Source organism: Chiloscyllium punctatum, chromosome 29 (assembly GCF_047496795.1).
Source record: "Chiloscyllium punctatum isolate Juve2018m chromosome 29, sChiPun1.3, whole genome shotgun sequence".
NCBI classification, from domain to species: domain Eukaryota; kingdom Metazoa; phylum Chordata; class Chondrichthyes; order Orectolobiformes; family Hemiscylliidae; genus Chiloscyllium; species Chiloscyllium punctatum.
Window position 1 is genome coordinate 61,498,807 of NC_092767.1, and position 72,089 is coordinate 61,570,895.

At 43.8% G+C, this 72,089-nt stretch overlaps 1 protein-coding gene and 1 long non-coding RNA gene across 3 annotated transcripts in view; one reads left to right on the plus strand and one right to left on the minus strand.

The window, feature by feature from the left end:
* LOC140454458 (uncharacterized) overlaps positions 1-441 on the plus strand; it is a 12,706-nt gene extending 12,265 nt beyond the window's left edge. For both annotated transcript variants that reach the window (XR_011952690.1, XR_011952691.1), the window contains exon 3: positions 1-441. This exon is cut by the window's left edge and continues 121 nt beyond it. This is a non-coding gene — a long non-coding RNA (uncharacterized lncRNA).
* A 25,251-nt stretch (positions 442-25,692) lies between these two features.
* Positions 25,693-43,744, minus strand: dlc (deltaC). Its single transcript, XM_072549210.1, has 10 exons — positions 43,410-43,744; positions 42,983-43,234; positions 42,569-42,626; positions 42,078-42,335; positions 40,854-40,914; positions 39,442-39,742; positions 27,868-28,084; positions 27,073-27,754; positions 26,828-26,945; positions 25,693-26,721 (listed from the first exon to the last, which is right to left on the minus strand). Exons 1-10 carry the CDS (start codon positions 43,458-43,460, stop codon positions 26,716-26,718), a joined length of 2,004 nt encoding a protein of 667 aa, XP_072405311.1. The 5' UTR covers positions 43,461-43,744; the 3' UTR covers positions 25,693-26,715.
* Positions 43,745-72,089: the final 28,345 nt, after the last annotated feature.

Sequence of the window (72,089 nt, forward strand, 5' to 3'; positions counted from 1 at the left end):
ATCAGGACAGTAGGGTTTGATCCTTCTCACAAACCCTTAAACTCACAGGAAAGCTGTTTGTTGCTCTGGCAGCCTCCAGTTTGAGAACACTTAACAAAGGGATTAAAACTGGGATCTACTGGGCTGCAAGTGTCTCTTTGCCACGACATGTTAGCTACCCTCTCCTTCCCCTGTGTCAGTGTTTTTGGACCTGTAAACTTGATAAAAGTTAATCTGACCTTGTATCACTGGAGCATGCAAAACTGGATCTAGCTCACAATATTTTGTCAATTGTCATCAATCCTTGTCTTGCCTCCACTTAAATGTAGTCCTAATTAAATGCGAATTCCTTTTTATCGCCTCCCACACCAGATGTAGTCCATGTGGTACCGGTTGTCACTGTGTGTTTGATACTGTTCTAACTCCAAACCTTCTAATCTTTAACTATTGTTGTGTCCTCGATCTGTGCTTTTGTTCCTTAATACTGTGTTTGCATCTTTAGTTGGCTCTGTCTTCTTGCCAGAACCCTAAAATGGCTAGAATCAAAGTCACTTGAATAGAATGCCTTATGACCATGGCAAGATTAAAGTGGTGCTGGAAAAGCACAGCAGGTCAGGCACCATCTAAGGAGCAGAAAAATCGACGTTTCGGGCAGGGGTCCTTCATCAGGAATGACATTGGTATGCTATCCTTTCATTTCCTTCTCTCTGCAGCTTTTGAAATGATTCAAAACCTTGTCCTTCTCTGATGCTTCTTCCCTTGCTTCATGACTGTGCTACAACCTTTAGTTCTACTCTTACATCTGTGTTGTTCCTGAACTATGAACAGGTTGGAAAGGGAACAAGATGGAGAGGGGTGGAGGAAGGACTGAGGTGAAAACAAGTTGAGAAAGAAGCAAGTTTGTTATTTCTCATTAGGCAGTTTCCATGAGAACCACTGACTCCAGTATGTAATCTTTGTCAGGACTGTTATTTGGCTTATCAGTGATGGAGAAGGTATCGGGCTAGATTTTACAAGGAATGGCAATCCGTCAGATCGTTGCTCTCCTACTTCTTTACATTAAGCAAGAGCTCTGTATTTAAAGGAGGAGATTCTGATTTTTTTTATTTCAAAAATATACTTTATTCATAAAATGATTTGATGGTCTGCACATTTGGTCATGCCATACATATGTCCACATTTACAAACACAGATTCGAATTTATCCTTGTCATATACAGGTCTGTGCATTTTTCAATCTTATGCATATATTTCGCTGAGGCATCAGCAGAGCCCAAAAAACGTCCGCATGGGCTCCCTGTTCTTCTTTAGGCAGGCCGATCTTACACGGTGGTCTTTCCCCACCGTGCCTTGGCGGCAGCTGCCCCAAGCTTCAGCGCGTCCCTCAACACGTAGTCTTGGACCTTGGAATGTGCCAGTCTGCAACACTCAGTCGGGGTCAACTCCTTCAGCTGGAAGATCAAAGATCAACAGGTTTCGGACCGCCCAGAGAGCGTCCTTCACCGAATTGATGATCCTCCAGGCGCAGTTAATGTTCATCTCGGTGTGAGTCCCGGGGATCAGGCCGTAGAGCATGGAGTCCCGCGTCACGGCGCTGCTCGGGACGAACCTCGACAAGCACCACTGCATTCCTCTCCAGACTTCCTCTGCATAGGCACATTCCAGAAGGAGGTGTGAGACAGTCTCGTCCCCCCGCAGCCACTTCGAGGGCAGCGTGCGGTGCGGCAGAGACTCCGGGCGTGCATGAAGGATCTCACAGGCAGGGCCCTTCTCACCACCAGCCAAGCCACGTCTTGGTGCTTGTTGGAAAGTTCTGGCGATGAGGCATTCTGCCAAATGGCTTTGACAGTCTGCTCAGGGAACCGCTCGACAGGATCCGCCCTCTCCTTTTCCCGAAGGGTCTCAAGGACACTATGTGCTGACCACTTCCTGATGGACTTGTGGTCAAAGGTGTTTTTCCTCATAAATTTCTCCACGAAGGACAGGTGATACGGAACGGTCCAACTACTCGGAGCGTTCCGCGGCAACGAGGCCAGGCCCATCCTTCGCAACACCGGGGACAGGTAGAACCTCAGTACGTAGTGACACTTGGTGTTTGCGTACCGGGGATCCACGCACAGCTTGATGCAGCCACACACAAAGGTGGCCATCAGGGTGAGGGTGGCATTGGGCGTGTTTTTTCCCCCATTGCACCGGTCTTTGTACATTGAGTCTCTTCAGACCCGGTCCATCTTTGATCTCCAAATGAATTGGAAGATGGCCCGGGTGACTGCGGCGGCACAGGTTCTGGGGATAGGCCAGACCTGTGCCACATATAGCAATACTGAAAGTACCTCACACCTGATGACCAGGTTTTTTCCCACGATGGAGAGCGACCGTTGCCCCCACCTGCCTAGTTTCTGTCTCATCTTCCTGATCCGCTCCGCCCAGGTCTTGGCGCACGCCCCAGCCCCCCCGAACCAAATACCCAGCACTTTCAGGTGGTCAGTCCTGACGGTGAAGGGGATAGAGGATTGGTCGGCCCAGTTCCCGAAGAGCATGGCCTCGCTCTTGCCTCGGTTTACCTTGGCCCCCGAGGCCCGTTCGAACTGGTCACAGATGCAAACGAGTCTGTGCACGGACAGCGGATCCGAGCAGAAAACAGCGATGTCATCCATGTACAGGGAGGCTTTAACCTGCAGGCCCCCACTGCCAGGAATAGTCACCCCTCTCAGGCTCGCATCCTTCCTGATGGATTCGGCAAATGGCTCTATGCAACACACAAACAAGGCGGGTGAGAGGGGGCATCCCTGCCTGACTCCAGATCTTACAGGGAAGCTATCTGATTCCCACCCATTGATTGAGACTGCACTGACAATGTTGGTGTAGAGCAGTCTGATCCAATTTCCGATTCCCTCCCCAAAGCCCATTTTGGAGAGGACATCCCTCATATATGTATGCGCTATCCTGTCAAAGGCTTTCTCCTGGTCCAGGCTGATGAGGCAGGTGTCCACCCCCCTGTCCTGCACGTAGGGGATCGTATCCCTGAGGAATGCAAGACTCTCAGAGATCTTCCTGCCCGGTACAGCACAGGTTTGGTCCGGGTGGTTCACCGATCCCAGAGCAGACCTGACCCGGTTGGCGATGACCTTTGACAAGATTTTGTAGTCTGCATTTAACAGTGAGATCGGTCTCCAATTTCTAATTTCCTCCCTCTCCCCCTTCCGCTTGTAGACGAGGGTGATGATGACTTTCCTCATGGATTCACTCATGGTACCTGCCCGAAGCATACTGACATACACCTCCAGCAGGTCCTGGCCGATCAAGTCCCAAAGAGCGGAATAAATCTCGACCGGTAAGCCGTCGCTTCCGGGAGTTTTATTCTTTTCGAAGGACTCGAGGGCCTTGGTCAGCTCATCCAGAGATAGTGGCTGGTCCAGCCTCTCTCGTGTTCCATCATCTAGGACCTCCGTGATAGAGGACAGGAACGACTGGGAGGCCGCGCTGTTGGTTGGCTTCGAGTCATACAGGCTGGCGTAGAAGGATTTGCTGATCCTCATGACATCAGCCTGAGATGACGTTACCGAGCCATCTTCTTTCTTCAGGCTGCTGAGCACGGAGCTCTCTTTGTGCACCTTCTGGAAGAAGAAACTTGAGCACGTCTCGTCCTGCTCCACCGAGCGGACCCTGGACCGGAAGATTATCCTGGAAGCCTAGAGATTCTGATCATGGACGTACACCATGTATCTTAAATCCAACTGTGTATTTCTTTCTAATGCAGGATGGTCAACGGTAGGCAAATTGTACCCTCTTTTCTATGGCATTAGTTTTTATATTCTGTTAAATGCCCAGCAACACAGTCAGCTATTTTGACAGTACCTGTGAAAAGGTATGTTATGTTTAAGGTTAGGGTGTCAGATAGGTAGAGTGTAAGGGCTCAAGATGGGAAAGTGACTAGAAGAGTGACCGAATATTTAAGGTATGTTGGATGAAGAAGGGAGGTGTCATGTATTGCAAGGGTAAGGTCTCAGCACACCGATACAGAGGTGTTCTGTATCCTGGGATATTGTAGGGTATTGTCTGATGGCAAGTGAGGTGGAAATATTGGAGGGCGGGTCATATTGGGTCTAGTGGGTGTCAAGGCTGAAAATGTGTTGCTGGAAAAGCGCAGCAGGTCAGGCAGCATCCAAGGAACAGGAGAATCGACGTTTCGGGCATCAGCCCTTCTTCATTCCTGAAGAAGGGCTGATGCCCGAAACGTCGATTCTCCTGTTCCTTGGATGCTGCCTGACCTGCTGCGCTTTTCCAGCAACACATTTTCAGCTCAGATCTCCAGCATCTGCAGTCCTCACTTTCTCCTCTAGTGGGTGTCAAATCTGGTAGCATGGGAGGTTGGGTGTCATGTCTAGTTTAGCAGTGGAGAGGTAGGGATGTAGGGTGCTGCAGAGGGAGTGCATGTCAGATACAGCAGTAGGAAAATGTGGGATGGAGTTGGGTCATGGGGAGAAGGTGGGTGTCCAGTCTAAGAGTGGGTAGGAAGGTGTAAGAATTCTGGGAGCAATGCAGCTTGGTATGTGATAGGTTGGGTGGTGAGTTTAATAATTGTCCAGGAGTCAGATAAATAAAAACTCTGTTAAACGTTTCCTGGGTAACCATTTTCTGCAGAGGATCTCTCGGAATTCTCCAATTTAAATGAATCATTTTGGAGGATTCCAGGTATAAGGGATTACCCAATGGAATGTTCCATTCACCAGGCAATTCTGAGTCTGCTACAACAGTGTTTTGACTATCTATTTATTGGAAAATCTGGGCCATGGTTATTGAGCATCCAGTTGATGATTGTGTGATATTTACACATGGTGATCAGTAGCCTGTTTGAATTTTACCTTCCTGACTATAGACCATGTTGTTGCAGTGTTCCTATTGCACTTTAGCTGAGAGATCAACTACATTGACATAGGCTGGGGATTCAAACAGACACCTTGATGCTGTGTAAACTCAGAAATATTGGGAGCTTGAAATAAATATCCTTTTGCGTGAACCTTCACATTGAATGTAGTGTGTGGGGAGAAGCTATTAAAGCACTTCATCATCTCCTTCGGCTCTCCCACCTGCTGTACAATAACATCTACAGGCTTAGGGCAAGGAGGAAGGTTCCAAATCCACACAATCAGAACAGGGATTGAACCTTTGTGCTATCGACACCAAACCTGTCCACACTGGTTGTCCAGTCTTCTAAGAAGTCCAAACTGTTGTGGCATCACAGACTTCTACAAGCATGCTGTCGCCTGGACCCTGGGACAGCAATGGCAGAAGCTTCCAATTTCTTTACCATGGATGACCAGAAATCTTTCGGTCTCTGACCACCTGCTATCGGAAAGATTTATGTTAGTACATTTTGGCTGCATTGTTTATGCACCTTCCTGAATTGTCAAGTCGTAGTGTTTGTGAACCTAGAACTTATGGTTCACAGGCAGATGCAATGCCCATTGTAATGGGGAGGTGGTGGCAATATTAGCAGTCTAGAACATGAAGATATGGGTTCGAATTCCACCAGGTCAAATCGTGAAATTTGAATTCAATAAAAGAAAATCTGTAATTAAAAACTAAACTAACGGCAACCATGCAACCACTGTCAATTGACTTAAAAACCATCTGGTTCTTGAATTCCCATCAGGAAAGGAAATTAACCTTACCTGATCAGGCCTACATGTGATTCTAGCTCTGCAGCAATGTGGTTGACTCTTAACTGCATTCTGGTAATTAGGGATGGGCAATAAATGCTGACGTAACCAACAGTACCCAAATCCCATTACTAAATCAAAAATGACAAGATCTCCCCTGGATAAGCTAATGCCAACTGCTAAAACTTGGAGTTAGTCAATTCAAGAAGAAACTGAAAAAAACGTCATTTTAAAAGGAGTAAAGAGGTATAAGGGGGTTTCATAGCACAATGGGTAGTGACCTGAATGCAAACTCCACATTTAGATCCCACTCTCGGGCACGATGGCCAAAGTAGGGGGAGGGGGTTGCATACATAACGTGGCTAATCAGGTTAAGGATCAACTTGTAAATTCTTCCCACACATGGAAACGGCAGATAGTAAAGCAGAAAAAACTCTGGTAGCCGTGATAGGTAACACAGTGAAGGCCTCTTTTCATCACTATTCACAGTTTCACATTACTACATGCATGAATGCAAATGTGGACTCCTTGTGTGCAGTGTAACAGTTGACACAGGAATATGGAGACAGAGAAACTTGGACTGAGGTCCAGAACATTTAAACCATGAGATGAGTGAACTGGTTTATCTCTTCTCTCCTTGCACCCCAAACAGCAAATACACTTAAAATATTTTACTGGCTGTAAATTGCTTTGAGACATCTCAAAGTCTCAGAGGGTGCTACTGAAAGGCAAATTTGTATTTAGAGTCATAAAGTCATAGAGATGTACAGCATGAAACAGCCCCAGGGTCTAATTCGTCCATGCTGACCAGATATCCTAACCTAATCTAGTCCAATTTGCTAGTACTTGGCACAAATCCCTCTAAGGTAAAAACAATGACTGCAGATGCTGGAAACCAGATTTTGGATTAATGGTGCTGGAAGAGCACAGCAATTCAGGCAGCATCCGAAGAGCAGTAAAATCGACGTTTCGGGCAAAAGCCCTTCATCAGGAATAAAGGCAGAGAGCATGAAGCCTGGAGAGATAAGTGAGAGGAGGGTGGGGGTGGGTAGAAAGTAGCATAGAGTACAATAGGTGAGTGGGGGAGGGGATGAAGGTGATAGGTCAGGGAGGAGGGTGGAGTGGATAGGTGGAAAAGAAGATAGGCAGGTAGGACAAGTCATGGGGACAATGCTGAGCTGGAAGTTTGGAACTAGGGTGAGGTGGGGGAAGGGAAAATGAGGAAACTGTTGAAGTCCACATTGATGCCCTGGGGTTGAAGTGTTCCGAGGCGGAAGATGAGGCGTTCTTCCTCCAGGCGTCTGGTGGTGAGGGAGCAGCAGTGATGGAGGCCCAGGACCTCCATGTCCTCGGCAGAGTGGGAGGGGGAGTTGAAATGTTGGGTCACAGGGTGGTGTGGTTGATTGGTGCGGGTGTCCCGGAGATGTTCCCTAAAGCACTCTGCTAGGAGGCGTCCAGTCTCCCCAGTGTAGAAGAGACCGCATCAGGAGCAACGGATACAATAAATGATATTAGTGGATGTGCAGGTAAAACTTTGATGGATGTGGAAGGCTCCTTTAGGGAGGTGAGGGAGGAGGTGTGGGCGCAGGTTTTGCAGTTCCTGTGGTGGCAGGGGAAGGTGCCAGGATGGGAGGGTGGGTTGTAGAGGGACGTGGACCTGACTAGGTAGTCACGGAGGGAATGGCCTTTGCGGAAGGCGGAAAGAGGTGGGGAGGTAAATATATCCCTGGTGGTGGGGTTTTTTTGAAGGTGGTGGAAATGTCGGCGGATGAGTTGGTTTATGCGAAGGTTGGTAGGGTGGAAGGTGAGCACCAGGGGCGTTCTGTCCTTGTTACGGTTGGAGGGGTGGGGTCTGAGGGCGGAGGTGCGGGATGTGGACGAGATGCGTTGGGAGCATCTTTAACCATGTGGGAAGGGAAATTGCGGTCTCTAAAGAAGGAGGCCATCTGGTGTGTTATGTGGTGGAACTGGTCCTCCTGGGAGCAGATACAAAGGAATTGGGAATACGGGATGGCATTGTGGGAAGAGGTGTAATCCAGGTAGCTGTGGGAGTCGGTGGGTTTGTGAAAAATGTCAATGTCAAGTTGGTCATCATTAATGGAGATGGCGAGATCCAGGAAGGGGAGGGAGGTGTCAGAGATGGTCCAGGTAAATTTAAGGTCAGGGTGGAATGTGTTGGTGAAGTTGATGAATCGCTCAACCTCCTCACGGGAGCATGAGGTGGCGCCAATGCAGTCATCAATTTAGCAGAGGAAGAGGTGGGGAGTGGTGCCGGTGTAATTACGGAAGATCAACTGCTCTACGTAGCCAACAAAGAGACAGGCATAGCTGGGGCCCATACGTGTGCCCATGGCTACCCCTTTGGTCTGGAGGAAGTGGGAGGATTCGAAGGAAAAATTGTTAAGGGTGTGGCCAAACGAATGAGAATGTTGGTGGAAGGGTACCGTTGGGGACATTGGGAGAGGAAAAAACAGAGGGCTTGGAGGCCCTGGACATGGCGGATGGAGGTGTAGAGGGATTGGCTATCCATGGTGAAGATGAGGTATTGGGAGCCGGGGAAACGGAAGTCTTGGAGGAGGTGGAGGGCGTGGGTGGTGTCTCGAACGCATGTGGGGAGTTCCTGGACTGGGGGGAGGGTATGACAGTGTCGAGGTAGGTAGAGATGAGTTCAGTGGGGCAGGAGCATGCTGAGACAATGGGTCGGCCAGGGTGGTCAGGATTGTGGATGACAAGCCCTTCCTATTCATATACTCATCCAGATGCCTTTTAAATGTTGTAACTGTACCAGCCTCCACCACTTCCTCCGGCAGCTCATTCCATGCCTGCACCACCCTTTGAGTGAAAAAGTTGCCTCTTAGGTTTATTTTATACTTTTCTCCTCTCACCCTAAACCTATGCCCTCTAGTTCTGGACTTCCCCACTGCAGGGAGAAGACCTTGTCTATTTACCTCGTCCATGCCCCTCATGATTTTATAAACTTCTATAAGGCCACCCATCAACCTCCGACACGCCAGGTGGACGTGATCTATGCAAACTTCAGAAGGCATTCAACAAGATTCTACATGGTAGACTAGTTAGCAAGGTTAGGTCCCATGGAATACAGGGAGAATTAGCCATTTGAATACAGAACTGGCTGAAAGGTGGAAGACAGAGTGTTGTGGTGGAGGGTTGTCTTTCAGACTGGAGGCCTGTGACCAGTGGTGTGCCACAAGGATCAGTGCTGGGTCCACTACTTTTCATCATTTATGTAAAAGATTTGGGTGTGGATATAGGAGGTATAGTTAGTAAGTTTGCAGATGACACCAAAATTGGAGATGTAGTGGACTGCAAAGAAGGTTACCTCAGAGTACAACAGGATCTTGATCAGATGGGCCAGTGGGCCGAGGAGTGGCAGATGGTGTTTAATTTAGATAACTGTGAGATGCTGTATATTGGAAAGGCAAACCAGAACATGACCTATACACTTAATGGTAAGGTCCTGGGAGCTTTGCTGAATAAAGAGATCTTGGAGTGCAGGTTCATAGCTTCTTGAAAGTGGAGTCGCAGGTAGATAGGATAATGAAGAAGGCATTTGGTATGCTTTTCTTTATTGCCCAGCGCATTGAATATAGTACAGGACATTGGTTAGACCACTTCTGGAGTACTGTGCGCAATTCTGGTCTCCCTCCTATCAGAAGAATGTTGTGAAAGTTGAAAGTGTTCAGAAAAGATTTACAAGGATGTTGCCAGGGTTGGAGGATAGAGGCAGAATAGGCTCTTTATTTTTTCAAAAGAATTTCTCTTCACAGGAGAATTACTGAATCATTGGTGCTGACTGATAATTGGAGAAGGAGGTTTGAACTTGAGGGGGAAAAGATTGTGCAGTAACTGGGCCAGTACCTGTATCCAAAACTAAACTAGGGACTGTACATATTTTGAATAAATAAAAATAATTCCCCCACGTATTCCCTATTTGTCTATCCGAATCTGTCATCATTCATAAACTTCATAATCATAAAGATGCAATTTGTAAATAACCCCCAGGTTCCAGATCCCATCAAAACAGTTTTAGTTTCAGTTCCTCAAATCAGTGATCAAACCTCAGTGTACAGTGACATTTCAAAATTTGTGGTTGCCAAGAAACGTGGAAGGATTGTAAACTGTGGGAAGAATGATGCAGAACTTAAAAAGGATATGGACAAGTTGGTGGAGCAGGCAGGCAGTTGACAGTTGAAGAATGATACCGTGAAATGTGAAGTAAAGAGGAAGAATGCAGAGCCACAAAACAAAAAGGTTTCTATAGTAGGGAATCTGCCGGAGTAGAGGGACTTGGATCTTATCATGGGGGTCTGGGAAAATTGAATAGGGAGAAACTGTTCCCACTGTTGGAAGGCTCGAAAACCAAAGGGCATACATTTAAGGTACAAAGAGTCATCTGGACTCAACGTTGACTTGCTGTCTCTCCATGGATCCACCTGACCTGCAGTGATTGCCAACATTTTTTGTTTCCAGTACCAATTCCAGCATCTGCAGTAATTTGCTCCTACATTGGATTTAAGGTAATTGACAAAAACAATGGGGAGGTGAGGTGAATCGTTTGCACACAGTGAGTGGTTAGGATCTCAAATTTGTTGCCTAAGAGTGGGATGTAGTTCAGTTGAAGCATTTAGAGTCACACAGCACGAAAACAGACACTTCAGTCCAACTCATCCATGCTGACCAAGTTTCCCAAATTAAACTAGTCCAATTTCCCTGAGTTTGGCCCAATTCCATTTAAACCATTTCTATTCATGTACCTGTCCATTTAAGTGTTGTAACTGTACCTTCATCGACCACTTCCTCTGGCAGTTCATTCCACATACAAGCCAATTGGGTCATTCTCTGAAAAAGAAAAATCTGCAGGGCTTTGGGGAAAAGGTAGTGAAGTGGCATTAGGTGAATTGTTGTTTCAGAGGACCAGCACAAATACAATGGCCTCTTTTAGTATTGTAATTATTTTGACAATTCCATGATTCATTATAACTTACCACTGATCTATTTCCCCAAATTCAGTGCTGGATTGTCAATCAAGGGGCAGGGACCAAAAATGGGGTCAACCTCTGGACTCCCAATCTAGACAGAAGCCTTAGGCATGTTCACTGAAATTTTGAACACTGCAACCAATTAAAAGCCAAGGAAGGTCAGACCCTCCATCTTATCAGGTCCGATGAGAGGGACTGCTCCCACTTCTAGAGCATTAGTAGACAAGCCAGGGTCACTAAGAGATTGGCAGCCTCACCAGCCAAGACTCCAAAAAGCTTAGAACCCCCTAATTGACAATGTTTTGGGATTATGACTGGGAACTGGCTTCCAAACTAGAACCGACGCATTTAAGAATCCAGCTCAAAGCCTGCTCACCCATCATCAGTCTGCTGCCTTGGATTCAAGACCCCAAAGACTTTAAAATAAAAAGGATCTTCCTTGTGCTTGCGTCCCTTTTTCTTTCTTTGGCAAGGCCAGCATTTATTTTCTTTCTCAAGCTATTTCAGCAGATAGTTAAAAGTCAACCACCTTACTGTGTCTCTGAAGTCACATGTCGGCCAGACTGGCTGAGGATTTCCGTTTCTAAAAGGCATTAGTGAACCAGGTGAGAATTGACAGATTTGCAGACACCATTACTGAAACCAGTTTTCAATTCAAGATATTTTTTAATCTACTAATTGAATTTAAACGAGCCGCCAGAGGAAGTGGTGGAGGCTGGTACAATTGCAACATTTAAGAGGCATTTGGATGGGTATATGAATAGGAAGGGTTTGGAGGGATATGGGCCGGTTGCTGGCAGGTGGAATAAGATTGGGTTGGAATATCTAGTCGGCATGGACAGGTTGGACCGAAGGGTCTATTTCCATGCTGTACATCTCTATGACTCTAAATGCGGCAGTGGGATTTGACACCATTCCCCCAGGACCTCTGGATTACCATAACCACGATGCTGCCACATCCTGTAATCTCCAAGCATCATGTGTCCCTGACATATAATTTTAACGATCCTAATCAGAAACCTGCCCTACTCTTTTAGAGCCAGCAATCTCCAACCCCTTACAGGGGTAAATGCAGCAGGTGCATGGGAGCACCAGTATTTCAAAGTTCCTCTTGCAATTTGAAACACACGGTAAAAACAATGACTGCAGATGCTGGAAACCCCCGAAACATCGATTTTACTACTGCTCGGATGCTGCCTGAACTGCTGTGCTCTTCCAGCACCACTAATCCAGAATTTGAAACACATCACTGTTCCTTATCCATTGGTGGGTTAGGATCCTGGAGCTCCCTGCCTGACTTATATTGCAACTTTCATGTAACAACATGTGCTATGATGCATCACAGGAACATCAATCAAATTTTAACACTGGGACACATGATTTGATTTGGTTTAGTATAGTCAGAAACTAAGTGCAGTGAAAAGCTTTGTTTAAAAAGCAGTACAAACAGATTGTAGCAAACAAGGACATGCAGATCATAGGGCGCTTAGACAGTGTGAGGCATACAGTTTACAACTGCACAGGAGGTGCACCAAGTAAGATCAACATTAGTACGCCACCACTGTCATAGACTTTATCAGCAAGTGTGTGGAGGACTGTATACCGAGGAAGTCAATCTCGGTGATCCCCAACAGGACACCCTGGATGAATCAGGACATACAGAACCTGCTAAAAAACCAGGCGTGAGGCCTTCAGATCAGGAGACCCACTCGAGTATAAGGAATCCAAGTATGACCTTCGCAGAGCCAGTAAGACAGCCAAGGACCAATACTGATCCAAACTAGAGACCGAGACAGACATCCAGCAACTATGACAAGGACTGAATGACATCACAGGTTCTAAAAAGGACAGTGCAAGATAGCAGACGATGACATATCCCTCTCAGATCATCTCAACGCCTTCTATGCTCGCTTTGAGTAGAATTTTGGCAGAGAGGTAACACTATTCCAACAAGTCCTGATTAATCTGTCCCAACAGTCACTCCATCAGAGTTCAGATCAGTTTTCCTTTGTGTGAATCCAAGGAAAGCAATGGGACCAGATGGAGTACCTGGCCGTGCACTCAGGGCATGTGCAGATCAACTGGCAGCGGTCTTAGATATTTTCAACCTCTCCCTGCAGCAGGCCACTGTCCCTGCCTGTTTCAAAAGGGCTAACGTCATCTCTGTGCCTACGAAGGCTCATGCAGCATGTCTCAATGGCTAGCACCCAGTGGCTCTAACTTTGGTGGTCATGAAGTGCTTTGAAAGGCTGGTCATGGCGTTAATCAACTCCAACCTCTCCATTACTCTTAACCCACTCCAACTTGCCTTATTGGACCAACAGATCCATGTCAGATGCCATATCACTTGCTCTTCACTGCTCCCTAGAACATCCTGACACCAAGAACAGCTGCATAAGAATCCTACTCATTGACTACAGTTCAGCCTTCAACACTATTATCCCCTCAAGACTGATTACTAAATTTAGTGATCTCGGACTAAGCCCCACTCTCTGCAAATGGATCCTCAGTTTCCTGACCCATAAGCCACAATCAGTGAAGATTGGGGACAATGTTTCATCCTCATTAATACTCAACACTGGAGTCCCCCAAGGATGCGTACTCAGCCGCCTACTGTACTCACTGTATACCCATGATGCGTCACCAAATACCAGACTAATGCCATTTACAAGTTTGCTGATGATCACCACATAGTCGAATCTCAAATGGTGACGAAACAGATTACATACATGAGGTGGAAGACCTGGAAAAATGGTGTACTGAGAACAACCTAGCTCTCAATGCCAGCAAAACCAAGGAACTCATTATTGAATTTCGGCAGGATGTTACTCATGCCTCCCTACACATTAACAGCACAGAGGTGGAACGAGTGGAGAGTGTCAAGCTCCTGGGCGTGGTCATCCACAAAAAGCTTTCTTGGACTCTTCATGTGGACACACTGGTTACAAAGGCCCAACAACATCTCTTCTTCCTCAGGCAACTGAGGAAACTTGGCATGATGGCGAATATTCTTGCCAACTTTTATAGGTGCGCCATTGAGAGCATTCTGTCTGGGTGTGTCACTACCTGGTTTGTCAACTGTACCATTCAAGATCGGAGACGGTTACAGAGAGTGGTGAACTAGGCCCGGACAATCACAAAGGCCAACCTCCCATCTATAAAATCCATCTACCAGGCCCGCTGTCAAGGAAAGGCCGCCAACATTCTGAAAGATCCATCCCACTCTGCCACTGTTTTTCTACAACCTCTACCATCGGCGAGAAGTTACAGAATCCAGAACACATGTATCAGCCTGTTTTGCAACAGTTTCTACCCTATCATTGTTAGAGTAGTGAATGGACTCTCAAACTCTTAACATTCACCAGTACCTGTGTTTTTGTTTTTGCTGCTGCTTACCTATTATTTACTATCGATGCTACTTACCTCTGTGACCTGCCTATATTGCTTGCAAGACAAAACTTTTCTCTGTGCCTCGGTACACGTGACAATAAATTCAAGATCAACATTATTTGCAGTTAGGGAGTCCGTTCAGCAGTCTAATAACTGCACGAAAGAAGTTGCTCTTGAACCTGTGGGTGCATGTGTTCAAGCTTCTGCATTTCAGAAGAGTTATAGGAGAGCATTACCACTGTGGGAGGGGTCTTTAATGATGATGGTAGCCTACCCACATCAACAAGTAGTGTAAATGGAGTCTTTATGGATGGGAGGTTGGCATCAGTGATGGTCTGGGCTGTGCACACAATCTTCTGTAGTTTCTTACTGTTCTGGTCAAAGCAGTTGCTGTGTCAGACCATTTCGCACTCAGGTAATATGCTTTCAATTGTGCATTTGTAAAAGTTGGTGAGGGTCTTTATGGACATGCTGAATTTCCTAAGCCACCTGATGAAGAAGAGGTGTTGTTGTTCTGCCTTGACCATTGCATCTCCATGGGAAGCCCTGGACAGGTTGCCGGTTATCATCACTCTTGGGAACTTGCCACACTTGACCCTCTCCACCTCTCATGTGTTGATGTAGATGGGGGTATGTCTTCCTCCTTCCTGAAGTCCATAGAATCCCTACAGTGTGGAAACAGGTCATTTGTCCCCATGAGTCCACACTGACCCTCCCACCCAGATCCATCCCCCTTCCCTATTCCTGTAACTCTGCCTTTCCCATGGTTAACGCACCTAACGTACACATCCCTGAACACTATGGATAACTTCGCATGGCCAATCCACCTAATTTGTACTTTGGACTATTGGAGGAAACCAGAGGACCTAGCATAAACCCACGCAGACACTGGGAGAATGTGCAAATTTCACACAGACAGTTGCCCAAGTGTGGAATCAAACCTGGATCCCTGGCATTGTAAGGAAGCAGTGCTAAGCACTGAACCACTGTGTCAGTGTCAATGATCAGTTTTGAGAAAGTGCATTGAGAGACAGAGATTGTTATCATTACACCACAACACCAAGTCCTCTGTCTCCTTTCTGTATTCTGACCCATCGTTGTTTGATAACCTTCCTAACATAGTGATGTCATCAACAAACTTGTGGATGGCATTCATTCAGAATTTGGCTACAGTTGTGGATGTACAGGAATACAGTAGGGGGCTGAGAACAAATCCTTAGGTGAGCTCCAGTATTGAATGTTATCATGGAGGATGTGCAGTTGTCTATGTCATAGAGTCATAGAGATGTACAGCATGGAAACAGACCCTTCGGTCCAACCCATCCATGCCAACCAGATATCCCAACCCAATCTAGTCCCACCCGCTAGCACCTGGCACATATCCCTCCAAACCCTTCCTATTCATATACCCATCCAAATGCCTCTTAAATGTTGCAATTGTACCAGCCTCCATCACATCCTCTGGTAGCTCATTCCATACATGTACCACCCTCTGCGTGAAAATGTTGCCCCTTAGGTCTCTTTTATATCTTTCCCCTCTCACCCTAAACCTATGCCCTCTAGTTCTGGGCTCCCTGATCCCAGGGAAAAGACTTTTGTCTATTTATCCTGTTTATGCCCCTCATAATTTTGTAAACCTCTATAAGGTCACCCCTCAGCCTCCAACGCTCCAGGGAAAACAGCCCCAGCCTGTTCAGCCTCTACCTGTAGCTCAAATCCTCCAACCCTGGCAACATCCTTGCAAATCTTTTCTGAACCCTTTCAGGTTTCACAACACCTTTCTGATAGGAAGGAGACCAGAATTGCACGCAATATTCCAACAGTGGCCTGACCAATGTCCTGTACAGCCGCAACATGACCTCCTAACTCCTATACTCAATACTTTGACCAATAAAGGAAAGCGTACCAAACGCCTTCTTCACTATCCCGTCTACCTGCGACTCCACTTTCAAGGAGCTATGAACCTGCACTCCAAGGTCTCTTTGTTCAGCAACACTCCCTCGGACCTTACCATTACGTGTATAAGTCCTGCTAAGATTTGCTTTTCCAAATGCAGCATCTCACATTTATCTGAATTAAACTCCATCTGCCACTTCTCAGCACATTGGCCCATCTGGTCCAGATCCTGTTGTAATCTGAGGTAACCCTCTTCGCTGTCCACTACACCTCCAATTTCGGTGTCATCTGCAAACTTACTAACTGTACCTCTTATGCTCGCATCCAAATCCTTTATGTAAATGACAAAAAGTAGAGGGCCCAGCACCGATCCTTGTGGCACTCCACTGGTCACAGGCCTCCAGACCGAAAAACAACTCGCCACCACCACCCTCTGTACCAACTCTGTATCCAAATGGCTAGTTCTCCCTGTATTCCATGAGATCTAACCTTCCTAATCAGTCTCCCATGGGGAACCTTGTCGAATGCCTTACTGAAGTCCATATAGATCACATCTACTGCTCTGCACTCATCAATCTTCTTTGTTACTTCTTCAAAAAACTCAATCAAGTTTGTGAGACACGATTTTCCACTCACAAAGCCATGTTGACTATCCCTTGCCTTGCCTTTCCAAATACATGTCCCTCAGGATTCCCTCCAACAACTTGCCCACCACCGAGGTCAGGCTCACCGGTCTATAATTCCCTGGCTTGTCTTTACCGCCCTTCTTAAACAGTGGCACCACGTTTGCCAAACTCCAGTCTTCCGGCACCTCACCTGTGACTATCGATGATACAAATATCTCAGCAAGAGGCCCAGCAATCACTTCTCTAGCTTCCCACAGCGTAGTCAGGTACACCTGATCAGGTCCTGGGGATTTATCCACTTTTAACTCTTTCAAGACATCCAGCACTTCCTCTTCTGTAATCAGGACATTTTGCAAGATGTCACCATCTGTTTCCCTACAGTCTATATCTTCCATATCCATTTCTACAGTAAATACTCATGCAAAATATTCATTTAATATCTCCCCCATTTTCTGTGGCTCCACACAAAGGCCGTCTTGCTGATCTTTGAGGGGCCCTATTCTGACCCTTTTGTCCTTAACATATTTGGATTCTCCTTAATTCTATTTGCCAAAGCTATCTCATGTCCCCTTTTTGCCCTCCTAATTTCCCTCTTAAGTATACTCCTACTTCCTTTATACTCTTCTAAGGATTCACTCGATCTATCCTGTCTATACCTGACATATGCTTCCTTCTTTTTCTTAACCAAACCTTCAATTTCTTTAGTCATCCAGCATTCCCTATGGCTACCAGCTTTCCCTTTCACCCTGAAAGGAATGTACTTTCTCTGGATTCTTGTTATCTCATTTCTGAAGGCTTCCCATTTTCCAGCCATCCTTTTACCTGTGAACATCTGCCTCCAATCAGCTTTCGAAAGTTCTTGCCTAATACCGTCAAAAGGATAGGTCTGGTCTATCCTTTTCCATGACTATTTTAAATCTAATAGAATTATGGTCGCTGGCCCCAAAGTGCTCCCCCACTGACCCCTCAGTCACCTGCCCAGCCTTATTTCCCAAGAGTAGGTCAAGTTTTGCACCTTCTCTAGTAGGTACATCCTCATACTGAATCAGAAAATTGTCTTGTACACACTTAACAAATTCCTCTCCATCTAAACCCTTAACACTATGGCAGTCCCAGTCGATGTTTGGAAAGTTAATATCCCCTACCATAACTACCCTATTATTCTTACAGATAGCTGAGATCTCCTTTCAAGTTTGTTTCTCAATTTCCCTCTGACTATTGCGGGGTCTATAATACAATCCCAATAAGGTGATCATCACTTTCTTATTTCTCAGTTCCACCCAAATAACTTCCCTAGATGTATTTCTGGGAATATCCTCCCTCAGCACAGCTGAAATGCTATCCCTTATCAAAAATACCACTCCCCCTCCTCTCTTGCCTCCCTTTCTATCCTTCTTGTAGCATTTGTATCCTGGGACATTAAGCTGCCAGTCCTGCCCATCCCTGAGCCATGTTTCCGTAATTGCTATGATATCTCAGTCCCATGTTCCTAACCATGCCAAGTTTATCTGCCTTCCCTGTTAGGCCCCTTGCATTGAAGTAAATGCAGTCTAATTTATTCGTCCTACCTTGTCCCTGCCTACCCTGACTGTTTGACTCACTTCTGTTCTCAGCTGTACCCGTCTCAGATCGATCTCTTTCCTCACTATCTCCCTGGGTCCCACCCCACCTTACTAGTTTAAATCCTCCCAAGCAGTTCTAGCAAATTGCCCTGCCAGTATATTAGTCCCCTTCCAATTTAGGTGCAATCCGTCCTTCTTGTATTGGTCACTTCTACCCCAAAAGAGATTTCAATGATCCAAAACTGTGAGTCCTTCTCCCATACACCAGCTCCTCAGCCATGCATTCATCTGCTCTATCTTCCTATCCTGCCCTCACTAGCTTGTAGCACTGGGAGTAATCCAGATATTACTACCCTTGAGGACCTCCTTTTTAAATTTCTGCCTAACTCTCTGTAATCTCCCTTCAGAATCTCAACCTTTTCCCTTCCTATATCATTGGTTCCAGTGTGGACAATGACCTCCTGCTGGCCCCTCTCCCCCGTGAGTACATTCTGCACCCTAGTGAACCAGGTAGGTTATTTCCCCTCTCCCCCCTCTCCCCCCTCTCCCTCCCCCCCCCTCTCCCCCCTCTCCCCTCTCCCTCCCCCCCCTCTCTCCCTCCCCCCCCCCCTCCCCCTCTCTCCCTCCCCCTCTCTCCCTCCCCCCCCCCTCTCTCCCTCCCTCCCCCCCCCCCTCTCTCCCCCCCCCCTCTCCCTCCCTCCCCCCCCCCCTCTCTCCCCCTCTCCCTCCCCCCCCCCCTCTCTCCCCCTCTCCCTCCCCCCCCCCCCTCTCTCCCCCTCTCCCTCCCCCCCTCCCTCCCCCCCCTCCCTCTCCCCCCCCCCTCCCTCCCCCTCTCCCTCCCCCCCTCTCTCCCCCCCTCTCTCCCCCTCTCCCTCCCCCCCCCTCTCTCCCCCTCTCCCTCTCCCCCCCCCTCTCTCTCCCCCTCTCCCCCCTCTCTCTCCCCCTCTCCCCCCTCTCTCTCCCCCTCTCCCCCCTCTCTCCCCCTCTCCCTCCCCCCCCTCTCTCCCCCCCCCCTCTCTCTCCCCCCCCCTCTCTCTCCCCCCCCCTCTCTCTCCCCCCCCCCTCTCTCCCCCCCCACCCCCCCCTCTCTCCCCCCCCACCCCCCCCTCTCTCCCCCCCCCCCTCTCTCTCCCCCCCCCCTCTCTCTCCCCCCCCCCTCTCTCTCCCCCCCCCCTCTCTCTCCCCCCCCCCTCTCTCTCCCCCCCCCTCTCTCTCCCCCCCCTCTCTCCCCCCCCCTCTCTCTCCCCCCCCTCTCTCCCCCCCCCCCTCTCTCCCCCCCCCTCTCCCCCTCTCCCCCTCTCTCCCCCTCCCCCCCCCCTCTCCCCCTCCCCCCCCCCTCTCCCCCTCCCCCCCCCTCTCCCCCTCTCTCTCCCCCTCTCTCCCCTCTCCCCCTCTCTCCCCCTCTCCCTCTCCCCTCTCCCTCCCCCTCTCCCCTCTCCCTCCCCCCCCCCTCCCTCCCCCCCCTCTCTCCCCCTCTCCCTCCCCCCCCCTCTCTCCCCCCCCTCTCTCCCCCCCCCCTCTCCCCCCCCCCCCTCTCTCTCCCCCTCTCCCTCCCCCCCCCTCTCTCTCCCCCTCTCCCTCCCCCCCCTCTCTCCCCCCTCCCCTCTCCCCCCTCTCCCCCCCCTCCCCCCCCTTCCCCCTCTCCCCCCTCTCCCCCCCCTCCCCCCCCTTCCCCCTCTCCCCCCTCTCCCCTCTCCTCCCCTCTCCTCCCCCCTCCCCCCCCTTCCCCCTCTCCCCCCTCTCCCCTCTCCTCCCCCCTCCCCCCTCAACAACAACAAAAAACAGCAATGGATTTGTGGTTACCATTAGACTCTTTACTTCCAGATGTTTTTTAAAATTGAATTCACATTCCACCACCTGATGTGGCAGGATTTGAACCCCAGTCCCTGGAACATTATCTAGGTCCCTAGGTTAACCGTCCAGTAATAATACCACTATGCCAGTACTGCTCTTTCATCAATAGGCAGATTGTAGGGGATTGAGGCAGACTGGGAGGCTAGTGTTGATGTAGGCTATGACCAGCCTGTCAAAACACTTTGTGATTAGAGAGGCCAGAGTCACTGGGCGGTAGTCATTAAGGTATGTTGCATGTGCTTTCTTTGGTAGACAAGATAGTAGGTGATGTGAGATTTTTGTATTATTATATTGTGAGCTTTATTCTGTTAATTAGAACACAGTCTCCAAACTGTCTGTTTCTCCCTCTGACCATTCGGTCATTAGGGAGCAGAGTTTGTGGTGTTCACTGTACACACAGTGACTTTGATCTTCCCAATAGTAAATGGAGGAAAACTTTGGATGTTGGACAAGCTGATTGAGAGATAATCCATTAGAATTAAGTGTCATTAAGGTAAGGCTGAAACCTGACATATTTGTGGATGATATTACCAAGGTCAGAATGTAGATGAGGAACTGGAGGGGACCGAGGATATAGGAACCAAAGCTGTAATGAGGTCTGAAGCTCCGCTAGGGTCAGGAGCTGAATGGCTCTATCAAAAGCTAATTAAGCATCAGTGAGCAAATTATTGCAAAGCATGTGCTGCTTACTAGCTCTGTTGATGGCCCCTTGGATCACTTCACTCACCTCAGCAATATTCCGCATTGTCAGGTGAATGTTTTCAGTATTTTTGCCAGAATTGACAAGGCCCATACCCATTGCAGAATCTCATGAATTCACCCATTTCATGGTATCATGTGGAGTGAATCAAATCAGCTGAAAACTGAGGTTGAGAGATTTTATCCATTAGTGGGATGTGGGCTTTGCTGGCTGGGCCAGCATTTACTGCACGTCTCTTGTTGCCCTTGAGAAGGTGGTGGTGAGCTGTCTTCTTGAATTGCTGCAATCCATGTGCTGTAGGGAGTTTAGGGAGGAGTGCATTAGGGAGGGAGTTTAAGGATTGTGACCCAGCAACCGTGAAGGAACATTGATATATTTCCAAGTCAGGGTGGTGAGTGGCTTGAAGGGGATCTTGCGGGTGGTGGTGTTCCCATGTATCTGCTGTCCTTGTCCTTTATAATTGAATGTGGTCAAGGGTTTGAAAGATGCTGTCTGAGGAGTTTTGGTGAATTCCTGCAGTGCATCTTGTAGATGGAATATACTGCTACTACTGAACATGGGTGGTGAAGGGAGTGTATGCTTATGATTGTGGTGCCAATCAAGCAGGCTGTTTTGTCCTGGATGATGTCAAGCCTCTGGAGTGTTGTTGGAGCTGGTCCCATCCAGGCAAGTGGGACGTATTCCATCACACTCCTGACTGAGCTTTGTAGATGGATTATTCACTCAGCATTTCTGACAAAAGATTTTTGCAGATGCATAAAATTAACTTTGAACCCACAGCAGTGTGGTTGACTCTTAAATGACCTAGCAAAGCGAATCAATTGTAGATGGCTCTCCATTGCTGCTCAGGGCCAGTTAGGGAAAGGCAATTTGGCCTTTGCCAGTGGCTCTTACGTCCTAAGAATGAATTAAAAAATGAAATGAGCATCAGACAAAGTTTGACACCGAACCATCACAGTAGGATTGGTTTAGGAGACATAAGAGGTCAATTTTAAGAAACACCTTAAAGGAGGATATGTACAGTAATGGAGATGTTTATGGACGGAATTCCAGAGCTCAGGGCCACCAATGACAAGTTGATAGAAATCAAGAAGCTGAAGGGGCCAAATTTGTGAGGGCAGAGTTTTTAGATGGTTGGCTGCAGGCCTGAAGATTTTACTGAGATAGGAAGGTTTTGAACATAGGATGAGAACTTAGGTTTGAATATGAATGCAATGTCCTACAACAGCAAATTTGCTTGGCCAACATGTTTCCCTCAATATCACTAAAAAAAGTTAAAAGTTAACATTCATTTAATTGTACATTTTCCTGCATAGTAACTGTCGAGAGTGTGGTGCTGGAAAAGCACAGCAGGTCAGGCAGCATCTGAGGAACAGGGGAATCGACGTTTTTCATCAGGAATCAGCCTATTCATGCCCCTCATGATTTTATAAGCTTCTATAAGGTCACCCCTCAACCTCCAACACTCCAGGGAAAACAGCCCCAGCATTTTCAGGCTCTCCCTATAGCTCAAACTCTCCAACCCTGACAACAGCCTTGTCAATCTTTTCTGAACCCTTTTAAATTTTACAATATCCTTCCTATAGTAGGGAGAGCAGAATTGCTCGCAGTGTTTCAAAAGTGGCATAACCAATGTCCTGTATAGCTGCAACATGACCTCCCTAGTCCTATACTCAATGCACTGTTCAATAAAGACAAGCATGCCAAATGCCTTCTTCACTAACCTGTCTACCTGCGGCTCCACTTTCAAGGAAATATGAACCTGCACTCTTTGTTCAGCAACACTCCCCAGGACCTTACCAGTAAGTGTATAAGTCCTACTCTGATTTGCCTTTCCAAAATGCAGCACCTCACATTTATCTAAATTAAACTCTATTTGCCACTCCTCAGCCCATTAGCCCACCTGTTTCAGATCCCATTGTATTCTGAGGTAACCTTCTCCGCTGTCCACTGCACCTCCAATTTTGGTGTCATCTGCAGACTTACTAACCATACCTCCTATGGTCATATCCAAATCATTTGCCTAAATGACGAAAAGCAGTGGACCCAGCACTGATCCTTGTGGCACACCGCTTTTGACACGCGATTTGTTGTGTGAGTGTGCAAGGTGCTATTTTCAGAATGAAACCAAAGCCATATCTTCCCTCAAAACAGAAATTGCTGGAATACTTCAGCAGGTCTGGCAACATCTGGGGAGAGAAAGCAGAGTGAATGTTTTGAGTCCAATGACTCTTCTTTATGTTTGCCCTAAGAACTGGGTATTAAAACCCAGCTGTTTTTAGGAAGAGCATTGGGTTTCCCTGGTGGTCTGGCCCATATTTTAATCCCATCCAACATCTCTAGAACAGGGATATCTGGTTGTTAACGTGTGTTACCTGTTTTGTGGAAGCTTGTTATCTACCTACAAGGTGAATGCTGTTTTTCTATCCATTACAACAACGACGACACTTCAAATATTTCACTGGAGGTGAAACAATTTGGGACATTGAGATCATAAAAGGTGTTGTAAAAGTATGTCTTTTGCATTTCTTTGATTGTTATAGCAGTACAATCAGAACCATTTGAATGCAAACTGCAAATCCTATGCAAGTGTTCCCATTCACTGAAAAGATTTTTTATTTTATACAGAAATAGCCAAGATAGTGTTGTGACACATGGCAAACTTGATTTTCCTTAATTGGCTGTGAACTGCTTTGGGATGTCCCAAATTAGTGAAAGGTGCTATATAAATGCAAATCTCCTCCTGGTTAACCATCTTTTATTATGCCCGAAGCAGATAATGTAGTATCACCAGCACCTCTGCACACTTTCCATTTGATCATGCTGCCCTTGGAACAACTGCTGATGCCTGTGCAAACTGATAATTTCACAATGCAGTAATGGTATGTACAATACAGGCTTTGAATAACCCTGATATTTTTAAGTTTATATTGCAATCAACTCCCTCCCATCAGCCCATTCTAGCTGAAAGCTTATGAAAATGTTATATTGAACATCCAGAACTCCAATGGTTTGAGGAATATGGAATGAGCTGCCAGAAGAAGTGGTGGAGGCTGGTACAATTGCAACATTAAAAGGCATGTGGATGGGTGTATGAATATAAAGGGTTTAGAGGCATATGGGCCAAATGCTGGTAAATGGAATTAGATTAGGTCAGGATATCTGGTCGGCATGGACAGTTGGACCAAAGGGTCTGTTTCCATGCTGTACATCTCTATGACTATGACTATAACAGGAATCAGCCAATTTGGCTCTTCAAGTCTGCAGACCTTTTTTGTATTAACCATGATTGTTATATCTCTTCAATCCAGATTCTCTAGAATTCTTTGTCTGTCCATTGTACCCATCAGTTTCCAACTTTAGCCTTTTTTCCTAATGTTCCACGTAATTTAATTAATTGTGTATTTTTTTGTCACTCAATCTCAGACATATTCCATTCAGTCATTTTCTTACCTCCTATTCACTACATATTAATATATTAATTCACTGTTCAGTTAGTGATGGAACCTGATACTGAGGGACAAAGCTAAACATTTGTGAGAATCATTCTTTACTATCTGCTAGATTAAGTATTTGTAATTGCATTGGCTGTGGGGAAATTTGCTAAGATGGACCTCATTATATCCGTGTTAGGTGGTGTCATGTGCCACAGTGACATTGTTCCTACCTCAGGGCCAGATATTCTGATTAGAGTCGCACCTGCACAGAGGTGTGATATAACATGTCCAAACGTGTAGATTAAAAACAGATTTAGGAGAGGATTAGGGAAACAAAGTGAGGTGGGATTACCCCTGCTCTCATTATACAGGCTGCAGGAAAGTGTTGTATTAGATTAGATACAGGACAGAGATAGTTTGATTGCACGTTCGTCAAATGGCCATTCAAATATACAAGTTAAAATATAAAACAGGCCACTTTGTCCATTTAATCTGTCAGCCCTTACTTCCCATACAACTGAAAGTCTTCATCACATTTAGCTGCCCTGTTACAATTACCACACTTTTCTGGGTTTTCGTTTTTTGTTCTTAGGACATTGGCAACATTGCCAAAGTCTGCGTTTGTTACCCATCCCAACTGCTATTGACTTGAGCAGCTAGATGTTTCAGACAGCATTTAAACGTCGACATTGTTGTGGGCCTAACTTCACATGTAGGTCCAACCAGATAAGGAGGCAGATTTCCCTTGAGGGCATTAGTGAACCCGAGGGGCTTTTACAAGAATTGATGATAATAGTCATGGTCACCATTGCAAAGACTTGCTTTCAGTAATAGTTGTAAAGTCACCATAATCTCAGAAGGGTGCTCACTGATTAGAGGGACATGACTGGTGGTAGTTTTAACCTCAGTCACCTCGCCTTAGGTGAGGGGAGAGATTGAAAATGGAACTCATTTGTAGTAACCTCAGCTGGTGTGGGAATTAAACCCATGCTGTAGCCGTCACTCTGGCTGGTTTGCGATGCAATCAACTGACCTAGCCAATCAGGATATGGGGGATGTGCAGCAAGGTTGAGTTGAAACCAAAGATCAGGCAGGGTGGATTGAATGGTCCACTCCTGCTCCTATTTCTTGTGTTCAATCCACATTTAATAATAGAAATTAATTTGGATTTCAGCAGCTGCTGTGGTGGGATTTGAACCCATGTTCACACACCAATAGCCTTGATCATGGCAGAGCTTGCCCCAAGGTCAGAATGGCCTATCCTGCTTCAACACCATATTGTACTATCTCCCCACTAGTTTACCTGTTCAATTGAATCTTTGTTTACATTGGAGGTGTCTTGACTATTGTAAGATTTCCATCAGAATAGGTAAAATCAGGTAACAGAAATTGGCATCACCCATGCAGAAATATCCAGAGAAGATCACTGTTTTGAGGGAAATAGAGAGCAATAGGGAAAGGACAAAGTTTGTGTATTGACAGCTGATGTCATGTGCATTAAATGACCTTACAAATATCCTACATAAATTCACTAAATTCCCAGAATTAGAATTATTTTCATTTATTTTGGAAAAAAATAAATTTGAACTTCTCTTCAACAGAAAAGACATATATAAAACATAATAGATAAACATATGTACAATTCTCTTAAATATACACTATATACAAAATAAAATTAGAAAAAGTATATTTCATTTTGTATGTATATCAAAAATTCTTAAATTATAAAATATTAAAATAACATTGGCTTGACTTTGAAACAGAACTGCAATAATCTTTCATGTTTTGCTAATAAAAAGTCCTTCATAATAAGACACAATACATTCCCATATTTGACTATATATAGAATAATAAATGGGTCGGCAGCATTTTCCATTGACAAATGCAAAAGATGTCCTGGATCACAGTTTCTCAAACAGGATTTGCTAGTCTGAACTGTGAGAATGAAAAACTGCCTTCAGCTCAATTTTCCACAATTTTGTCATCTGTAATGTATAATGTGCTTGGCTGGTGTTCTACTGCAAGCTTTGTTGGTCATGTGGAGAAGACACTGGTCCAATGCAGAAAGAACAGCATTGACCTAAAGAATAACAGCCCTGCCAGACTAGGGGTGGACTGTTGTAATTACTCTGCCACTTGGATTCACTGCTTCTTGCAGAGTGGAACAGCACACATTACAATATAGATCCTATGAAGAATTCTTCACCATAACTGGTTCAAAAGGTCCTGCCTTTTTTTCATTCCACCTACCCCATCTTCAGTCCTTGGCATGCAGATATTTTTCAGGATGACTTCGCTATTGAAAATAGTGCAAAGATTTCGCAGCTTTCAGAGAGATGTCAGCAGGCATTCTTCATTATCCAGAAGCCAGGTACAAAAATCTTTTTATACATATACACACACGCGCACAAGCGTGCGCACACATACACGCACACACACACACACTCTCTTAAAAAAAACACAATAAGAGGTTATCCATTCCAAAACAAAATAAAGAGCAGCATGAATAAATATTAAATACAGGAATATAAACCCCGTAATGTCCATTAAATCTGTAAACATTCAGAGACAGGGGAAGCTTGAATATCTACGTCTGAGGAGATGGAAGTTCATACCTGTGGAAGAGAAGGAAAAGATAAAATGATGAGACTGTGCAATGCTAGGGATTCTTACTCGACCTCATGTCCCTTGCCTCCAACTCCAGGAGCAGCTAAGACTTACCTCAGTTGCAAATATGCATGGTTCCACTCGTTCAGACATGATATACATTGGATGGTACAATCCCTCCTTCTGAAATGGTATTGATGGTTTGGAGATTGATAGGCATTCAGATTTCTTACTGAAATGGAAAGTGATTGGAAAAAGTGGAGACTCATTAGATTTCCATTGGCTGCTACCGTAGAAAACGTTTGATATTATCTAAGCATCAGGAACAATGTTGGAGTATATTTAAGCACAGAACTCACTTTACAATGTTCTTTCTGGAAGCCTCCTGTTCCTTCAGTTCCCCAGTCAGATTATAATCCATTGAATGAAGTTTCTGTTTGCAGTTAAATTTATCACTCAAACAATCGCTGCTGAGTTCAGCATCTTTGTTGGAGACCTTGAACTGTCCAGTGGAGATGATGAAGGCCTCCTTCTCTTTCTGGTAATCTGACAAGTTGTTGATGGTCTCCAGGTCATTGCGCACAGTATTCCGACTCTCCTGGCTTTTCCGGAGATGCTTCAGAATGACCACAGCAGCAAACACCACCAGGGTGAGGGTGACAAGGCCCAAAGCAAAAGAGATGGCAAGGGCCACAGAGAATGGATTCTCCTCATCGGACTTGCTGGTGGGCTTCACACGAAACTCACAGTTGGACCCCATAAATCCAGTTGGGCACTCACAGACATGGCCGGTGTAATGCGTGTAACAGATGCCTTTATTTCTACATGGGTTGCTACTACAGGCATCCATTCGAATGCTGCAGTCCTTCCCACCATATCCAAGAGTGCAGCTACAATTGAAGGAGTTGACACCGTCAATACAGGTGCCACCATTGGCACATGGGTTCTTGGCGCAATCGTCCATGTTGATCTTGCACCTCGGGCCAGTGAACCCTGTCCGGCAGCGGCAGATGACACTCCGACCAATGTCCAAGCAGTATCCTTTTTAACAGGGTGTGTGAGTTAGAGCGACAAAAACATAAAGCAGGTAGATTTGGGTATGGCAAAGAGTACAGAGGAGGGATGGGAAACAAATGATCGATTCCAACACTTACCATTTCCACATGGATTGTTGATACAGCGTCCAATCTTCTTCTCGCAATTGGAGCCAGTGAAGCCAACTGGGCAATGGCAGCTATAGCCCCCATGTGATTTCTCAGTGCAGGAGCCACCATTAAAACACGGTGCATCAGCACATGTCATAGCACTGATCCCACAGTTCTTGCCATAGAATCCTTGGGGGCAGGTGCATGTATAATTGTTCTCCAGGTCCTACAAGATTTTCATAAACAGAGAAAGACAATATAACTAAGCCATTCATTTCAAAATGCAAGATAATTGGGTAGGTGATTTCATTCCAATTCAGCAGTTGGGGAAAGAAAGAGGCAGCAAGCCATCTGATTCATGTTTAACTCAAGGATGCAAAGTTACCTTAATAGAAACACAAAACTAGCACCTCTTGTCAATTTTAAGCCTGCACCGTATGGCTTATTGGCAGAGTTGTTCATAGGACAACACAGAGCCAATGAGACCGAGAAGGTACTGAGTACAGTTGCAGGTCTGTTGAATTATTTGATCATTAGAAATACTATAAGGGAAGAGTTACTGTCCGTACAGCGGAATGAGAAATGGAGTGAACACTAGAGGAAGGAAAGATCATTTACATTTACAGTAGGCAAAAGAGAAATGGAAATGGTTGGGTCCCAGTGATACTCCAGGTCGACGCTCACAAAGTGGTTGCTCTGAAATTCGAAGCAGAGTCTGATGTACGCGCTTAGAAAAAACAGGTCCAGAATTTCAATATAAATAGAAAATACAGGAGATATTTCTCAATGAAAAAGTGGAGATCAGAGACCCAAAACATGCATTAACCACATGCTATACATTACCTGGGATCTTTCACTCATGTTGTAATCATCAACCTGTGGTCCTTTAACTGATCATAGATCCTTAGTTCATGGTATAGCCGAACGAGGGCTATTGCATTTCCTGTATCATAACCAACTAGCATCATTAGCTTTCCTTAACCATACCCAACTCCAGAAGATATCAACCATTCCTGAGCCTGATCCAAAGTTATTTAACCCTTCCCATAAATAATCTGGGATCATCACCCCTTCCTGTACTGTACAATGTTGTGGAATCATTAACACTACCACTACCTAAGAGGAGCCTTTAAGCCTTCCTCTACCCAACGCAGGATCATCAATCCTTCCAATGCCTGACTTGGGGTCAGCAACACTTTCTGTGCTTAATTCATGTCAATTGACTTTTCCTGTACCTGACAAGAGGTCATTCACCTTTCCTATACCTGAGCCAGGCTCATTAACCCCTGTCCCCCCTATTTGGGATCATTAAGACAGACTGTATCCAACCCAGGAATCATTAACCCACCCTGCACCCAATCTAAGTCCATTAACCCTTCCTGTATTTGACCCAAGATGCTTAACTCTGTCTTGTCCTTGCAATGGTGGTAGTGGACAATGAATGCCTACAGCAGGATCATATCCGCTTCCCATCAGCAATTTGCGTCATCTTGGCAGCCAAAAAAAAAAAGACAATAAGGAGACCTAAACAGATGGTGGTTAATAAGGGACCTGTAATCAGAAAGCTGCAGCACGTTAAACATTCAGGAGACTTTATTCACACTGGTCACTGATTTTTGAACACAAGCTGCCCTTGATATATATGTTTGCATGAGGAGAGTGAGCAAGAATTTTTTCTTATGATTTACAAATCTCAATGAATTAGACATCGAACAATAAAGTCTGATGTTTTGATTAATAAACACACAAACCATTTTACTAAGCCACGCAGAACTTAATAGTTGAGTCGCTGCTGAATTAAGTGACCATTCCCAGCTCAAAAGTAGGGTCTCCAAAATTAGTCTTGAAACCTCTACAATAGCAGAGGATGTCAAACTGGAGTGTAACTAAGAAAGATTACAGTGCGTGGTAGCAGAATGGTTGTTTGTGGTATGTAAATCAGAAACCTAAGATACAAGTTCAAATCTCACCAGGGAGTTGGGAAATTTAAATTCATTTAATTAACTGAATCTGGAATCGAAGTCTATTATCAATGAATGAATATATAACTAACCTATTGTAAAAATTGGAAGAAAATAGTGCAGGTGCAGGAAACCTGAAATAAAATCAAAGTGTGGTCAAGATTTGGCAGGTCTGGTAGCAATGGTGGACAGAGAAAAGAGAGCTAACATCTCAGTCAATGGAACGAGAGAGAGAGAGAGAGAGAGATGGAAATGTATAAAACCCATCAGATTTCCAATTTCCTTCAGTTCTAAAGAAGAGTCATTTAGATTTAACTGTAACTCTTTCTCTCCACTGAGGCTGCTGGGCCTGCTTAGTTTCTCCAGCACTTCCTGTCGCAAAAATGAACCTGGTTCATTGTGGAAGGAAATCTGCCATGCTTACCTGATCTTTGCCCTTTAACTCGTCCTCTGAAATGACCTAGCAAGACACGGCCATATCTAATTGCTACAACATTATATCATAGTAATAAAACCATGTGAATCAACGAAAAACCAAAACATCACATTCAGACATGACAAAGGCATGCCATGTCTAGTCAACCCTGCAACATCCTCCTCATTAACAGTATAGAATCATAGAATGCTTACAGTAAACTAGGATGCCACTCAACTGAAGTCCATTCTCTACAAGAGATCAGCTGCTGACGTTATCTTTTCATCAGAGCCCTGTTTCTATTAAGGTAACAATCTTTTAAAAGCTGTAACTGAATCTGCCCCCACCACATTCTCAGTATCACACATTATCAATACACTATGGAAAAAGAATTACCTGTCGCTGATGGCTTTTTTTTTACCATTAGCCTTGAATCCTTCAGTATTTCTCTATTCTGTTCACCTGATGATTTTGAATACCTGTCAAATCTCCTCTCCACCTTTTCCAGAAAGAACAAAAACCTCAACTTCTCCAATCTATCAAAGTAACCGAACTCCCTCATCACTGGAACGATCTTTTTGCACACTCGATAATGCCTTTCCAACCATCCAAAAGTCAGTGTCAAAAACTAGACATAAATACCACAGTTGAGGCTGAGACAATGCTCAGTACAGGTTCATCAAAAATTATTTACTTTGACAGACATTGTCTCTATTTGTAAGTCTTTGTTAACTGCTTTCTCAATCTGACTTGCTTTCTTCAATGATTGGTACAATATACTCCCAAGATCCCTCTTTTTAGAATTGTATCCTTTATTTTATGTTGTTTCATTGTTCTTTCTACATACTGCACATATTTAAATTGTATCTGCCACACCTTTGCCAATTCTGCCAGTTTGCTTAAATCATCTTATTAACCTCTTCATAGTTCAATGCTTCCATATTTTGTGTCATCAGCAGATTGTGAAATTGTGTTCTGTGCACCCAAGATGAGATTGTTAACATGGATCGAATACAGTATACTACATATTTGAGGACCTAAGCCTAACCTCCTAGAGTTGTCCTACAGACTAGTCAAGCAACAGCCCAACAGTCATACTTTCAGAAGCATAAACATCTACAACACAGTCAAAACAACCACCTGACTATTATAATCTCATAATGGTCACCCATTCCCTTTCTGCATGTATGGTATGACCACCTCACTACCAACAATGCTGACCCAGACATCACCATCTTTGGGTTTGCTCTGTCCCACAAGAGATGATGATACAGTGGTATGCAGTCTGGAGGAATTTCTTTGGGTGTCCACAACATTGACTCCAGAGCAATGGCATCAGGCTGGCTTGGGCAAGGAAACCTTTCTCCATGTATCAGTACTTCTTCATGTTGAACATCATTTTGAAGATTAACTGACAGTGATAAGGTCACAGAATGCACTCAGGGTGAAGGAACATCATTCTCCAACACCAAGGTTGCTTAGTAGCAACACTACCAACCAAATCAGCCAGCTCCTGATGGACATAGCTGCTGGAATGGGCCTGTGGCAGATAGTGAGGAAACTGAGGAGAAAACCTACTTGTATTTACCAATTCGTCCATTGCAGGTGCATCTGTCCATGAAAGTATTGGCAGGAGACAAAGTTCGATTGCATTTCATTTCTGAGGACCTTCTACATTATGTTGTAAGCTACTATCACCAAACCAAATTGGATAGTTTTCAAGCAGATCTAGCATCTAAATACTAGGCATTCTTGAGATACTGTGGGCCATCAGCAGCAGCAGAATGTATTCAATCTGTAACTTGATAGCCTGGAATATATCTCACTCCAAGCCAGGAAATCAACTGAGTGAAGGTATAACACAGGATTACGTATGTGCTAAATAGTGGAAGTAGCATGTGATGAACACCATAACCAATGGATTAAATCAGCACTCTGTAATTTTGCCACGTTCAATGATAGAGGTGCCCCATGTACAAGTTTGAAAGATAGGGCTGAAATATTTGCATCCCTTTCAGCCAAACATGCCAAGTGGATGATCCGTCTGGAGTTGCCCACCATTATTGAAGCCAGACTTCAATAAATCTGATCCATTCCACATAATGTAGTACTGAGGAGTTATGCTACAGAACTAATCATGCCCATAGCTGAGTTGTTCCAGTACAGCTGCAATACTGATTAACCTGAAAATATGGAAAATTGCTCGGGCATGTCCTGTACACAAAATGCAGGACAAATCCAACAATAGCCCAGAAGTCTATTCTCAATCTAGGTGTTGTCTACAGTGCTATCAAGCAGCTCTTCCTCAGCAATAACCTAATCACCAATGCTAGATTTGGTTTCTGTAGGCACCTGACTTCACTATTGATGTTTTTAATCTACCTGTTCAGAAGTGTTATTTTAAATCACCAGAGCTGACAAGACTGGGGACTCGTGCCTCCAGGCTCAGAAATAATGTACATTATCACTGTACCAGAAGAGACCCTCTGACCTCATTATGTTCTTGGTCCAAATATGGACAAAAGAGCTGAACTCCAGCGGTGATCCAAGAGTGACTTCTTGACATCAAGACAGCATTTGACCAAGTATGGTATCTAAAAGCCCTAGAAAAAGCCAGGGGGAGCTGTCCACTGGTTGGCACTATTCCTAGCACAAAAGGAAATGAAGGGCATCTCTACAGGAGTTTGTCAGGATTGTGTTCCAGCCAACCATCTTCAGCAATTCATCAACGGCCTTCCACTCCCTGACATTGAAGCAGTGTGTCCACAGGCAGCAAGACCAAGCCCATCGTGTCAGGCAATGACCATCTCCAAAAGACATGGATTGCAGCAGGTCAGGACAGCAGCTCACCACCGCCTTCTCCGGGGCAGTTAGTGATGGGCAATAAATACAGGCACAGCTGGTGATATCCACATCCCACAAGTGAATAATTAAAAAGGGACTGTGTTGTAATCAGCATTCCTTGACATTCAATGGCATGATCATAGGTGAACCGTCCATCAACATCCTAGGCATCACCACTGACCAGAAGGTTAACTGAACCAGCTCTATAGTTACTATGGAAATAACAGTAGGTCACTGGCTTTGAATTCTGCAGTAAGTGACTCACCTCCTACCTCCCCAAAGACGTTCTTAAATTGGGAGTGTAATAGAATACTTCCCATTTGACAGGATGAATATAACTCAAACAAAATTCAAGAATCTGAGCATTATCCACGACTAGGCATTCCACTTAATCAGCACCCCATCTGCTACCTTAAACATTCACTTTCTGCACTATTAGGCACAGTGGTAGGTTTGTGGACATTTACAAGACAAACTCATCAATCTCCTTTAACAGCACATTCCAAACCCACCATCTGTAGCCCTAATTAGAGATAGCAATAAATGCTGAACCATCCAGCAACACCCAATTCCATAAAAGATTTAAAAAATTAAAATTCATGTTTACTTCTGGAAGTTCAATTTGTTGATCAGTGCATCAGTGTGTGAGCACAAGTCTGATCTTCTACTGCCACGGAGTTCCTGACCTAAATCACGAGGAACAAAGGTGCAGCTGAAAAAAAACTTCTCTGTAAGGACTGGTGATAAATTAGGTGAGTAGCAGACTGTTCTCCTGAGGGTCTTCCTGGGCTTGGGTCATGAAGCAGAAGAGAAAGCTGGGAAAAGGTAAGGGAGCAGTAACATTAACCAGCTGAGGGCATGAAATGTTATTAGAAGTATAAAAGGAGAGGCAGTATACCAATAGTTAGGAAAGAAGCAGAATTAGCAGGGGGCTTGAGCATCAAGATGGTCACATAGATAGAGAAAGGGGAATGACATCTTAGAAACCTTCAAGAAGATGTTAAATTTATATCAGTGGAACACCAGTAAAGATGTAGATTAATGGGAACATTGAATTTGAGTCAAGCATGGTGTGGTGCAAGATTGGGTAGCACAGTTTTGGATAAATGGAAGGGTAAGAGTGGAGGTAGAGAGGCAAAGACTGCACTGGAATTGATTAATCCAGAGATGCAAAGGGATGGACGAGGATTTTTAGCAAAATTAAAACCATTCAGCCTGTACTGCCATTCAATAGGATCATGACTCATCTGACTATGGCCTCAACTCTGCATTCCTGCTGATAAGCCTTTCACACCCTCATTTGTCAAGGATTCATTAATCCCTGCCTTACAAATATTCAGTGACCCTCCTTCTACTCCTCTTCCAGAAAGCGAGTCCTCCAGAAGGTAACTGGAGATAGGGGGAATGTGAATGATGGGATTTACAGTTTTTAGATGGAAAGAGTAAGATAAGTACAGTAACAAGATGTATTGCCTCTGAGATTCAACCTTTGTTCTATCCTGAAGTCATTTTTTATGCTGTCAAATGCTGGAATGGTCACATGTATTACATATACCCCATCAATTGCACAATTTGGGCAGTTGTAAAGCCTCTAGTAAGTGTGAAGTTAACTGAATACCAGACCAGATGGTAATAGTCAGTTCCCTTCCCTGAAAGCCAATGGTCAATCAAACAGATTCATGTGACAATCCAATAGTTTTTCCCTGAAGTCAGTGTCAGGTTTGAGGTCACAACTCCTGGGTTGCTAGCCATCACCAACATCACTAGACATAGGAAGATCCCCTTGCCCAATCACTGTGAGATAACCTATGCTGGACATTGTGAGTAAGCACAGGAACAAGCTTCGGATGTTTCTCACCCCTTAGGCTTGGTACTTGCCAACATTCACTTTCCTGGCTCAAGGTGCAGAGCTTGTGGAATCTAACTTTTCTCATGAGAAAATCAAAAGCACTTACAGCAGTCTTAAAATTAGAACAATGCCATTCAAACCTAAAGTTAGGAAACACTTTTATTTATGTGGGAGGTATTGGATATCTTCAAAGGAAGCCAATTGGAGCTTTCAAGAATGAGATTGATAGATTTTTGTTGCATAAAAGTATTGGCAGATATGGAGTTAAGGAAGGGAAGTGAAATAGAGATTCAGATCTCTTAGGATCTGATTTAAAGGCAGAGCAACATCCATAGATGGACTGGTCCATTTCTATACTTTTCCTTAATGCTCTCATGTGATATCGGCATAGCTGGCAAAGCTAGCATTTATTCCCCTGCATGTGAATGGCTTGCCAGACCATTTCAAAGGGCACTTAGGAGTCAACCACATCGCAGTCACATGTCAGCCAGACCAGATAAGGGTCCTTCCCGAAAGGTCATTAGTGAAACACATGATTTTTAACAACGATCAACAACGATTTCATATTCATTTTACATTATTATGTAGAAACGAAGAAAATAGGAGCAGGAGTGGCCCATTGAGCCTCCTTTACTATTCAATGTGATTGTAGCTGTTCCTATATCTCAACACCAAGCTCAGTTCTTAAAGACCCTAGTGGAGGAGAGGCAAAGAGTAAAGGTGAGAAAATAATTGAAAAAACATCACAAATGGTGACTGTGGATCAAAGTTGATTTTTCACGAAATTTAGTTAGTTGTGTCTTTCAGTGTTGTTATTTTATATTTTACTGTTCTGCAATTTGGTAATATAGTGTTTGTGTTTTTGGATTAATAATTTCTAGTCCATGTCTCTGGATGCTAGTCCATAGGCATCGACTAGAAATACAACCATCTGAAATCCCACCACAACATCTTGAGAACCAAGTTCAGTAATGCAAACAAAAGCTAGGATCAGTAATGATGACTGTAACACGACTGGACTGTCACAAAGGCTTATTTATGTCCTTTAGGGAATTAAATCTGCCTAACTCTGTCTGGCCCACAGGTGCAATGTGCAACTCTTAACTGCCCTCTAAAATGGCCTCAAAAATAATTTGATCATACTCAAGATTCACCACTACCTTCTTAAGGGCAATTCGGGATAGGCAACAGGTATTCAGGTTATGGAGTTAAAGTCACAGTCAGATCAGCCATGATTTTATCAATTGGCAGCGCAGGCTCAAGGAGCTAAATGATCTGCTCTTGCTCTAAATCACTCGCTCGTCTATATGCAAACCTCATTAATAATGGCACCTTATACCTGTATAGTGTCCTTAATGCAGCGGAGGTCCCAATGTGCTTCTCAGTCACAGGATCAGATATAAAAAGGCACCAAACCAAAGAAGGGGACAACAAGAGGAATGACCAGAACTTTGGTTGGTCTCAAGGAGCAACTTACATAGACGAACAAGAGGTGGAGAAGTTTAGGGAAGGAATTCTAGAACTTACAAAATGCCATAGCCAGCAATAGTGAGGCAAAGAAAGTGAGACATGCACAAAAGGCCAGAGTCAGGTGTTCCTACAGGGTTGCAGGACTGGAGGTGGTTCTGTGAACCAAGAGAGTGGTGAACGGATTTGAATGTGTGAATGACAAAGCTTTCAATTCCATGTCTCATTTAACCAGGTGAAGTGTAGATCAGTGAGCATAGGGTAACGTGGAACTTGGTAAAAGGAAGAGTACAGAGGAATAAGGGGTAGGCTAATGAGCCCCTAAACCCTGTTCTGCCCAGTTCAAAGAGATCAAGGCTGATCTGTCACTTGATTTCATACTTACTTTTGCCACTTATCTCTTCATTTCTTTAATTAACACAACTATCACTGTTTGATTTAAAATTAATAATTGATCAAGAGTTATTTGGCATTTGTGGAAGAGAGTTCCAAACAACTATCATCATTGTATGCAAAAAGGCTTCCTGACTTCATTTCTGATAGGTGTGGTTCTACATAATTTTTTCCAATCATGTCCTCTAGTCCTAGCCTTTCCAAGCAGCATAAATCTCTCTGTTCTTCTTGACAATTGCAATAAAATCACACTTGAATCTTCTAAATTTCAGAGGGCACTACCTTGTTTATGTAATTTCGCCTCAAATTAACTTCTGAAGTTCAAATATCATTGTAGTGAATCTACACTGCATTCCCTCCAAAGGTGTAAATACCCTTGCACACATGGTGCCCAGAATGCTGTCACTTCTCTAGTTGTAGTGCATCCACGGCTTTGCATCGTGGAAGCATTAATTCTATCCTCTAATGATCTTATACTCCAGAACCACCTGAAGAAGGAGCAGCGCTCTGAAAGCTAGTGCTTCTGAATATACCTGTTGGACTATAATCTGGTATTGTGTGATTTTTAACTTTGTCCATCCCAATCCAACACTAGCACCTCCAAATCATTCTATTCTCTTGTATTCTAATCTCCGACAATTCAATTAACTTTTTTTTCATTATTTTCGGAAGCTCTTCCTTAAATTTTGTAGCCTGTGCACTGAGATTGAATCTCTTGTTTTTCCTCTGCTGGTTCTAGATTTTCCTAGTATCCTGTTCTATCATTTTTAAGGTTCAAAGTGAACAGAAGCAGCAGAGTTTTGGATGAGCTGAAGTTTAGAAATACACTGGAATAGTTGAGTCAGGATCACAAAAGGAAATATGGGATCAGTAGCTCAGCTAGGCGTCAAATAAGATGCCAGTAAAGAATTGTATCTTTCAGAGATTTGGAGATGCCGGTGTTGGACTGAGGTGTACAAATTTAAAAATCACACAACACCAGGTTATAATCCAACAGGTTTATTTGGAAGCGCTAGCTTTTGGAGCACTGCTCCTTCATCAGGTGGTTGTGGAGTATAAGATCAAAGATTCTGTAAATCGATTTTTTAGATTAGAATTGGTGTGAACGTTGGGGCACAGACAGTCTCACACAGGGCACCTCACACCTTCAATGCATTATCTGGGCCGACATGACACCAATTGTTAAAGTTCGCTTGAGAATGTAACTTCTAAAAAAAGTTTTGCGATTTACATATGAATGAACTGAAACCAACATGTTCATTTTAATAGATGACAGACCTAACAAACGATCCAGGTCTTTTTCAATATATAGTTTCAGTTACATCACACTGTAAACTTTTGCTATAAATTCTGTGTCTTATGATCTTATACCCCACAACCACCTGATGAAGGAGCAGCGCTCCGACAGCTCATGTTTCCAAATAAACCTGTTGGACTGTAACCTGGTGTTGTGTGGTTTTTAACTTCAGAGAAGTGAATTCCAAGAGAAGCAAAGGCCAGAAAGGGGATGGAATCAGTGATGAAGGTGGAGGTCGAGTTATTGATCTTCCTGACACCTAACGAGAAAATTTCACTGGAGAATGTGGACACAAGAAATGTAGATTTTGTCAAACTAAAATAACTTGCCAGAAATAAAGAAATAATTTGCTTTTTGACTTGATAACAGTTAATTTATTTTATAAGGTAATTGACTTTATCTTCTGATCTCATCCGGGAGTTGGTGGGCAAACCAGGCTTGCCAATCAGTCAACTGAATTGCCTTTCAAGAGGAGAAAAAAGGCTTTAACTTCCTGTGAAACTTGTGGTCATTAATATGTCAATCAGAAAACCCAAGGTTTGAGTTTGAGCTCTGATATGCTGAGTTGCCTGATTTCAGCCAGAGTGGCAAAAGCCAAGCTACATATATGTAAAGACATACATGGAATATGAAGTTTCGTTTCACTTCCTGCAAGCACATGTTCAGTTCCACAGGTGACAATCAAACCCTTGGTGAGGTTTGACTACGTGAACAGCTTGATGCAACCTAATCTGACATCCACACCCCTATTTTCAGAAAACAGTGATTGAGCCAAGATGACCATGGCCAAGGTTGCCCTCACTCTAGCAGGGGTGTGGATGACAACGGTATCACTATCCAGCTTCAATCTCCAGTCTGAATTATTGAAGGTTAAAGTTAGACTTTCCCTGACCTCAATGTGTCCACAAGAGAGCCTACATGACTTAGGCTTAGTGGAAACCCAGAACTAGACCTGCACTGAGATCAGTTGCAAACTGTGGGAGTCCAGTACTAGAGAAAAGGGAGTCAAATACTGAACTATTGCATCTATCAGATGTGGTCATAGCAAAAGAAAAGGTACACTTGCATTTCCATAAGCTTTCAGAACCTCAGAACAGCTCATAACACTTCACAGCAAAATGAAGTGGGAATCTAGTCATTGTAGTAATGTAGACAAATGTGGCAGCTAATTCGCAGAAAGCAAGCTTCCGTGAACAGAAAAGTGACAATGAGGGTCTGTTTTCAAACAACATCACAGCATATTAGGGAGAATTCACAGAACTGAAGGGGGGATAAAAAACAAATCAAAGGAATTAATTATGGGGGAAGAGTGAACACTGAACCAGAGAGAGTGAGAACTCTTTCAATGGACACATACCGTGCAGCTCCCTCCATTTTTACAAGGATTGCTCTCACACTCATTGACTTCAGTCTCACAGTTGGTCCCACCGAAACCGGGTTTGCAGGTGCAGGTGTAGCTGCCTTGACCAGTGTTGGTACATGTGGCTCCATTCTTGCACGGCTTGTGGTTGGTGCAGTAGTTGAGATCCTGGTTGCAGAAGAGGCCACCCCAGCCCTCCTGGCAATTGCACTGCCAAGGTTGTTGGCATGTGCCATGAAGACAACCTGGGTAATGAATACACTGATCGCAGAAACGGCCCTGCCAACCAATACGACACCTGGAAGCAAAATAAACAACATTACTTTAGAACTATTAAAAAATTAAAGCAATATCTAACCAGTTTAGGGAGCATGGCAGTACAATAAAGAAAGATTTTTCTTAAAAATTGGAAATACACCATCACTGGTGAAGAATAATGTGAAGTATGAAGTGCACTGTTAAATCCTGTACAGCTTAAAGGAGGATATATCATGTCTTCCAATAAGACTAGGGTGATTTAATGCTTAGGTTGATTTGTAAACTGGATTTATGATCAAGAGAATGAGTTGTATAAGACACTGGTTAGACCTCAGTTGGGGTATTGTGAACATTTGTGAGTACCACAATACAGGAAGGATGTAAACATATGGAAGGAAGTGCAGAAATTTATGAGAATAGTTCTAGACTTGAGAAACTTCAGTTGTGAAGAGCGATTGGAAAAGTTGAGATTGTTTGCCGCGGAGAGGTGTCTAAAAGGAGATTTGATAGATGTTTAAAAATCATAAGGGGTCTGGACAGAGTAAGTTAGGGAAAGCAAGTATGAGACGAGAGAAAACATTTTCACACAGCCAGTAGTTGTGGTCTTGAACATATTGTATAGGATTGTGGTGGGGGTAGACTCAGAGTTTGAGTCAAAGACAGTATTAGCTGTTTATTTAATAAGAGAAAAACACTGTGGGGAAAAGGGAGAAGAATGGCAATAAGTCATAATGCTCAGAGAGCCATTGCAGACACATTGGGCCAAACAGCCTCTTCTGCTGTAACAATTCTTTGATTCTGTGTTTCATGAATCTGAATTCCATCTTAAACATTTGGAAATTGAAAAATCAGCAAAACTGATCATGCCGTTGTTAGGCTGCACCCAGGAAAACTGTTCGCTTATGTCTTTCAGGAAAGGAAATCAGTCATCCTTACCCCAATCTGGGCTCATCTATGACTCCAGTCCCAAACCGTGCGTGGTTGCCTCTTTAGCTCCCCCTGAATGTACCCAGAAAGCCAATCAGTTGTATCAAGTTGAGGGCTATTAGGGGTAGGCTGTAAATGCTGGACTTGCCTGTGATGTCCACATCCCAAGACTGATTTGTTTTTAGTTAAATAAAGAGAAAGTTATCAATTCAATTTTAACTCACTTGCATTCCCCTGGTCTTTCACAGTATCCGTAATTATCGTTGCACTGCGGCAAACAAATCGCTGTGAAACATTTTTTTTGTTGCAGCAGGTAAGGGAGAGAGAAAAAGAAGATAACTTTTTAAACACAGGCACACATAAATGCATTACTTGTCAAGTTCTTTGGCATTTTAAGGGCAGCTGGCACCACCCAGACAGTGATCCTGAACAATAATAGCACATGGTCGCTGTCTGACTGCCTGCAAGTGTAAAGACTTTGGGACGCGTGTCCCTATTAAATCCACTCTCTCCCTCTGTGTGTGTGGACACTGAGTAACAGAGAATAATAAAAGACCTTAAACAAGAGAGACACCGAAGCAAAGTCAAAGCCCCTGTGCTAACAACTGCGACTGAGGAGTTAAGTTTCTATGGCAACATATCCTTCCACTCGCGTGTTTCCCTGTGCAATAAGACCCTTTCAGAAGTGCTGAAATTTATTCAAATTTTATTCCTCAGCTGCCGGCTGTCAGATGGCTTTGTGTAGCCCAACAAGAGGAGGGTTGGGTCTGTGTTAACACACTTGAGCAAGTTAACCAGGCCTACCATATGCTTGCTTTCAAATCGATTCGCCCCCTCCTGCACCCATTCTATCGTCCCAACTTCCCACAAACCCATCATTAACGTTTCCCCAAACCCGAACAGAAATCGCCGGAGAAACTCAGCAGGTCCTCGCAGCATCTTTGGAGAGAAAGAGGAGCAGATTTAACACTTCAAGTATGACCTTTTTTCGAACACGAGGAAAAGTCATGTTGGACTGAAAACGTAAACCCTGTTTCTCTCCCTGCCGATTACTGCTGAATTTCTCCAGTGTGTTTTTTTAAATATTTCAGATCTCCAATACATTACTGTGATTTTCCAAACACAACTTGGAGCTAAATTTAATCTTAAATATCAAAGGTCCGCCTTGCCAACCAATTTTAAAAACAGGGATGAGTTACAAAGAACCTCACTTCGAATGGATAAAGCGAAATACTTAAAATGATATTTTAATAAGTATCCAAATGTCATTTGTAACAATTTGATTTTTTTCATAAAAAAGGAAACTTATTGTTTGATTTATATGAATAGCCCCTATGCTCCCAACTCAATCTGGGACAAATCAGAACTATCGGCTATAGAGAGAGAGAGAGAGAGAGGGGTGGGGGTGGGGAGCGTTCCCCTGGGGCTGGGGGTGTGTCCAGTCTTACGTTCCGAGCAATAGCTGCCTTTCCAGCCGGCCAGGCAGACTCTGCGGCCGCTCTCGTCACAGCTGAAGTGCCCGAAGGTATCGTCCCGGGGCCGGCAGTAGTCAGAGCAGCCCTCTCCGTAGTAATGCTCCTCGCAGACCACATGGTAGGAGTATCGCAGCTCACTGAGGCCGCCGGCCTGCACATCCTGTGACCAGTCTTCCCCAATGGCCAGGCGGCGGCCGGTGGCCAGGCGGCTGATCAGATTCCGGGGGTCATCTGCAGAGGGGAGGGAGGAGGCGGAGAATAAAGAGCGATGATTTGGAGATGCCTGGTGTTTGTGTGACTTTTAATATAAGAGAGAGTGAGGGAAGAGTGAGTGTGGGGTATTGCTGATCAAACATTACATTGCCCACCAGCAGCAGTCCACTGGAGTTAAATACATCGCTGGCTACTATTTCATTTTTCAATACACTGCGCCCTCTAGTATAAAGATTCAGAACTGAGATTACCAATACTGGTCTCGTCGGATTCTGCATTCCAAACCTCGATAATGAGCGAGAAAGTGCCCTACAGAGACAGAGAGAAAAAAAATTGTCACCTTACCACAGGCAATTCAGAACAAAATATTCCTCTCCCCACACACACAAAGTCATGTACATCACAATGGTTGCTAAAAAAAAAGCTGCACCTTCTGCACACACAACTTTGCAAATAAAAGTTGCAATTTGAAACTAATTTCTCTGAAATAAAAGCTTCCCAATCCTACTTACTTAACAAAAACAATTTCAAACATTTTAATTTTTCCGCCTAAAATAATTTCGGTTGTATTACTTTCTTTGCAACCTCTTAATGATTTGCAGAAGTCGTCCCCTCCCAAACCCGTCCCTTTTTAAGTTTGGAGTTTTTGATCGGGTGATACTTGCCGGCCAGGTGAAGTGGAAGGGGATGCGGATGGGTTCGCTGTCCCGCACCGAGTCGCTGCCTGGTCTCAGTACCGGGGTGGTACCAGCGCCGTACGTGCAGGGGGGTTCCGAAGAGATGTTCACCTGGTAATGCTTGAGGCACACCCGGAAGAAGCGGCCACACGCCCGCTCCCTCTGGCAGCCCTGAGCCAATTCCGGCTGGCGGCTGCTGAACGAGTGCACCTTCAGCTCAAAAATACCAGTCGACGAGATCTGGGGGAGTGGGGAAGGGGTGGGGGGGGGGGGGGACAGAAGAAGAGAAACAAGGACGGGGAGAAAAGAGAGAGAGAGAAAAAAAAATGACACGTTAAGACGGAGAGGGGGAAAAGGCAAGAGACATGGGCAAGTCACAAACACAGAGGTGGAATCAATCAGGTGATTGACTTACCTGGGCAAAAGGCAGCAGGCAGACGATGCAAAACAGCAGGGTTGAAACCATCCTGAATGAAAATCCCGAGCGTCCAACGATGGTAGGCAGGAGACAGGGAAATAATATCCAAAGCGGTCTGGGATTTAGGGAAAATAACACACACACACACTGATTTTATTAAGGAATACTCCAAAGCGTCTAGAAAATGAGACTCGTCTTCTCTTCCTGATATTTCTTGCGCTTTTTAAAAAAAAATTGAAATTCCCTCTTCTTTTCGTCCTGTTGCTGACTCCGGGAACTAACATAAGCTTCTTTCTCTCTCTCTCTCTCTCTCTGCTGTGTATGAATGAAGCTCGGTTCAGTTTTTTCGCCTTTATATACTTCCGCGGTGTGTTGAGTTTCCGTCAATCACGGTGACAAGGGGCCTCTCTGATCCCAGTCGACAAAAGCTCCTGACACCTTCAGAGCGAGCAAATGGGTCCAGGGGAGACAGAGAATAAAAGCAAGGAGTGAAGCAGCATAACGTTACATCCTGAAACTTTTTGTTCTGACTGATGCAGTTTGTTTAAATTGCTTCAGTCCAGTAGCTGACATATTGCATTAATTTTGTCGAAAACTGTTCCACTTGCAAACAGGTTTTCCCCTAGTCGCCACAACCTTTGTATCTCTGCACCTCAATATTGACGTTTTAGCAAATTCAAATAATTATCATTTCCATCATTGATCATTTTAACAGCGGCCGCCAGTCATTTTCGTGTCAACCTTTTTTTTTAATTTGAGCGGACGAATTCAAGATTTTTTGTTTGTCACAATCATCGAAATTCGTTTCCCATGATCTGATAAATCGGGGGGGGGGGGGGTAAATCTCAGATTTAGGGACGAAATCTTTCAAACCTTAATAAAGGCGCCTGCACCAAAATTGAACCAGATCTCAGTTATGCGCAAACTGAGATAAATCACTTGTTTATTTTAAAGAGCTTTTCTTTTGACTTTTCCCTGTAATCTGTTCAAAGCTGACGCGTGTGACTCGGTTTTTTTTGTTCAGAGGATAAGCGAGGTGGTTTAGAAAAAAAAAATCAAGTGGGTTGTTAGACGCGTGTCCCCTGATTCCGCCCCACTGCCTGTGTGTGTGTTTTGTTGAGACGGGGATTATTGCGGGGACACTAGGGGTATTTTTGTGTCTCTAGAGGGAGGGGAGGAGAGGGTGGGGGTTGGTAGTTTGGGTAATTGTCATGCTCCTGCCCCGAGTCAGCTGTATGTTAATCCTGAAACACCTGCCCCATCCAAGGAATAAACAGTTCTTTCTCTGGCAGACTCCTCTCCCTCCCTCTGCCACCCTCATCAAACCCTGTAGTGTGTCCGAACATCGCCTTTAGCATCTGCGCCGATTCAACAACAACATTGCAGCGCATCGGCCCGCACGCTGGAACGAGCCTCAGTGTTAAAGCCCCCCCTTCCCTCTTCACCTGTCTGCTCGATTCGTTTCAAAAAAACTCGTGTTTTACTTTTGCTGGGGAGATGGCTGTTAGATTTGTCCTCTCCTGGCACAAGTGGGTGGCTAGGCCGTTCCGGAGTCCAGCTCGCTTGGAGCGTCTGCCCCGAAATACGGATCAGGGTTTATCAGCCTGTGGCAATGAGCAGCGATTCAAACAGGAGGCCAGCCATCTGCCCTCTCTCCCCTCACCACCACTTACACACTCTCCTCAAATAGACCCTGCTCTTCCCCATAGCAATTTTTCTCTCTCTCCCTGTAAATGATTTCAAAACTTTCAAGCATCAGACTGGAAACAATGGGATGTTGAACACGTATCCGACCTCAGAGGATGGTGTTCCACCACCAGCTCCTCAAACATCCCAAAAGTACCTGCAGCCCCCAATTGATTCGTTTTAACGTTTCTTTCGCTGCTTAAGGTATTTCATCTCACTCTAAACCTCTCTGGGAGCGACTTATCCCGAACAGTACTCCCCTCATCCCAACTTTCTGGAAAGTGAAGGGGAAAGAGGGAATTTAATCAAAGCCCTGGGAAAACATCCCGTAAACAAATCGACACGAGACTGAATTACTCCAATGTATCGGAAGAAACAATTTAACTTTTGAAAGTCGACTTGTTAAATGAACCACAATTTGAGCAATTTTCGAAGGTGTCTTTTGTTTTTCTTAATTCGGAGAGGCCGGTGTTGGACTGGGGTGTACAAAGTTAAAAAAATCACACAACACCAGGTTATAGTCCAACAGGTTTAATTGACTATCACCTGATGAAGGAGCGTCGCTCCGAAAGCTAGTGCTTCCAATTAAACCTGTTGGGCGATAACCTGGTGTTGTGTGATTTTTTAACTTTGTTTTTCTTGAATGTGTTGGTATCGCCAGCTTTAAGACTTGACTTAAATCTTTGACGTTCGGAACGGAGTCTTAAAGAATTATTGATTCTGGCATGGTGTTTTTTTTGAATGGGAGGGGGAGCGTTTGGTGGGCGCCACATGTTCCGTCAGATAGACTGGGACATGACAGAGGGAGCAGATTTGCAAACTGTTGCTCTCCCTCTCCCTCTCTCTCTCTCTCTCTCCCTCTCGGCCCCTCTGGCATTGTCATTGTAATGAGGCAGACGCGTGCCTCATCTGCCGCTCTGCTTCACATATTTCCATGGACTGATTGGGGGGGGGGGGGGGGGGGAGGTGGGGGATGGTGTGGTGGGGAGAGGAACAGCGGGCCACGCTTCAGGCCCCGGGATAACAGAGAAGGAGGAGGGGGTGGGGGGGGGGTTGGTGTTGGTGGGGAATCTTCATTGTCATCTCCTTATCTCTCTCTCGCATCTCAGCCCAGGAGATGGGCTCCACGTGTCCAAGCAGAAGTCGGGGGGAGGGAGGGGGGGGGGGGGGTATTCAGCCCAAATAGGCCAACTGCTGCCTTTTTTTTGAGACAACATTGGGACATACAGTCCATTTCAGAAGCGGTGGGATGTTCATTGAACCTGGACCTGCACCTATTTGTGGGCGGGAGGTTACAGTGTAAGAATAATAGAACTGACGGCTTCTTTCTCTTAAAAAAAAGCTTAAAATTTCACATTCCCAACTATGGAATATCTAATCATAGTTAATGGATTGATAGGCAAAGGATTTTATTTATAGCGGGATTCCAACAGACAATGAAAACACGTTCACAGGATACGAGAGAGGGCTCAAAACTGTTATATGTTTAATGAAGTTGGCACCGACAGGTAGCTATTTACAAATAGCCTTGTTACGAATGTAGGGCAGAATACATGACTGCACACAGTTATATTTCACCCTGAAGACTTCTCATTTTTTAAAAAAAAAGCAATGTAACGTTAATAGCGGATTAATTCTGAGGATTTATTGAAATTTATAATGTCAGTGCAAATTTCAGGCTTGCAGTGAGAAAATAGTAGTTTCTTTCTGTCTAATGGCTCCAGGCTGTATTTTCTTTAATTATATTATTGCTTTGTTAATGAGTTTTTAACACTTGCGGCGTCTCGCCCGTTTATTGCGGACGGTATACATTTCTTCCTGTGGCCCCTGTAAATAACCATTTGTGCTTTGAGCCTGTCGATCCACTGTTTCAGTGTCAGCGCCTCCGGTATTTTAACATCCTGTCAGCAAATGTTTGGGTCCTTCCCCTGGCCCCGGGACCCGGGCTTTTGCCCAAATGGTCCCCTGACGAGCGGGAAGGATTGTACTGGAAAATTCCGAGCGGCAATTCCCCGAATTCAGGAGCCTTTGCAAATCCACCCGCACCTTCTCAAATCACCCAGCAAATAGTGTGTTCAGCGGGTGTCAATGAACACGAAACATCACTTTACAGTTAGCTGCATGGATAGATGGCTGGATGGATAGATAGATAGATAGATAGATAGATAGATAGATGGATGGATGGATGTATGTATGGATAGATAGATAGATAGATAGATAGATAGATAGATAGATAGATAGATAGATAGACAATTTTAATGTATGATGTATAGAAACGTACGGAGGCCTTTATAGATGCCAGGAGCATGTGAAGGCATGGATAGTGATGGTCATGGGTGTGATTCCCATCCCATTGAATTTCAGACATGGTGACAAGCCAGTCTGTTTTGAAAGATGATGTGAAAGACAGGGTGGGGGAATAGAGGAGGTAGAGAGGAGAAGGGACTGACAGAGAGGGGAGGGGAGAGTCAGTGCAAGTGGAGTAAAGGGACGAGATGGAAAGCACAGAGGAGAGGAGGGAGGATGGTGAAGGGGTAAAAAAGAGGAGGGGTCAGTCTGTGAGGCTGCAACTGTGTGGCTTGGGTCAGTAGCTGGCACTGGGGCATAGCTGGGCACAGAGGAACCTGCAGCCTGGCACTGATACATTTATTTGATCTCCCAGTGAAGTAGATGGGACTGCAGAAACTAGAACAGCTACTGGGAATGTCTAGAAGTACCGAGTATCCTCTAACCAATTAAACAATGGAGCAAAGTGAAAAATCTCCTCAAACAGGATTATTTTTAAATGCTGATCCTCCCAGCAAGTGCTTAATATAAAGTAGCACTAGTTCAGGATGTGTCAGTGTAGGCAAAGGGTAGAAGGAGATATACAGATGTCAATAAATTTTTTAAAAACACAGGTTATCCTAACTAGCAATAAGAAAGAACTCTGAGATGGAAACGGATGTACAACAGAGATAAATAATACTTAGACCCTAACTGGAGGACCTATCATTGAGGGAGAATAGTTTGAACAGAGTATTGGAGGTCGCTCAAATTCATGGCATCACTGAAACAATAACATAACAAAATACATCTATTCTAGTTCATAAAGTTTTTTTTATACGTGGATAAATCAAGAGCAGAAAGTCTGTGGAGAGATATTGGAGTAATACAAGTAATGAGGTTGACACATGTAGTTCTCACTTTCTCCCACATGTAGTGAAGAGCTATAGACAGGTTACAAGAATGGGTAAATACTTGGTAGATGGACTATAATGTGGGAAAATATGGAGTTATTCACTTCAGTAGGAAGAATAGAGGAGCTGACTACTATTTAAATGGTGAATGACTGTAGAAAGCTACAACACCAAAGAATTTGGGGGTCCTCATGCATGAATCAAAAACAAAAAGCTAGCATCCGAGTTCAGCAGGTGCTAGGGAAGGCAACTGTGCAGTTGGTCATTATGTCAAAGGGAATAGAGTGTAAAAATAGAGAAGTTTTGCTTAAATGTGTGTATATAGAGTTAATGTATCATGTGATTATAGCTATGTGCATATTATATTCATTATGTCCAGCAAAGTAAGTCATGGAGGTGGGTGGTGGGCAGATGGAGGGAGAAGATAAGGTTCCACTGCTACAAGCAACTATAATCCAGTCAAGTAGTTCAGCTTTGTCTTTGCGGAGACACCTTGTCCACAACATTTCAGCAACATGGTGGCTGTAGAGGACCGAGCAGGAGTGATTGACTCCTAGGAAGCAGCCAAGGTGAATATGAGATACCCCTCCCTCAGGGCCAAAGGCAGCAGAGAACACCACAGCTGCAGAGCACAAAGGCTCAATATCCCAGGCTGATCTGACATAACACCTGGGAGTCCCCCTGATTTCTCATTTGTAGATTCTCTCAGGGCAATGGGAATAGATGAAGTGCTAATTAATCTCAGAACAAATGTGGTACTTCATACCCTCAGAAAGAACAGCAAAAAGAGAGAATTTGAGGCTTTTTAAAAACAGCACTATATATGTGGAAAATTGAGCCAATTCAAGGCTCAGATAGATTTCTAATGTACAAGAAAGGTCAAATATTATGGGAGGAGCAGACTGGAAATTGAAAATTATTCTCAGTAATAGTGACGATGGAACTATCATCAATTGTGAAAACTCATCCGGCTCACTAATGTCCTTTAGGAAGTCAAATGTCCTTACCCAACCTGCCCAATATGTGACTCTAGACACGCAGCAATGTGTTTGACTCTTAACTGCTCTCTGAACTGGCCTTGCAAGCTACTCATAGAGTCATACAGCATGAAAATAGACCCTTCAGCCCAACTCGTCCATGCCAATCAGACATCCCAAACTGACCTAGTCCCACTTGCCAGCATTTGGCCTATATCCCCCTAAACCCTTCTTTTTAATATACCCATCCAGATGCCTTTCAAATATAATTGTACCCACCTCTATCACTTCCTCTGGCAGCATCCATACATGTATCACCCTCTGCGTGAAAAAGTTACTCCTCAGGTAGTCTAAATCTAAACCTTTCCCCTCGCATCTTAAACCCTCTAGTTAACAATTTAAAGACAGTTAGGGTTGGGCACCTGGCAGTCACAGCCATGTCCCATGAAAGAATAAAAATAAACAGCATAATTTTAAGGCCCGTACATTCTAGATACATTTTGCCAAATAGTTCTGCTGAAATATACTGGCCATTTCCCAATTTCTTTGTCTTATTTTGACATTGCTTAATACAATTTGTCAGGCAATAGATTGATTTTTTAACTAGAAATGACTGTGGCAAATGTGTAAAATATAAGCCTGCCATTGCAAATGGATTTTGGATGATTGTAGAATTAATAGTTCCTATGTTGCCTAACATTTCCAGACAGTGGCACATTGCTGTCAATATTCGCAGATAGGTGTATTTTCCTGCCTCTGTGCGTATTGCTTTTAATTTTCCTTTTATCAGAGATGGGCACAGGGTCTGAGCCTAAAATGTTGCCCTTGCCCAGATTCCAAGGGGCATTAACTGAACCTTTCAACCACCTATTCCAGCCACAGGTCTGCTGTTCACACAATGGAACACCCTTAACTAATGTGTTGATGATTTTACTAATAATTCTGACATGATTTTCATTATAAACTTAACTTACACATGGGAATTCTAATCTCATATCCAGCACGTGTGTCTCTCTTTATAAAATTGTAACACAACAGTTAGTGAGTGAAGATTACAATTGCATTAATGTGTTAAGTAATTGAGAGGGACTGCACATGTGGTTTTATATTTATGGAGCTGATAGACAGACAGCCACATATAAGTGCTGATATATACATGCACACTGATGCCCACATGCATACGCTCGCATACACATGCTTACACATACACTCACATACACACGCTTACACATACACTCACACAAACACACCCCCATGCACAATCACACACTGACACTCATATATACACATACTCCCACACTCTCACAGACACATAAAAACGCAATCACGTTTAAAGGTTGACACACACACATTACACAGAGATACAGACAAATATAAATGCAGATACACACCTATTAAGCTTGATGTATGTATATATACATACACGCACGAACACAGACTCACTCATATAAATGCATGTATAATAAGGCCAAGACGCTATTTGTATTCGAAGAAATTACTTTCTCTGCATGCTAATTTTCTGTGTTCCTTGGGTGTACATATATAGAATTGTAGCGTGGTTACCGCACAGAGACGGCCATTCAGTTTGTTTTGGCTGTGCAAGGGGAATTCACCTAACCTCCCACTAGCCTTTTCCCTCTCGTCCTGCATTATTTTTTTCATTAGGGTGCATAAGAGGGGGGGATGAGATTTTTTTGAAACAAATCAGCTTCTGACAGTGACAGTGTAGACTGTGAGAGGATGTTTCTCATTGTGAAGGACCTGGAACTAAGGGGCTCAGTTTGAAAATGAGAGATCTTTATAATGAGGAGAAATGTCTTCTCGTACACGGTTATTAGTATGTGAAACTCACTTCACTAAAGAACAATAGAGGCTCCGCCATTGTATGTATTTAAATCTGAGTTAGATTAGTTATCGATAAGGGAATCAAGGGTTTTGAGGAACAGACACGAGATTGGAATTGAGACCAAAAAGTAAATTATAAATGGTGGAACAGGCTGGACGAGCGAAATGGCCCAATCCTTCTTTAAAGCAGTCATCGTCTTTATGTTTTTAATTCCCATGTTTTAAGAATGCAGTATTGGAGGTGGTGTCTCGGAGTACGTATGACTTTGCTTCTGTGTTCGAGCGATAATGTGGAGGTGCCGGTGTTGGTCTGGCGTGGACAAAGTTAAAAACCGCGCCACGCCAGGTTCCAGTCCAACGGGTTTATTTGGAAGCACTAGCTTTCGGAGCACTGTTCCTTCACCAGGTGTGCTTCGAAAGCTAGTGCTTCCAAATAACCCTATTGGACTATAACCTGGTGTTGCGCGGTTTTTTAACTGTGTTCGAGCGAGGAATTACAGAGTCCCTGCTTCAGTCAATGAATTGTTAGTTGTTATCTGGGTAGACAGCATGCTGACGTTGATACAAGGACAGCTTTTCTTCTTTGAATGAAGAAGTTTCTAGGCTTTTACCTTGATTCTGGTTCGCATCAGGGAGTGACTTGTGATCCTCCTGTTATCTGCATCATATCAGTGATGTGGTAGCCGTGCATATTGACAAAGCTGTTCTGAAAGTCATAGGAGATGAGTGAATACAATTGGCGCCAGTGCCCTGATCTTGAATGTCCCCAGGGTATCTTGTGGCTATGGTTTCTTCTGAGGGATGTAACAGCAAAACTCAAGCAGTTTCTGTCCATTTTAGATGATCATTGCCAGGATGTCTAAGAGAATCATGCCTCACTATCCATACTTACATTTGCAATGAATTTCCTTTGGGGTTATGTCATGTGTTAGGGACTTGTTCCTCTATATCCTTTCTAATAATTGGTAGCCCATATAAACCTAACAATCCTGAAGCCCACACGGTGATGGCATGGGTTCAAATCCCCCCACAATTAGCTAATAGAATTGAAAGTTTAGTTTCCGCAAGGACATTTTTAAAAATTCATTCATGAGATGATGGTGTTACTGGCAAGGCCAGCATTTATTGCCCATCCCTATTTGCCCAGAGAGCAGTTAACAGTCAACCACTTTGCTGTGGTCTGGAGTCACATGTAGGCCAGACCAGGTAAGGGTGGCAGTTTCCTTCACTCAAGGACATTAGTGAACCAGATGGGTTTTTCCCAATAATCGACAATGGATTCCAGGTCATCATAAACTCTTAATTCCAGATACTTACTGAATTCAAATTCCACCATCTGCCATGGGGTTGTTTCAAACCTGGACTCCCAGAACATTGCCTGGGCCTCTGGATTAAGAATCCAGTAGTAATACCTCTAGGCCATTGCCTCCCCTTAAATATATGAAACAATCATAGATTTTTCTAAAAAGCCATCTTGTTCACCAATGGAGAGAAATCTACCATCTTTACCCAATCTGACCTACCTATGACTCCAGACTCGCTGCAATATGATTGACTCCTAACTGTTCTCTGAAATGGCTCAGCAAGTGATTCAAAGCAAGGGCAATTAGGAATGGGCAATAAATGATGGCCTTGCCAGTAACAGCCACATCCCACAAAAGAATAAAGAAAATTAATATATGTTACCCCAATGCAATAATAGTTACTTGACTGTTCCTTATTTCTAGATCAATTAGATTCTGCCATGCCCCGGAGAGGGCATCCTCTTTCTTCATCACTGCAATGTTCTCCTTTTTTTCCTTCAATTCTCTCCTGAATATCTTGTATGCAGTAACATTTAGAATCCAGCTCTATCTTTCTTTGGGCCAGTTCTACGTTATCACTTTGACATCATATTTCCTGAAGACTGCCTGTGTCTGGAGCTCACCAATCTGATTAACAATCTCTGTTCATTCATACACATGCATGGTAACCTTAGTTCCAAATTTACTACATCACTTCCTTATTCTGACTCACAACATAGCTTATATTTCCTACCCTAGTGCTAGTTGAGACTGCCAAAATTACCTCGGGGTTCCCACACCTTTGCCAAATTAATTTAAACTTTACGCATAGGATCAATATCTCACATGGACATTGACTCCAAACATGTAGAGGTGCAACCTATTTGATTCATTCTCTAACAGAATTGGTCCCAATTGTCCAGGAATCTAAAATTGTCCAGGTATGTCCTGCACATAATAGCAGGATACATCCAACCTGACCAATTACGACCTCATCAGTTTATCAGTAAAGTGAAGGAAAGCATCATCAATAACCTGCCACTACACTCAGTTTGGGTTCTGCCAGGTCCACTCAGCTCCTGACCTCATTCCAGCCTTGGTTTAAATATGGATAAAAAAGCTGAATTCCAGATTTGTGGTGAGAGTGACTGCCCTTGATCGCATTTGATAAATGTGGCATCAAGGACCCCTAACAAAACTAGAGTCAATTTTCGAGGGAAAATTCTCTGTTGCTTGGAGTCATGCATTATCCAAACAAAGTTGTGGTTTTGGAGATTGGTCATGTCAACTCCAGGACAGCTTTGCAGGAGTTTTTCAAGGTAGTTTCCAAGGCCCAACCAACTTCAATTGCTTCATCAATTACCTTCTCTCCTTTATTAGGTCAGATGGTGATTGCACAATGTTCAGCAGCATTCTCAACTCATCTGATACTGAAGCAGCCCAAGTCCGAATCCAACAACACTATGAGTTGTAGATATTTCATCATTGAGTATAGTCAAGCTGGAACAGACAGAATTTTGATCTCTTCAGGAATCAAGGGCTGTTGGGAGCAGGCAGGAAAGTAGAGTTGGATTCAAAGATTGAATGATTTGAGGAGTCTACCTCAGCTCATATTTTCTACATTCTCGGGAGCATGCACATACACACATTTAGCTGTGGATTTATAAGAGCAAGTGACATTGACATTTGATAGGTAATGACCATCTCCAACAAGAGTGAATCTAACCTTCTTCCCTTGACATTCATTGGCATTACCATCGCTAGCCACCTTTAATATTCTGGGGTTTACCATTGACCATCCGTATTTAATTTACCTCCTGACTCTGAAAAGGTGTCCACAAAGTACAAGTCAGGAATGTGATGGAATACTGCATAAGAACATAAGATGTAGGAGCAGAATTAGGCCAATTGACCCATCAGGTCTGCTCAACCATTTGCCCATGGCTGATATGTTTGCTAATCCCATTCTTCTGCCTTCTCCCCATTACACTTGATCCACTTACTAATCAAGAACCTATCAATCTCTGTTTTAAATACACTGAACAATTTAGCCTCCACAGCCTTCTACATCAATGAGTTCCCCAGATTCACCACCCTCTGGCTGAAGAAATTCCTCCTCATCTCAGTTCAAAAGGGTCGTCCTTTCACTCTGAAGCTGTGCCCTTGGTCCTAGTCTCTCCTACTAGTGGCAAGAACTTCTCCATGTCCACTCAGTCCAGGCTACTTAATGTTCTATAAGTTTGAATCAGATCCCCCCCCCCCCTCATCATTTGAAACTCCTGGGCGAACAGGCCCAGATCACTCAACTGCCCCTCCAACATCAGGACATCCTCATATGAAAAGTCCTTCATCCCAGGGATTCTTGTAAATCTCCTCTGAACCTCATCCAACATTAGATACAGGGTCCAAAACTGCTCACAATATTCCAAATATGATCTGACCAGATCATTGTACAGCCTCAACAGTAAACCTCTCCTCTTGAATTCTAGCCACCTTGAAATGAATGCTCACGTTGCATTTGCCTTCCTAACTGCCAACTAAACCTGCAGGTTCACCTGAAGAGAATCCTGAACTAGGCCTCCCAAGTCTTATTAGATTAGATTACTTACAGTGTGGAAACAGGCCCTTCGGCCCAACAAGCCCACACCGTCCCGCGGAAGCACAACCCACCCATACCCCTACATTTACCCCTTACCTAACACTAGGGGCAAGTTAGCATGGCCGATTCACCTGACTTGCACATCTTTGGACTGTGGGAGGAAACCGGAGCACCCGGAGGAAACCCACGCAGACACGGGGAGAATGTGCAAACTCCACAGTCAGTCGCCTGAGGCGGGAATTGAACCCGGGTCTCTGGCGCTGTGAGGCAGCAGTCTCTTTGTGCTTCAGTTTTCTGAAGCCTTTCCCCATTTAGAAAATATTCTATTCCTATTTTTTTTTCTTCCCTATTCTCCCTGACCCTGACTCTAACCCGAACACCCCACTTTCTTGGATGAATGCCATTCCAACAACACTCAAGAAGCTCAATCACATCCAAGACAAGGAAACCTGACTGATCGAAACAAAATACCTTCAATATTCGCTCCCTCCGTCACCGCTGCACCATGGCAGCAATGTGTACCATCTACACAATGTATTTTTTTCTTTATTCTTTATGTGGGGCCAGGGGTCACTCACAAGATCAGTATTTTTTTGTCCATCCCTAATTGCAGTTGAACTGAGTGGCTTATTCAGCCAATGCAGAGAGCAGTTAAGAGTCGAGCGCTTTGCTGTGAATCTGGAGTCACATGTAGGCTAGACTGGATTAGGACAGCAGAGTTTCCTTCCTAGAAGACATTAGTAGACCAAATGGGTTTCTAAAAACAATGGTTACACAGTCAATATTAAACTAGCATTAATTCCAGATTCTACTTTGAGCAGCAATTTGTTTATGGCATCGCTGGCTGGATTAACATTTATTGCCCATGCTCCAATTGCCCTTGTGAAGCTAGTGGTAAGCTGCCATAGTGGGAATTCAGTCCATATCTCCAAAGCATTATTCTGGAATTTGGATTACTAGTCCACTGACACTATTAGTACACCACTGCCTCCCTCAATAGTTCATCATTCCTCTTTCCACAGTACTTTTGAAAGCCATGACCTCTGCCACCTAGAAGAACAAGGACAGCAAATACTGAAAACAAAAAATGCTGGAAATCACAGCGGGTCAGGCAGCATCCACGAAGAGAGAGCAAGCTAACGTTTTGAGTCTAGCAACTCTTCATCAAAACTGTTGGTTAATAGGGTAGGTGCAACTAAGAAGTCCGATAAGAACAAGAAGGAGACAGGAATAGTGTATTAATTTTAAATCAACCTGTTCAGTCATGAGCAGGTGGGATTCAAACACAGACCTTGTGGCCCAGAGATAGGGACACCATCACTGTGCCCCAAAGATATGAGATAAAGGTGGGTGGGAACTCGTGCAGAACAAAAACACTAGAATGGACTGGCTGAGCCAAGTGGCCTGTCCCTAAGCTGTAGATTTGGTGTAATAAGTAATTGTGGCTTTAGGCGGAGGAGGTGGAATGTTGATTCAGTTCCATGTGAACTGCTGTGAGGATATTCGTTACAAGTAAAGATAGTACATAAGAAAACACATTACTAACAGGTTATTGACTTCAGCCGGAATTAATTACATTGCACTGGGAGAAATGATGCAAGCTGTTATTTAATGGCATTTGTTCAGATCTGCTGCAGACCAGTAAATCAGGCAGAATGGTTTGTAACACGATGAAGTCATCGAAAGCAGTGAGATTCCGTGTATTATGCACAGTCCTGCAACTGGCCGGGCTCCCACACTGACCTCATGCCCCCCACTCCAGGAAACTCAAAACACCCCCTTCCCCCTTCTCTCTCTCTCTCAGGCACAATTCTATGTTTTAATTAACAATAAAATAGTGGGGGAAAAGTCTGCCCATTCTAAGCAACAATCAGGCACACGTTTTCAGATACAATGGAACAATGGAGGTCTGGTTCATGGAATTCACCAAACTTCAACAAGTGCTATTTCCTTCAGTGTTCCGAAGAACACTGACTCAATTAAAGCACTAAAATAATGAGAAGCGTCTATTCACCTTCCTCAAAATTGCAGCTGTTTAAAGCACAATGCATTTTGCTCATATTTTCTTCAGGAATTCTAAGTGAAGTATTTAAGCAAAAAGATATGGAATTACTTCTTGTTTCACAAGTGTGACTTCTTGTCAACTATACGCGCTTTCTGATTGTCTTATGAATGAGTGCTGTGCTTCTCAGCTAAACTAGTATTTCTACAGCACCTTTTGTCACCTCAGAATAAACTTTACGAAGAATGGTTGAAGTACAGTCACTGTTGTGATGTCGGAATCACAACAGCCAATTTGAGCGCAGTACAATGCCACAAATCATCTGCTATTTTTCCTTGACTAGGTGAAAGGGAGGGTTGCAGATGCTGGAGATTAAAGTCGTGAGTGTGGTGCTGGAAGGGCTTTTGCCTGGAATGTTGATTTTCCTGCTCCTCGGATGCTGCCTGATGTGCTGTGCTTTTCCAGCACCACACTCTCAACTCGATTTTTTCCTTGACGTTGTTTGAGTGGTAAATATTAGCCAGAACAGTGGGCTTACCTTCTCTCTGCCCTGCTGTTCTTCAACATAGTGCCATAGGATGTGTTACATCCACCCATGTGTCTTGGTCTAATATTTTAAACAAAGGTTTGCAGTCTCAACAGTACTGCACTCCCCCAGGACTGTACTACCAGTGTCCAACTAAAGTTTGTGTTCCTCAAACAGCACCTTCCAAACCCACAACTGTCTAGAAGGACATGGACTGCTATTCAAGGGAACATCGCCACCTGCAACTTCCCTTGCAAGCCACTTCCATCCTGACCTGGAAGTATATTGATGTGTTTCACTGTTGCAATATCAAATCCTGGAACTCCGTCCCTAAAAGCATTGTGGACATTCCCACACCACATGTTCTGCTGTTGTTCAAAAAGCAAGCTTAGCACTGCTTTCTCAAGGGCAACTAAGGATGGGAATAACATAGTGGCCCAGCCAGCGTGCCACATCCTATCAATGAGTAAGGAAATGTTGGATTGCCTGCTAACTTTTATGGCCAAGTCTCACACATGACTAGTATACAATTTAAGTAAATGCAGAGCCTGTGAAGCTGTACCCAAACAAGGAATATACCATCAGCCTATCTACACTTCAGCAATTCACCAAGGCTCATTAGACAGTACTCTCCAATATCATAACATCTGCCATCTAGAAAGGCAAGGGCAGCAGATACCACAACATGCAAGGTTCCTCCAAGCCACACACCATGTTGACTTGTACATGTATCACCATTCCCTTCATTGTCACTGCGTCAAAATCGTGGAACTCCCTCCCTAACAGCGTTGTAAATGATCCTACTCTACCAGGGTTGCTTTGGTTCAAGAAGACTAATCACCACAATCTTCTCCAGGACAATCAGATCAACATCTCCTGGGCAACATTTTCTGGCCCAACTAGCGTTACCCATACCCCATGCATGATATTTTTATTTTAAAATGTCTCTGGTGTGAGAGTTGACCTTTACTGAGAGGCAAGTGACACACACCACAATGTGTGCTCCAGGTGGTGTGTTACTGTGACTGCTACCTGTCCCTTGCTGAACCTATCCATGATGGGAAGAATGGGGGTTTCTAAGGTAGATTGCTGAGGGTCTGGGAGATGTCATGATAGCTCCAGCTACATCCAGTAGTGGATGTTGCACTTATGCTATTTGAGGGAATGAAAGGAATGGAATTGGTTGCGATGTCTTCCACAGCCAGATAGCCTCTGAAATCTCATTGTCTAGCACCATTACCAAGGATTGAATTACTAGATGACCGAGCAATTGTGTCAGTGATTTATTTATTCTTTAATGGAATGTGGGTCACTGGTAAAACCAACATTTGGTGCCTATCCATTATTGCCCTTGAACTGAGTAGCTGACTGACCATTTCATAGGGCAGATAGCTTTCAAACACATTGCAGTGGATTTGGAATCATACATAGGCCGGCTGAAACTAGACAAGGATGGCAGATTTCCTTCCCCAAAGAACATCATTGAAACAACTTAGTCTTTATGATAATTTAAAATAGTTGTCACCATTACTGAGACTAGATTTCAATTCCAGATTTATTAAACAAATTTAAATTCTACTAGCTGCTGTACTGAGATTTGAACTCGTGTGAAGATTCAACAGAAGATTCATCTGGTCTCCTCAATGACTACTATTTCCCCATATAATGAGTAAATGCGAGTGGAAGAGAACAAAATATTCTGAAATGATTATACCCAGAAGAAGGCCTCTTAGCCTGTCATGTCTGCGTCAGCTCTCTGAGACTTGGTCAGTGCCACTCTCCAACCCTTAACATCATAACTCTGCAATTGTTTTCAGATAGTCATCCAAATTTCTTTTCAAAGCCCTGTCATGAGTTGTGTCGAGCTTCTTGACTATTGCTGGAGCTGCACTCATCCAGTCAAGTGGGGAATATTCCATTACACTCCTGCGTTATGCCTTGTAGATGGTGGATAGGCTTTAGGAGACAGGAGGTGAGTTACCTGCTGCAGGATAACTAGCCTCTAACCATTTCTTGCAGCTATAGTATTGATATAGGCAATTCAGTTCTGGCTCAGGATTTTGATACTGGGTGATTATTTTGTTTTTTCTATCCACTCATGGGATGCGGGCATTACTGGTTGGCCAGCATTTTATTGCCCGTCCCTAGTTACCTTTGAGAATGAGATGGTGAGTTGCTACCTTGAACCACTGCAGTTCACATGCTGTAGGTTGACCCACATTGCCATTAGGAAGGGAATTCCAAGATTTTGTCCCAGCAACAGTAAAGGAATGGCGATATATTTCCAAGTCAGGATGGTGAGTGGCTTGAAGGGGAACTGCGGTTGTTGATGTTTTCCCATGCATCTGCCACCCTAGACCTTCTAGATGGAAGCAGTCATGGGCTTGGAAGGTGCTGTGTTTGATGAATTTCTGTAGTGTAGATAATAGATAGTGCACTGCTGCTGCTGAGTGTCAGTGGTGGAGGGAGTGGATGCTTATGAATGTAGTGCCAATCAAGCGGGCTACTTTGTTCTGGATGGTGTCAAGTTTCTTGAGTCCTGTTGGAGCTGCACCCATCCAGGCAAGTGGTGAGTACGCCATCCCACTCCTGACTTGTGCCTTGTAGATGGTGGATAGGCTCTGGGCAGTAAGGAGATGCGTTACTCACTGCAGTATTCCTAACCTCTGACCTGCTCTTGTAGCCACTATATTTTAGTGATGGTAATGCCATTGAATGTCAAGGGGTGACAGATTCTTTCCTACTGGAGATGGTCTTTGCTACTTGTCACTTGTCAACATTAACCTGGATGTTGTCCAGATCTTGCTGCATTTGGACACAAACTGTTTCAGTATCGTGGAGTTATGGATGGTGCTGTGTGAATATCCCGGTGGAGTGTTACTGTGACTGCTACCTGTGCCTTGCTGAACCTATTCATGATGGGAAGAATGGGGGTTTCTAAGGTGGCTTGCTGAGGGTATGGGAGATGTCATGACAGCTCCAGCTACATCCAGTGATGGAGGGAAGGTCATTGATGAAGCAGCTGAAGATGTTTGAGTTACGAGCACATCTCCTAAGGAACCCCTTGAGCTGAGATGTCTGACCTCCAGCCACCACAACCATCTTCCTTTGTATTAAACATTTTGCGTGAACAGCATTGGTACTAAAACCTGTCTTTTGATTTGGTCAATCCACCAGCCCATCGACAGCCATCGTTTCCAGTGTGCACCCTTTCATTTGAGTCTCAGAAAAGTCAAATCTTCACTGAGGCTTAGATTTCAGGCTGGATTCTGGGCCTTTGTCTAAACCCGGAGTCTGGGAGGTACAACTGTGCTTAATATCTAAATAAATCAGAAATTTCTGGAAAATTCCAGCATATCTAGCAGCATCTGTATGGAGAAATCAGAGTCAACGTTTCAGGTTCAGTGACCCTTCCTCAGAACTTTGATCCTGGTGGGTTCAAAAGACAAAGGATGAAGCTTGAGTTGGAATCCTTGTGGTTTGATTCAGAGCCAGAGGCAATCACTGAGGAAGGTGATGTGGCTGCAGAAATGGGTTTTAGCAAATACCTGGTCAAACACCAGGAAGGGCAGTGAATTAATGACAGTGAACAAGAGAAAAGATTAGAATGGAAATCCTGTTGGAGAGAGGAGCAGAACGTCTTCAAGGTGGATGTGCCTGGAAGAGATGTAGCAGTGAGCTAGACACTAAATAAAAAAAAAGAACTGTGAACATTGGAAATTCGAAACAAAAACAGAAATTGCTGGAAAATCTCAGCAAGTCTGGCAGCATCTGTGGAGAGAAATCAGAGTTAATGTTTCAGGTCCAGTGACTCTTCTTCAGCACTAAACCTGACAATGTGTTGATCGCACCTTATGTACGGTAATTTAAAATTATATTTAATAACAATTATAAAAAGAAACACAACTTTATTTAATTAAAAGTTGCCGTGGGACCAATTGGTCTCTCTCTCTCTCTCTCTCCCACTCAATTCAATTATGAATTTAATTATGAAATCACTTTGAGTGTATTCATCAAAGTTGCTGTTATTTGGATCGTGCTGAAAACCTTTGACTTAGCTAATGGCGATGATACAGGATCCTACAGTCAATTGACCTTGAACACAAAGTGAGTGATTGTAGAGCTTCTAAATGAATGTTGAGCTTACTAAGCTTTTACGGTATTATAAGATTTAGCAGGTTGCAGGTTTGATCACTGTCCTAGTTCTAAGACAGGTGGCCCTGGATGAATGACTCAAATGGTCTCATTGTCACTCAGTTAAGACTGGTTCATGGTTTACTAGGTTCTGATCCATTGACATCTCTTTTCCCCACACCCTTCTCTCATATTCACTGAAAATGACAATGGACCTCAGCTGGGGCATAAGACTTAATTGTGGTGCATCCTACAGTTGGATAGTCAGCAGTGCTGTCTAATCTCCCTCAGCAGTTGCATGTGACCCTGGATGACAACCACAAAACAGCAACCCAATAAGGTGCTGATATCTGAATAGCTAACATGGGAAAATATGGATAGAAGGAAAATGTATGATGCTGGAAATTTAATCTGTATGTTAATGTAACATGACTATTATCCCAGAGACATGTTCAAATCCCATCACAGCAAGTTGCTAAATTTAAATTCAATCAATAAATACCTGGAATTAAAAGCTAGCCTCAGTGATACTGACCATCAATTATTGAAAAACCTGTCTGGTTCACTGATATCCTTTTCGAAAGAAAATCTGCCATCCTTAACTAGCCTACTTTTTTTCACTAGAGTCCCTAAAATGTGGAAGCAGGCTATATGGAAGCAGGTCCACTGAGTCTACACTGACCCTCTGTAAAGTATCCCACACAGACCTACTCCATTCTTGTTACCCTACATTCCCCAAGGCCAAGCCACCTAATCTACACATCTTTGGACTGTGGGAGGAAAATGGAGCACCCAGAGTTAACCCACGCAGATGCAGGGAGAATGTGCAAACAGTTGCCTGAGGCTGCAACCAAACCTGGGTGCCTAGTGCTAAGACTGCTCTACTAGCCACTGAGCGACTGTGACTCTAGAACCACAGTGATGTGGTTAACGCTTAACTGTCCTTGAAATAACTTCACAAACCACTCAGTACAAAGGTAACTAGAGAAGGACAGCAAAAGTGACCTGGCCAGTGACTCTCATATTCCATGAAAGAGTAAAGAAAAGCCTACTCAGTCAATGGTTGCACTCACAGAAAACAGGAAGAATTGTAGGATTGAGAATGAACATCAAAAGGTAAATTATGGTAATTCCTATGTGATGTGAAATGTGTGACTTATACATATCAATATCATTTATTTTAGAGTTTGGATTTTGAATTAATCGCAAGTCAGTTTTGGTCTATACAGTCTAATTTTTATCAGTCTTTCCAGGGAGTGATAATGGAAATATGTTTGTATTATGAGTGTTTAAAGACCAGAGACAGCAAACATCATAAGGCATTAGCTTGCTTTTGGTTTGGAAAATCGATAAATGATTTTTGCTCAGGAAAGACCAGAGATTGTAAAGTTTTTGTTTCAGTTTATAGTAGACTTGGCTGGGGACAGATATAAGAACAGTTTTCTTCATGAGAAAGAAGTTCAGAACAGTTACCTCAGTGTAAGAGTTTTAGTTTGAAAATTCCAGACCAGAAGTGTTTGGGTAGAAACTTGTCAAAGTTATTTGGAGCTAAGAAAGTTTAAGCTCAGTTGTGTAATCAAGGGAAAGGCTATCAAGGTCTCCAAATTGGGATTTGATAGAAACAGTTAAATTTATAGATGTGATAGGAAAGGGAAATCTTTCTATGGTAATTTAGTACTGTAATGTCATGGTAGTGGGATCGATGAGATTTTATTTTGCAATGTGTTTTAAAATCTTTGAAATTGTGGTATACATAAATAGCTCAGTTTGTTCTATATTATTGTCATTTCTTTTTTGAAATAAACTTTTTTATTGTTAAAATCAGATCTTCAGCATTGCATGCTTGTCTTTCATTTGAACATATGATCAAGGAACAAGAGTAGACTACTAGGACCTTGAAATCTACACTGCTATTCAATAAAATCATGGCCAAATTTAACCTGTATATTCCTGCACATCTCCCATAATCTTTACCCTTGCTAATAAAAAAAACTATCTATCTATGTCAGAGTTAAAATTATTTAAAAGATCCTATATCCATTGCCTTTTGAGGAAGGGAATTCCAAAGATTCTGAGAGAAAAAAAAGTTTCTTCATCACTGTCTTAAATAGGTGAACCATTATTTTTAAACTATGACCCCTCATTCTAGATTCTCCTACAAGAGGAAATATTCTCTACACATGAACCCAGTCAAATCCCCTCAAATCTTACATGTTTCAATTAAAAATCACACAACACCAGATTATAGCCCAATGGATTTAATTGGAAGCACGAGCTTTCAGAGCACCGTTCTTTCTCCACCGTGGTTGTGGAGGACACAATTGTAAGACACAGAATTTATAGCAAAAGTTTACAGTGTGATGTAACTGAAATTATACATTGAAAAATATCTTGATTGTTTGTTGAGTCTTTCATCTGTTCGAATACTATGATAGTTTCACTTCTTTCATATGTAAATCATGTTTCAATTAAGTCACCTCTGACTCTTCAAAACTCCAAAGAATACATTATTTATTGTTACTCATTTTTTCCCAGGCTTTTTCTATATTCTGGTTTCCTGTATTTAGATGATATCTTTTTATTGCGTTAATATCATTTGATTTAACAGATGATCTTTCAGAGATTATTACCTTTGGGGTTCTGCTTCTTAATTTTGTACCTAGTGTTTCATGCTATCTGTGTGGAACCTCTTTCCTAGTTCAACCTATGTCATTGGCAACTCCATGGACCATGACAACTGGATCCAAATCCTCCCACTTCCAAGTCCTTCTCCAGCTAATGCTGATTCCTCATCCCAACTGTGATGCTGTCTTCAGGCCACTCTTCTGTCACTCAGTCTGGGATCTGGCTTGACCGGTAGTAATACCAATTGGAACCATAAAACTTATGACACATTAGATACAGTGGCGTAGCTGTATAGATATGTAGGCATAGGTATTCAGCGAAAGGAAGTATATCCAAAACTGAGGTGAGGAGAATTGCCTTCTCTCAGAGAATTGTGAATCTCCACAGAATGCAGTGGGGGCCGAAACAATCAACAGATTCAAGAAAGAAAGATATTTTTCTGATGAAGAATGGGTTAAAGGGCTATGGGGAGCAGGTCAGAGAGTGGAGGTGAGACCAGGTCAAGATTAGCCATGATCATGTTAAATGGCAGAGTGGGCATGAAGGGCTGAACTGCCTACTCCCGTTCCTAATTCCTATTAAATTTCAGTTATTTGGTCAGTGTAAACCTATGACATATGTATCTGCGATGAACTACCTAGGATTCAGTTGTACAGAATGGATTCTTTTGTTGTGAGTGGGTTTGGACAAATGACCTGATTTAAATTTTTGATTTTTTTTCCCTAACTTTTGGAAGATAAATTGCCATTTTCTTTCAGTTGTTACTGTTGATTTTTAAAAATGTCTTGCCTCTGTTCAAAACAAAACAAAATATTTGAACTTTCCTAACCTGCCCTCAGCCAGCTGCGCTCCAAATCCATGTGGGTTTGGCAACCGTTCAAACTCCTTTAAATAAATGGTCTCTTTCTATTACTTTGCAGGAAGCTCAGGAACAGAAGCTATTGTTGTTAAAAGTGAAATCATACAAATCATAAACTAATCAAATTTATATGGGGCTACAGAAAAACACATGGGAGTGGAATTAATCAATAGCTCTTTCAATGAGCCAGCACAGACACAATAGGCTGAGTGGCTTCCTTCTGTCCTTTATGACTTAGAATGGTAGCACTCTTACCTCTAAAGTCCCCAGATTCTGAGTTCAAGTCCTACTTTAGCCTTAAGCACAAAATGACCAGTACAGTTTTGAAGGAGAACTGCATTATTGGAGGTGCCATCTTTCAGATGAGATGTTAAACAATGGCTCCAATGTGATCTCCTAGATGGATATAAAGGATCCCACATATGATGAAGGTGTATAATATATTACTACCAATTGCAAATTTGGATTTTTAAGGTAGAGATTGATGGTCTTGTGTACCCATTCTGTGACAATGCTGCTCCTTTAATAAGGTTATGTTGTCCTTGGTTTTCTTTCAGTGAGGTCATAAAAGACACAGACTCCAAAAAGTCTAAGTTGAAGGATTTTCAGGCCAATTTGATTATAGCTAACGGATACTGTCTCAGGAAAAAGGCTTTTCAGTTTAAAAAAAATCTTGTACAATGAAAAGGGAGTGGTCAGTTCTCCCAGATCAGCTTCACTCTGGTTTGATTGAGTTCTAGAATAGCAGAGATGAAAACAGCTGCTGGACCCAAAGAAGCAGATCCATGCCAATCTCTCTTTCTGACTTCTCTCCTGTAAGACCCTGTGTTTGATTTTACCTTTGGTGCCAAAGGGTGGTTTATGGGGATTGTTGCAAGTATTGGAACAGCACCATTAAGTTATTTGGTATTCTGTTCTGTTTTGTTTGTGTTTCATCTGGTAATCTTTGTTTAAAGATAAGTGGTTTGACCAGCTGCATCTCTCCTGGAATATCCACTATACCCCTGCTTAAAACAATTAGCAAAGTTAGGGTCTGGGCTACTTTCTTGAAATGTTTTGAGGGGGTCTGGCTGGTCCATAACAATTCTGAGAAGGTTGCTATTCTTTTTTTAAAAAAAGAGTCATTTGACACAGTGACCTAAAAACATCATTTCCAAGAAAGCATGTGATTCAGTCAAGTGTGAGTTAATTAATGTAGCATTTATTCTGGTGAGTTTTATGATATATATATATATATATAAAACAAACTGGGTGCTACGCTGTAGTTTGAGTACAGTTACGGAGAACTATCACCCTGTTAGAAGATTATAGTTCATGAAGTCTCCAAGCTGTAAGAATTTGCATGGAAGTTTTCAATTTGCCAGAACTAAAATCAATTTAGGACATCATAACTGAAAAGAGGCCAAAGAACTGGAAAGTCGCCATAATGCTGTCTCAACAATCCAAGAAGAGAACTGAAAAGAATCAGTTAAGTAAGAAATTACGGAGTTAAAATAAGAGTGATTTTTTTTTGGGATTGAGGATCTGTAAAGGATATTGCTGGGAAACAGGTTGAAATTTTATTTTGTTGCTTATGTTGTTTGTTTTTTTGTGTAATGAACTTGTATTATCCTGTGAAAGAACACCTGCAGCCTCATGTGAACATGTTCCAGTGATTAATTACCATGGTAATGAACAGCAAAAATTAAACCATTAAATCAGGTTTCACTCTGGGATCTGACTTGTCTAATATCAATATCAGTAACAGTCAGATCACATGACAGTATTTTGAAGAGGCGCAGGCAATGTTTATTCCTCAATTCACTTCACAAAAATCAGATTATCTCACCATTATCGACTGTTTGTGAGTTTGTTTTCATTCTTTCACAGGATGTGGATGTTGCACACAAGGTCAGCATTTGTTGCTTATCCTTGACAAGATGGTAGTGAGCAGCCTTCTTGAACCCCTGCAGTCCATTTCCCTCACAATTAGGGAAATTGATATCAGTGGAGAAACGGCGATATATTTCCAACTCAAGATGGTGAGTGGCTTGAAGAGGAACTTGCAGTTATTGATGTTCCCTTGTTACCTGCAGGTTTGGAAGTTAAGTAGAAATTGGCTGCTGTGTTTTCTATATTGCAAAAGTGACATAGAAACTTAAGTTGGCTGGAAACCACTTTAAACACGTGTTTATATTTATATTGCATTTTCCATAACCAAAGTCTTTCTCCTTTGTTCACTTGTTTGCTTTCTCACCTTGCTTTCTAACATTGTTCAATCGATCATTATTGGTCACAGCTTAGGTCATGTGCATCAGAAGGCTAATCAACCATGGAAGGTGAAATAACTGTACAGAGGCCAGTCTCCCATCACCAAGGCATCCTTGTTTACTTGTACTCTGTACACTGTGGCCAGCCAGCTCAGAGTCAATCCCCTGAACTGAGGAGATTCTAATCTCCTGGTTATATTTTTTTTCTGAGGAGATTCTGATCTCCTGTTATATTGATCAGCCAGGGCTTTCCTGACTGGCCCAATCAAGGATCTCATACTTAAAAAAATCCAACTAGTTCCAATTACTACAGTAGGTTTCATTACTAAGGACCACTCTTTCCTCATCTAGAAAGGCTAGACTTAGAAATTAGTGCAAAAATGAAATCACGGACAAACTGTACTAACACGAGTAAAAACCTGCTTCACTGCATATCTTCCTACAGCTGCTTGACTTATGCTGAACTACTTATAATCAGGTGAAATCCTTCACTATTTTTGTGTTCAAAAGATAGAAAAAAGAGTAATTTAAATTTATATAGTACATATCCCAGCCCCTGGATTGCTGAAAGCACTTTACAGGATTTTGCCACTGTGATGATGTGGCATTTGCAAATATTGCCCAGGACAGCAGAGTTCTTTGACACAGATTTTTAAAGTGTTTATCAGAAAGGCTCCCTCAGTATTGACCATGTGACAATGCAGCACTCCCTCAGTACTGACCTTCAGACAGTGCAGCAATCCCTCAGCATTGACCCCCTGACAATGCAGCACTCATTCAGTACTGACCTTCAGACAGTGCAGCACTGCCCATCGGACAGCGTGGCACTCCCTCAGTACTGACTGTCTGATAGTGCAGCACACCCTCAGCACTGCCCCATTGATAGTGCAGCACTCCCTCTGTACTACCCCTTATACATTGTGGCACTCCCGGAGAGCTGACTCGCTGACACTGCAGCACTCCCTCAGCACTGCTCCTCAGACAGTGCAGTATTCCTTCAGCACTGCCCCTCTGACAGTGGGGCATTCCTTCAGCACTGTCCCTCTGACAGTGCAGCATTCCTTCAGCACTGTCCCTCTGACAGTGCAGCATTCCTTCAGCACTGTCCCTCTGACAGTGCGGCATTCCTTCAGCTCTGCCCCCTGACAGTGTGGCAATTCCTCAGCACTGCCCCTCTGACAGTGTGGCACTCCCTCAGCATTGCCCTTCTGACAGTGTGGCACTCCCTCAGCACTGCCCCTCTGACAGTGCAGCATTCCTTCAGCACTGTCCCTATGACAGTACAGCATTCCTTCAGCACTGCCCCTCTGACAGTGTGGCACTCCCTCAGCTCTGTTCCTCTGACAGTGCAGCATTCCTTCAGCACTGCCCCTCTGACAGTGCAGCATTCCTTCAGCACTGCCCCTCTGACAGTGTGGCACTCCTCAGCTCTGCCCCTCTGACAGTGCAGCATTCCTTCAGCACTGCCCCTCTGACAGTGTGGCACTCCCTCAGCTCTGCCCTTCTGACAGTGCAGCATTCCTTCAGCACTGCCCCTCTGACAGTGCAGCATTCCTTCGGCACTGCCCCTCTGACAGTGCAGCATTCCTTCAGCACTGCCCCTCTGACAGTGCAGCATTCCTTCAGCACTGTCCCTCTGACAGTGCAGCATTCCTTCAGCACTGCCCCTCTGACAGTGCAGCATTCCTTCAGCACTGTCCCTCTGACAGTGCAGCATTCCTTCAGCACTGTCCCTCTGACAGTGCAGCATTCCTTCAGCTCTGCCCCTTTAACAGTGCAGCATTCCTTCAGCACTGTCCCTCTGACAGTGCAGCATTCCTTCAGCACTGCCCCTCTGACAGTGCAGCACTCATTTCGAACTGACCCTCGGATAGTCTGCGCTCTGTCAGGACTGAATTTTCATTTCTTCAATTGATGATTTAAACATAACACAGGATGAAACATTTTCAGCAGGCTGTCTGAACCTGCTACAAATTAACACCTTCAGTGATCAATTAATGACCACTCAACTGCCTCAATGCATCACCGACCAATTACCTGCTTTCCTGGTGAATAATGTGGTTACCTTCCTGAAGGGAATCGAAGGTGACCTGCCAACTGGATTGGGGAAGGGAGGGATCCTCTTACCCTGATCTTGGGATAGGTGGCCTATCCTTGTCTCTAGCCCTGCTGAACCCTTCTCCTTACTGCCCACTCCCTGTGATTTCCCACTCACCTTCCTGCCAGTTACAGTCTTCGTGGATGAGCAGCCTGGGTCTTCAATGACACAGTGCAGTTCTCAGCTTCGGACTGACCAGAAGTTTCAGTCAGGATGGGTTTTCTGGCTGATGCTGCCAGTGGGGTTCTCGTCCTGAAAGAGTCCCATCCTAGGGTGATAAGAGGAAAGTCCAGGTCTGACTGTTCAGAGTTGCTGTAGGCAGGATCCCAGTATTTACATGGCAAAGCGTGGCTCCCCTTTTGAGTACTAGAATGTAAAGAGGCCCTTTGGCCCATCATGTCTGTGCCATTTGTCAAGCACCAATCCACTCTAGGGAACAGGAGAATTGACGTTTCGGGCATAAACCCTTCTTCAGGAATCATGCCCAAAACGTCGATTCTCCTGCTCCTTGGATGCTGCCTGACCTGCTGCGCTTTTCCAGCAACACATTTTCAGCTCTGATCTCCAGCATTTGCAGTCCTCACTTTCACCTATCCACTCTAGTCCATTTTCCAGCACTTGGCCCTGTATGCTATTGGCATTTCAAAAGATTGTCTAAATACTTCACTAATGTTGTGTATTTTACTCTCCTTTCAGCAGTGAATTCTAATGCCCAACAACCTCTAGGTGAAAAAGTTCTTTCTTTAAATAGCCTGCCTTTTACCTTAAATCTATGCCCCCTGTTAATTGAACATCCTCCTATGGGAAACGTTTATTCCTGTCCATGGCCTTTATAATTTTGTAGACCTCAATCAGGACTTCCAGCAGCCTTCTCTGCTCTAAGGAGAATCTCAGCCTATGTAGACTTTCCTCATAGTTGAAAAACTCCAGACCAGGCAACATCCTGGTGAGTCTCCTCTGCACTTTCTCCAGTGTAACCACAACTTCCTCTAGCCTGGTGACCAGAAATGCACACAGTGTAGAATCCTGACAGTGTGAAGAAGGCCATTTAGCCCATCGAGTCATACTGAACCTCTGAAGAACATCCCACCCAGATCCATACCCCTAACCAATCCCTGTAACCTACATTTCTCATGGCTAATCCACCCAGCCTGCATATCCCTGGACATGATAAGCAATTTAGCATGGCTAATCCACCTAACCTGCACATCTTTGGACCATGGGAGGAAACCGGAGCACCAGGAGGAAACCCACGCAGACATGGGGAGAATGTGCAAACTCCACACAGACAGTTGCCTGAAGGTGGAATCGAGCCTGGGTCCCTGGCGCTGTGAGGCAGTAGTGCTAACCACTGTGCAGCCCCAGTACTTTTGCTGTGGCTTAACTAACATTATATACAGCTTTACCGTAGCCTCCTTCTCTCGGTATTTAATGCTTCAACTAACAAAGGCAAGTATTCCATATGCCTTCTTAACCACCTTATTCATTTATGCTGTTGTCTGCAGGGGACTGTAGATACGTACATCAAGTTTTCATTAATCCTCTGTACATCCTTGGACTTTCCATTCATTACGTATTCCCTTGCTTTGTTATTCCTCCCAAACACCTCATACTTTTCAGGATTAAAATCCATTTGCCATTGTTCAGTCAATTTGACCACCTTTACACTAAGATTCCTCCTCACTATTTATTACACGGCCAATTATCAGGCCATCTGAAAACTTTGTGATCAAACTTCCTACATTTATGGTTTGACATCTCTATCATTACAGACGACAAGGGATCCAGTTGTCTGTTGAATCTGAGATTTCTCACATACTGCAGGCCATGAAGTACACAGGACTGAGCTCCCCTCAGGTTTAAGACAAGTAGAAAATTAAGAAAGTTTTCTTTTAAAAGAAAGCTAGAATTCATATATTTCCTGAATGGAGTTTTTAAAATGGACAAAATCAATTTACCCACCACGTACCAATCAGTTCACTGTTTTAGCCCAATATCACTTTTGTCGGCATTTTCAGGTTCTGGCAGGGTTCCTGTTGGAGTTTAGCGGCTGCTCCAACTGACCTCAATCTGGGTCCAACCCCTCAGGATTTATTGGGCAGCTCTGTTGCCTCAGCTCACGGTCACAGTTACTCTGCTCTGGTCTATGCTGCTGTCCTCTGCTTTGGCTGCTGCTCCAATTGGTTCCTCTCTGAGTCAGAGTAGATGACAGATGAGAAAAATCTTGTCCTTTTTTATGTCTTGAGTCCTCCTCAAATCAACTCTCCCACCCCACCTCTCAGTGATGATGACTTGCTGAAAGAGTAGGAAGAGTGGGACTAATTGGGTAGCTTTTTCAAAGACTCAACATAGATACAATGGGACAAATGGCCTCCTTCATTGCTATGTTATTGTATGATTCTATGATTTGGATGGTAGATGTCTATCTCCTAGGGAAAGGTGTTGGTCTATTGGGCTAGAGACCCACGCCAACATGTTGCTGAAATGGTTTTAAGTCTCACCACAACTAGTAGAATTTCAAAGCAATTAATTAAAAAAACAGTTTATGAAGCTATTGATTGTTGTAAATATCCGTCTGCTTCACCAATATCTGTTAGGGAAGGAAATCTGCAGCC

Bases quoted from the DNA above. Each gene is read 5' to 3' on its own strand.
- dlc (XM_072549210.1), bottom strand. From the start codon at position 43,460: ATGGTTTCAACCCTGCTGTTTTGCATCGTCTGCCTGCTGCCTTTTGCC. The intron at 40,915-42,077 runs GTAAGACTGGAC...AATGTTTCACAG, and splicing joins AGGCAGCTATTGCTCGGAAC to CGATTTGTTTGCCGCAGTGC. The intron at 39,743-40,853 runs GTGAGTTAAAAT...TTTTGCTTCCAG, and splicing joins GAAAGACCAGGGGAATGCAA to GTGTCGTATTGGTTGGCAGG.